Genomic DNA, 72,089 nt, shown 5'->3' with positions numbered 1-72,089 from the left:
ATTCTCATCTTTGGCATCATTGTAATCATGATAAAAAAAAATATGTCCATTATTGTTCTCATAAGAGCTTACAAACTCGTAAACCTTCGTTTTGGAACGATGCAGGCATTTGGAAAACATTTACGGGTTATCAAGGAAGGAATCATGCTTTGGAATCATAAACTTCTAACTTTTGAAATTAAGGAAGTCATGGAAGCATTTATGAATTCGCAACTTAGGAATCATGCCTTTGAAAGGAAGGGACAGGCCTTAACATACCTTGTTTGCTTAGCTAAATATTGTTCACTTGCTCTTCTTCAATATCGCGTCGTTACCTTCATAAGGGAATTCGAATTATCATTAGTTGATGGACTATAAGAACGCGTCGCTATTTCTAAAGAAAATTGGGCGGCACTTCCTTTGTTTATGCTACTTTTCCCATGTTCTATATCAACATCCAACATTCACCACAATATCACAATCAACAAACATCATTTACATGCCCTCATCACATTCCACCAATTTCCTCCAATTTTCCCCATATTTATCCATATAGCTTATTATCGTGTTTCCGCACCTTTAATACTTATTTCATGATAAAAGCAGCATTTCTAGCATATTCATAACTATAACACCTCAACTTCCATGATTTAATTCCATCATTATTCACTAGTGGCACTATTCACCCTTTTAAGACCCATTTTCCATGTCTTTCTACAATTCAAGCTTTCCTTAGTCTTCTAACACTTAAATAACTTGATAAAGTCATGAAACATACCTTGGATGGTGATTGAACAAACCTTGAGTTGAAATACTTCACTTTCACAAAACCCTAGTTCCACCATCTAGGGAATTTCTTGGCTTAAATGAACAATGAGGAGTTCCACACTCTTAATTCCTCTAATTTGGTTGTTATTGATCTTGATTCTTACTTGCATTCTTGGTTTAGAAGTGTGTGGGAGGTTCTAGAGAGAGAGAGGATCGTGTAGGAGAAAATGGGAAATGAAAAATGAAACTTTGGATCATATTTTTATAAAACACACTTCAGTCCCGATGTCATTATACGGTTCGTTATACGGTCCGTATAAATTTATACGGTCCGTATAAATTTATACGGTCCGTATAACTGACCGTAAAATGGACTCAGTGATCGCCCCTCTCTGTGACCATTTGACGATCCATTTGACGGGCCGTATAATCGTTATACGGTCCGTATAATTCACCGTAAAACTGACCTTCTCTCAACCTCATTCTGTGACACTTTGACGATTCATTTTACGGACCGTCAAACCGTTATACGGTCCGTATAGTACACCGTAAAACTCACCCTTCAGTCGGTCTCTTCTGTGACGCTTCTGCGGTCCGTATAATGGACCGTAAAACACTTTTACGGTCCGTATAATGGACCGTATACTCCCAGTTCACTGAATCTTATTTTCTTTACTTTGTTTCATTTCCGATCCTTATGGAACCTTCTTAAAAGTTGTTCACCTCCTCGATACCAATCTACGGGACCTTATTACTTGCCTTCGAAATGCCACACACACATTTTATCCTTATTAGCCTATTTTGCACATGCTAACGAAAAAATTTCCGAGGTGTAACAGCAGATTTGCCTAAGTATGTGTGGATGGAGATTGAAGATGATGTAACAAAGGTTGTCAGGTCGATCAAAGCTAATATTCAATATGATTATTTACCAAAGTATTTCACAAAGTGCTTGTTGCAAAGTCACTCCAATGATGAATGTTGGGTGTTGCATCCACAACTGGTTGAAAATGAGTTGGCAGATAATGGAGTAGTGTCACAGAACAAAGGAAAGGCTGCAGCTGGTGTAGATGAGCCTGGAACTAGTAAACAAGGGCAGTTCCAACAAGGGAGATATAGAAGATATAGGGGGTGGAAAAAACCAGTGCAACAATTTTTACCAAAGGTGTTGTCAGAACCCAGCCCCGTGGGCCGTGACTAGTGTCCTAATTGGACACCCAAACCCATTCGCTTACCAAATAGACATATCAAAGACTTATCCAAATTTAACATGCGTTATTTAGCACAGATACTGAGAACAGACGTCGTCTTAAGCGGTCACCTGTAACAGAATATCATACAAAAGCCGGCAGGCTGGCGGAATACACATCACCTGAATATACATACATATGCAAACATATGGGCCGTTTCGGCCATCACAACAAACGGACCGCTTAAGACACCGATCATAGACATAAACGAACAAGCACGACCCATGACCCACATATATGTCTACAGGCCTCTACAAACCACAACAGAAACATATGACGGGACAGGGCCCCGCCATACCCCAAATGGTCATATATACAGAAACATGTACAACAAAAGATATGTACCAAAATATGAGCTCCGGATCAAAGGAGTACTCCAAATAGCAGAATAAGTGTCCTACACTGGCTGGTCACCAGAACGAACGGTTGTACCTGCCGGCATGAAACGCAACCCCCGAAGAAAGGGGGTCAGTACGGAATATATACTGAGTATGCAAAGCATGAAATACAGTAATCCAAATCATAACTGAAATAAGGAGTATGGAAAGTGAGTACAGAATCAGAATATCAAAGCCTGTTCTGAAAACATAAGTAATGCAAATAAAATCATGCATAAGGCTCAGGAACGTGGTCGCCACTCCGACGCTGGCGCCACAACACATCATACTCCAGAAGGTTTCAAATCTCCGTACAATCCCCGAACATATCATATCATCATAACATATCACAACATCAGAACAGATCATAGGACATATCACATCATAACGCCATATATAAGTGGTACCCGGCCCTATGGCGAGGAACTCGGGAACCGTAACACATCATACTGCCGAATATAACATAGTGCACACGATAACAAAACCAGCCCGGGATCCGGCGAACGATGTAATAGTAGTATGCACGAGCGGAGTAGTGAGAAAACCATATGCATATAAGTAAATAAATAAATAAATAAATTTCAAAACTTGATGGACAAACATCTTTCCCGACATCGGAAGGCTCAGAAACAAGTTTCGGGTCAATCGGAATTAGTATAGGAAAGTTGCGAGCTTTTGAAGTACAGAACCTTCTAAAAACATTTCATCAGCCATATTTGGAAATTTAAGTATCATTCATATTAGAAGACTTTCGAATAACATTATGCGTCAAATCAAATGGAGATTTTAAGACCATATTTACGTATCAAAGTATTCGTCAAAGACTTTAGTCATATCGATTTTCTTTCGAACAACATTCAGAAACATAACAACTAGAATATTCGAATATCATAAATACGTGTCAAGCCATATGGAATAGCTTATGGAAGTCAAAGATGTTAGTCATCCTAGTGGCTCTAAGAATATAATTTTCTTTAGAAGCATACGTATACGTTTTTTGTTCATTTCATAAAGGTCATGCCAAAAGAAAGAAAGGTAGGCTTTACATACCTCGATCGCTCGCTAGCCAAATGCCAACTCAAGTCTCAGGCTCCCCAATATCTACAATAACGTTATCAATTTCCAAACATTAGCTACAAGTACTTAGAAATTCAATTCTAACTAGTACTTGTCTACAGAAATTTCAGCAGCATCTTCCCTGTAAATTCAACATCCCCGAGAATTTAACTCGGTCAAATTCATCAACAACCATACCAACAATACCAACAACCATACTAATAACATTAAGAATCAATTTAAATTGCATTCTAACATTAGTAACCTTCTTCTCCACGTAGCTTATCACATTCAATTCAACTACGTACATTCAAGCCAATATCAACGCTCACATATTCATTACTAATCCAAGATCATTCAAACACAATTCAAGAACATTTCAAACAATCTACAAAATATTCAAACAATTCCACCAACACCATACTCCACCCGAAACCTCTACAAATGCAACAAGACTACAACATCGCATTATCTCTTTCCAAATTCATCAACAACAACAACAATTCACACTTAGCAACTCCATTTCCACAATTACATAAAAAAACCATATTAAAATCACATAATTTCCTACAACAACCTACAACCAATTTCCATGCCAACTTGAACCATTAGTATTTTATTTACATCATAAAGGCCACAACAACACAATTAACATACTAAATAAAATTAATTCATCCTTCCTCCACCCACTTACACCACACGGCCACACACACACAACACACCCACACGGCCCACACACAACACATAACATTTCCATGATTTTCATTCAATTCCACTCACTACAACATATATAAATCTTCCATAACATGTAAAAGAATAGAAATTCTTACCTTTTCTTCAATTTTCCACTTGCCACCAAGAGTGGTTTTCTTGCTTAAATAATTATACCACATTGAAGAGGGTCTTGAGATTAGTAATAATACTAGAAAAATATAATTTTGGATCAAATATATAAGTCTCCAAATTTTTTTTCTCTTTTTTTTTTCGGCCGAATGGCCCTTTTCTTTTGTGCTCTCAAGTTTTGTTTTTCTTGAAGGTTCTAAATGAAGACAAATGATAGGCCTTCTCTATTTATTTACTTGGATTTAATTTCACATGGGCCTTGGGCCATGCCCTATGTCCGGCCACACATTGGGCCTTTTTTTATTTTATTTTTATTTTTCCAAGCCCAACTTCTTTTGGTTAATAATTTGTAATTCATGAAACTAATTTCCAAAATTCCAATTTCGCCCTTATCCTTCCTCAATATTTCCGCATCAATATTTTTCATGAACAACATATATATTAAATAAGATCAAAATATTGCCTTATCTCCTACTAGTCACAATTATTTCAAATTTTCCGAATATGCAAAATTACGGGATATAACAGGTGTTATCAAGTGGTACTGTGGTAACCTACCCTGGAAACAAGGGGCTGTATAAGAACAATGTGAATCCAACTAGGAGAGATGATGGAACCAAAGATGTTAAGGTATCAAACAAATTTGAGATACTTAACAATGGAGTACAGGATGTTGATGTGAATAGGCTCACTGATAATCAGGAGGAGAATGTCACTGAGGAAGATGTGGTTATACAAGAAGGGGTGTCAGCTGAATTAGATGGCAAAAAGATGCAGAATAAGGTACATGATAGTGTGAAGGTTCTGGAAAAAAGGGAGAAGGCTATGGCAATGAAGCTATAAAGGACCATAGTGGTGATAATCAAAATCACACTATAGGTGATATTGCCAGAATACAGCAGCCTAATGATGACCCTGAACAAAAAGGCATTCATAGTTCACTGATGGATGATAATGAACTCTTTCTGCAGATTACAAAGGCTGATGGTTCAGAGAAGTCTCAGGATTGTCAACAACAAGAGAATATTGAACTACCTGCAGATGTCCAAAAATCTGTAATTAAATATGGAAGGGTTGATGAAGATGATCAGCAATTGGGAACTGAATATAATACTAGTAAGGATGTAGAGGAAGTCCATCAGCAAAGGAATGATAACAGGATTCAGGATGGGGATAAGGCCTCTAATATTTCTTTGATACAGTCTGAATGTAATCAAGCAGGTGAGATGTTTTTGAATGATGGTTGTGTTGAGAGGATGCAAGATATGACTGGTTCCATGGATCATGAGAGGTCTACTCAGGCAATAGTGTTGAAGGATATTCATGATGAAGAGGTACATAGCAATAACTGCAACTTGCAGTTGGTTAGTTATTATCCTGACAAAGTTGCAGATGCAGAACACCAGAATTTAGCTTTGGCTATAATTCCTGACATTAGAGATATGCAACCTCTGAATGTTGATGTAAGGATATCACCAAACAAAGCATTACATGAGGTAGTCTCTCACAAGATACAGGAGGTAACTGATAAGTTGAATTTGATCAATAATCAAAAGGAAGATGCTGATGGTACTGCTATTGATCTAAAACAACAGCAGATGTGTGTAGAGGCAGGTGTATCTCCAAAATCACAAAGCAAAGGGTTTAGAAAAGGAAGAAAGCAAAACACTGAGGTTCCACAATTTGTGAGGTATTCAACAAGGAGTAACATTAAGAAATCTGTTAAATGATTGTTAAGACTTTATTCTGGAACATTTGATCAGTGAAGTCACAACAAGCATTTCATAGAGTTCAAATGTTAAATAAGCATCATAAGTTATTTTTTATAGCTTTGATGGAACCTTTTCAGCATCAGAGACAAATTCAGCAATATAGAAGGAAACTTGGAATGCCTTATGCTAATTCCAACTGTAATGGAAAAATCTTGTTCTTTGTGCAACACAATGTTGATGTTGAGGTTTTATTAGATACTGAGCAATCTATTACTGTCAAGTTGAATTTTCAAGATTTCAATAAAGATATGGTGATTACAATGGTGTATGCTAAATGCTCAGAAGTTGAGAGACTGCAGTTGTGGGACAGTTTATATCTCTTGACTAGCAATATGGCATCTCCTTGGATGGTGGGTGGTGATTTTAATGTTATAATGAATGAAGAATAAAAATAGGAGGTTTACTGGTTTTGCCACATGAATATGAGGATTTTGCCTTTTGTTTGAATTCATGTGAGTTGTATGAGATGCCTTTCAAAGGGAGTCCTTTCACCTGGTGGAATGGAAGGGCTGCTAATGACTGCATTTTTAAAAGATTGGACAGGATTGTACACAATGATATGTTTCAGAATTGGTTTGGACATTTAGAGGTGGAGCATTTGTCAAGGGCTGGTTCTGATCATGCACCACTACTGGTATCATATGGAGATCAAGTGCAAAAATTTGTAAAACCATTCAGGTTTCTCAAATTCTGGGTGGAACATGATACTTTTCTTGATTTGGTTAAGCAACAATGGGAAACAACTTTATCAGATGATGTATTTCTGTCATTTAAACTCAAGATGAAGAAACTGAAAACAGCTTTAAGTACATGGAGTAAGGCTACTTTTGGTGACATTTTTAAACAACTTGTTATTAGAGAAGAAATAGTTAAGATTAAGGAGCAGTTGTTTGAGGCAGATCCATCTGAAGAAAATAGAATGGTCATGCAGAGGGCACAAGCAGAACTCAAGCTGTATCTTCATTGTGAGGAGGAATTCTGGAGACAAAAGGCCAGGATAGATTGTTTTTCTGAAGGTGATAAGAACACTAGATATTTCCATAGCCTGGTAAAAAGTAGAAGAAAAAGAACTCACATTAGGAGGATTAAAGATGATGCTGGTAACTGGCTTGAGGATGTTGATAGTGTTGCTGCTCAAGCTGTCAACTTTTTCCAGAAGCAGTTTACTCATGAAGAGGTGAGAGAAGATTCTCCAATATTTTATCATATTCCAGAGCTGATAAGGGAGGAGGATAATTTGATACTTGCTGAACAGCCTACTATGGAGGAAGTACAGATGGCTGTATTTGAGTTACATGGGGATAGTGCTTGTGGTCCTGATGGATTTTCTGGTATATTCTATTAGAAGTGTTGGGAGGTGATAAGGCTTTATGTATACAAGATCGTTAAAGCTTTTTTGAAGGACATACTCTCCCCAAGTCAGTCACTCACACAAATCTGGTTTTGCTGCCAAAGAAGACTGTGGTTGAGGCATTTGCTGATATGAGACCTATAAGCCTTAGCAACTTTATCAATAAGTTCATTTCAAGAGTAGTTCATGATAGACTTGATAAGCTACTTTCCAGGGTAATCTCTCCAAATCAATCTGGTTTTGTTAAAGGAATGAATATAATTGAGAATGTGTTATTGACACAAGAAATTGTAACTGATATAAGGAAGAGAGGAAAACCAGCAAATGTTGTGATTAAATTGGATATAGCAAAAGCATATGATAGGGTCTCATGGTTGTACTTATGTAAAGTGATGAGAAAGATGGGATTTTCTCCATTTTTCATTGACTTGATTTGGAGGCTGTTGGCAAATAATTGGTATTCTGTCCTCCTAAATGGCCAGGCTCGTGGTTTTTTTCATTCTACAAGGGGTGTCAAACAAGGGGATTCACTTTCTCCTGCCTTGTTCATCATTGCTGCAGAAGTCCTCTCAAGGGCACTAAACTCTTTGTTTGATCAGCTTGGATTTGTTGGATATGGGATGCCAAAGTGGAGTGCTGATTTAAATCATCTAGCATATGCAGATGATACAATCATATTTTCTTCAGCACATAATCAGTCTTTACAAATGATCATGGATACTCTTAAGGAATATGAGAAAGTGTTTGGACAACTGATAAATAAGGGGAAAAGTTCATTTTATATGTTCAGCAAAGTATCACATGAGTTAAGCCAGCAGGTTGCAGTAGCAACAGGATTTGTGAGAGGTCAATTTCCTTTTACATATCTTGTAGTACCAATCACTCATGCCAGGAAAAGGAAGGTGGATTACACTGCATTATTGAAGAATGTCAAAGACAGGTTACAAACATGGAAAGGCAAGCTACTGTCTTATGGAGGAAAAGTAGTGTTGATTACAAGTGTGCTTCAAAGTATTCCCATTCATGTGTTATCTGCTATAAGGCCTCCTAAATGTGTTCTAAAGGAATTACACAGAATCTTTGCTAAATTCTTTTGGAATAATAAGGAAGAAGGTAGATGCAGACACTGGGCAGCTTGGCTTAACATGTGCATTCCCAAGAATGAAGGAGGTTTGGGCTTCAGGTCTATCTATGACATATCTAAAGCTTTATGTGCTAAACTATGGTGGAAGTTTAGAACCACTAGTTCTCTCTGGGCTAATTTTATGTGGAATAAATACTGTAAAAAACAAATTCCTCAGGTGGTACAATGGAAGGGAGGATCCCAATGTCACGACCCAACCCCGTAGGCCGTGACTAGTGCCTGAGCTGGGCACTCGTATACATATCTGTTAGCTATAATCAATACACAACTAAACATAATCTGGAACTTAAAGAGATAGAATGTCATCTCAAAACTGTCACATATTTATATATCAACGCAACCTGTCTCCTGAGGAGTGACAACATCAATATATAACATGGAACACAAGCCGACAAGGCTGTCATGATATAGGGGAACGTGTTACATCCCGTATTTTTGAACGTCGGATTAATTGTAAGTTGAGGTGGGGCCCACACGTCAAGATTTTTTTTTGGGACATGTGACAAATTGTATGAATCACATATGTGAAGTTAAACAAAACTCAAGAAGGACCCTTGGGCCAAATAAAAGTGGAAGTCCTCCAAACGAATATTTTTAAGAAAACGTTTTCGGGTGACCTGCTTTTGGGGGGCAAAAACGGTATTATAAGTTTGGAATTTGGAAAATACCAAGAAATGGAAGTTGTAGATAATTGAATTAGCTTTCCATCCATAGGTCGTGGGTTCCAAGGTGACGTCGATACAAGGAAATATGGACGTTTTAAGGTCGAAAGGTCAGTGGGCTAGGCCCAACTCGGGACCAACCGAGTTGGCCCAAAAAAAAATGAAAAGAAAAATTTGGGCCCAACTCAAAGGGGTGGCCGGCCAACAATGGCCCAAACCCATGGTCCTAATTAAATTTTCCATGTGCTAATAATATATAGTAGTCATTATCCTATAGAGGGTTCAAGAAAACAACATAAGGAGAAGACAAGAACAACAACTCAAGCCAATTTCGGGTTTGGCCATAGAAAAATCAACCCTCAAAATCTTGCCTCTAAAATTATTTTCTTGTTGAATTCCTACTAATTCAAGGTCCCTCTACAACTTGGTGTAGTTGTTTTGGAAGAAGGAACACTTGGTTCCTCAATTTGATCATATATTCAAGTGAAGAAGATTAGGAAAAAGGGTAAGAATTCATCCCTTTTATTTGCGTTATGAAGTCTTGTTTGTGTTGTAGTATGTGGGAATGAGTTGATTGTATGGAAAAATGGAAGATTTCAAAGTGGGTATGAAATATAGTGTATGTAGCCGTGTGTGTATATTGTTGTATATATGATATGAGTTGAATTTTATGTTGTATTCTAGTTGTGGTTATGATGGAAATTATATTGGGAATGAAAGTTGAATGAATTTTGGTTGAAGTTGGAATGTAGAAGATTATGTCACCTTAGAATAATTATGTGATATTATGGAAATGAAGTTGTTAAGATGTAAATTATGATTATGGTTGATGAAATTGGAAGATGGAAATATGTTATGAATATGTAGGTTGAAGATTTGAAGTTTTGGGTGAATTATGTTTTGGTGGAAAGTTTGTATATTTTGTATATCTTGTGAATATTTCGTAGAAATGATATGAAATATTTCCAAATTATATTGTGATGATCTAGATTAATGATGAATGTGAAACCATTGAGATTAGTTTGGAAATTGAAGTTGAAATGAAGGTTATGACATTATGTTAAAAAGATAGCTAGTTAAGTTATATTGTGTTTATAGTGATTGTTGTTGTTGTTGTTGGGTTGTTGTTGATTGTTTTGGCCGAGTTAAATTCTCGGGTATTGCAATATGTATAGGGGAGATGCTGCCCAAATTTCTGTAGGCAATTATGAATAAAGATTGAATACTTAAAGATTGGAAATTGAGAATTGGTAAATGTGACCAATTGCAGATTTTGGGCGAAACGGGAATTGAATTTGGAAAGGCGTAAAGAGCATACAAGGTATGTAAAGCTATCCCGATTCTTCTTTTGGCATGCCCTAGGTGTACTAGGATCGGATTTGAGCCTCGAAAAGCGTTCTGCTCATCAGAATCCGCATTTGAAAATACCCCTTTTTCATTCAATGGAATTGAACCCTATAAGTATGCTTTATTGAAAGAATTGTGCAAACTTCCGCAAATTGTCTAGAAAATTATGGAATGTCCCCAGAACCTCCGTAGGTGACTTTATAAGCTTAAAATACGTAATTTGAGCCCACCGCTTCGTTTGTCTGAGGTGGGCCCACTATTTCCGATTTTACCCTTTTGTGTTTTTGACTTGTCTTCGAGCATTTTTTTAAGAAATATTCTAACTACTCTTTTAACTACTAAATAAAAATTGTTTTAATATTTCATTAAGCCTTATGAATTGTTTTGGAACTTGGGAACGATCTCAGAAAGATTATGCTTCCGTAACCCATTTTGACATACGAATTTCACTTACTATGACTCCGTTCGATTTCATTGATTTGATCTGTCATTTGATATGCTTCATTGAGTCTCTGGAAATATATATGGTATTTTTATTGCATTTAGTTTCTCACTACTCCATTCGTGGATGCCTCAATGTTTCCCACACTGAGCCCGGGCCAGGATATGTTGTCAAGCGTATTCCACTGCATTGTTCGCCGTGCCTCGATGTGAGGGGGCAGGTATACATGTACATGGGTTTTGGAGTATGCTGTGCCATGTACACACATTCTGATATGATATGATCTGATATGGCCTTCTGATATGATATGTTATGTGACGGGGTTATCCCCTACTCTGTTCCTTATGTATGGTGGCACCAGCGTCGGGGGGTGGCCACGTTCTGTTTGCTGAGCCCCTTGGCAGGGTCCGGATATGATGTGATATATGTTTATGTACACACTCCTCATGTTTTGAAAATATGCATTTGATACTTCGGATGTCACATTCACTTCTCTGTAAGTTCTGTTTCGGTTAAAATCTTGTTCCGCAATGGGACCAGGTACGACATATGTTTTCAACAAATACTATTTATGCTTTATGATCAGTATTTTGCTAATCTGGATATTCTGTCCATTTTCTGTACCTTCTGCTTTGATGATGACTTTGTTTACTACGTTCTGTGCTTTACATACTCAGTACATATTTCGTACTGACCCCCTTTCTTCGGGGGCTGCGTTTTCATGCCGCGCAGGTACAGAAGACAGATTTGTTGACCGCCTACCTAGGACATCTATTATGCTATATTGGGAGCGCTCTTTTGTTCAGAGCCGGTATATTGGTACAGTCTGCCGCTATTATATATATGTACACTATTCAGGGGTATGACGGGGCCCTGTCCCGTCTCATGAGTCTGTCATGTTCTGTAGAGGTCTGTAGACATACTTGTGTGGGTTCTGTATATGTTTAAGTATGATATGATCTGTGACAGCCTCACCGGCTTCCATGTACTGCGTCGGTTCATTTATGATCATTACTAACGCCAAGTGACTTTTATATTTGAAAATATTCTGTCGTTTGCTAATTTGGGTTATTGAGTACGTTTGGGTGTCCAGCACGGACACTAGTCGCGGCCTACGGAGTTGGGTCGTGACAGAACGTCCCAAAGCATAAGTCATACAGATACAACTGAACAACGTCAATATACAACCCACACATATGTCTACAGACCTCTAAGAGTAACAACAGTATCATATGACAGGACAGGGCCCCGCCATACCCCTGGATAAACATATACATATTCATCATAAGATCCAAACCAAAGATCCAGACTCCGGAACAACGGAGCTCTCCAAGACAGCTGAATAGAATCCTATGCTGAAGGGTCACCGAACCGACTATTTGTACCTGCGGGCATGAAACGCAGCCCCCCGAAGAAAGGGGATTAGTACGGAATAAGTACTAAGTATATCAAGCATGAAATACAGTAAAAAGGATCATGACTGGGGTAGAGATTCCAGGAGACAAGTATGATAATCAAGAAATCACTGTACCTGTGCCTTACGAAAAAAAATCATACATATCATTATCATATACCGTACCCGGCCCATTATGGGACTCGGTGCCATAATCATATCATCATGTCAGCATACTATCATTTCATCATATATATATACCGTATCCGGCCCTCTCGTGAGGAACTCGGTGAATAAAGTCAGCATATGCCCTCCCGGCCGCCATAACATATCATCATATCATCATATATATATACCGTACCCGGCCCTTTAGTAAGGGACTCGGTGAATAATGCAGTGACACTGTGCACGATAACATACCCGGCCCGGGACTCGGTGAAAGATGTAACAACAGTAAGCACGAGCAGAGTAGTGAGTAACCATATGCATATAAATCATCTTTTGAGACTCAATAGATAAGTAGACTACTCAGCTCTCGAGTATCAGGATAATAGCCCTATTAAGTTCTCTCTAAATGTCATTAAGAACTATATTAAGGAGAGTCTCAGGGATCATAGACATGTATCAAATCAATACGAGACAGCTTATGAAAGTTAAGGACATTATTCATTATAGAATCCTTTACGAATGGGCACTTTTATACATCATTTACTAACCAATCATATAAAACACTCGAGGGCAATAGCTCAACTATCCTGAGAGTTCTAACATCAAGAAGTGAATAAGAATCATAAATCATACTCGGAACTAGTGAATAGAAATGCCCCAAAACTCATAACAGTCATCACTTAAGTCTAAGACATGCCAAAAGAAAGAAGGGATAGGCTTTACATACCTTTAGCGTTTACTCGCAACACAACATGTATACGTTGCCCAATAGTACCTCAACCTATATTAAGACGTCAAAAGCTACGGTTAAGCTACAGGGAAATTCAAAACGTATCCTAACGTTAATAACTCCTTTCTAGATAATCAAATGACGTTTCCCTTATTTTCAAACCAACTACATACAACCAAGCCAACATCAATAATCATACGTTCAAGTACCAACCCGAGACTATTCAAACAAGACTCGAGAACACTCCGGACAGCCCGTACAATATTCCAAACAGCCCATATTCACAATATTCGACAACAATCCACATACGACTACTACATATTCAAATTACTCTTAATAATTCATAATCGTAACACTTTCATCTAAACAACCTTACAATATCCCAACCAACACACAATACAACATATAATCTTAATTACCATTAATCTTCCAAACTTAACAAGAACAACAACAACATATTCTTTTCATCCAAATTCATGAACTATACCAACAACCACACGTTACAACATTATTCGTTTAAATGCAAGAACTATACTAACAACATACTAACTTCTACAACAGCCCACAAACAATTACAACTCCAACTTGAACCATCAAATACCCTTGTTCTCATCATAGAATCTATAATAACAACGACCAAAACATCAATCAAAATCAATTCACCATTTCCTTGCAAAACAGCCTCCTACGGCTTCAAAAATGATTCCACACCAACACACATAATTCCATGTACTCAATTCATATTTATTAAGTTACAACAAGCCCAAATCCTTACTAAAATATGTAGAACATGATCAGCCCTTACCTTAGCAACTTGACTTCTCAACTTGGCTAGAATTTGTGATTAGATTAATACTTGTTCTTGCTGCCCTACGGACTGCTTTCACGTCACAATCTGCCCTTCCAATTCAGTTAGAACACCTTGAAAAATCAATTTGAATCAAGGTTGGAAGCTTGCCAAAAATCAGCCATGGCCGAGAGCCTACAAGAGCATTCATGGCATGTTTGTGGTTTCTCTTTCAATTGAAACTTGAAAACAATTATGTAGAACATTTTAGGGCTTGATTTTCCATGGAAACATCATCTCTCAAGGCCAGCCATGGCCGTGAGCTGCCATGGCTGAGCTCCTTTCTCTTGAATTTCATTTTTGTGAATCAAAAATGAACATCTTAGTCATCTTTTTGGTATATATATGCCCTCCATAGTGGTGACACATGTCCAACCCTTGACATGTGTCCCATTATCCTCCATGAACCAATCATAGTCATCCATATGGTGTGGGGCTCACTTAGTGGTCTAATTAGGCTAATTAATCATAATTAATCACTTTTTATTAATGCCTAATCTCCAATAATAATATTTTTACACTAAATAAAATCTATAACAATTAATTCTAATTTAGAAACTAAAAATTAAGGGTTTCTATTCTGTGTCCGAGAAGGGTTCCGTCTTTAACTCGCGTCGATCCTTTGCGAATAACTTGACTTATAAAAATACGGGGTGTAACATCCTTCCCCCCTTTAGAACATTCGTCCTCGAATGTTGAACTAATCCTGAATTCCCAATACTTTCTCAAGTAGTCTCTTACCTTATTATGCCCTTTTTATACCTTTTCTGTTTGTTGACTCGCTTTAGTTCATTATAACGTATTTTAGGTTTCTACATAGTCATTCCTGCAATATCTCCTCCCTCTGCTGCTTCTGGTGGTAATTATTCCACGCCGTTGTCTTTGCTCTTCTCTTTGTTTCACAGTTGGTTATCAGCTGCATTTCGAGCTATCCTGCTAAAATGTCACTGTCTTTCTTATCTGCATACTGTTCAGTTGTACTGTCATCGATTGATTTGGACTTGTACTCATGGTGCATGTAGTCATGATTCGACTCTTTCATTTTCTATTGTTATTTTCTTAAGATGACGCATCGTTCATTTCACTTTACCTCCTTATCTTTAAACAAGATTTTGTAATGCACAGGCGTTCCTCACTAGTTCATTAGATCTTAATACTTCTGGAGCATTGCAAGCCTCTGGTAACCTGTAAACCCTTCGCAGATTCTATGAGTAAAATGAGATTTCCCAGAGCGTAACATTTTTGTACTCTAATATCCTTGCTTTACTCCGCTGTGACAATTCACATCCTGGAATCCTCAGCTTTATGCGTTACCTTCTGACTTTCTTTTGAAGGTTTTTGATTATCACTCGTTTTTACTTCTTGATCTCACTCTATAAGGTTAGCTATCAATTAGCGCTAGGGTTCCCTCATATTACGACTTTACTATCATCCAGTGACCAGTAATCCGCTTGTTCTGATTATCTTGGCTAAATCATTTCATAATTCCTTTTACTCTAACTGGCAATACTTTAGGCATATTATCTCGTGTCGTTTCTCTATCTTTAACTCAAACTCTGTTATTGCCCCTTTACTCCAATTTGTTCTTAGTTCTGCTATCATGCATTTTATTGCAATCATTACACGGGCATGTGTAGGTGCCCTCATCCCAGAAAATACCTCAATGTCTCTTATTTCTTTCAGTTGATATCAAAGTTCAACTATGGCTTTTGCCCTTAGTACTAATTATATCCCCGTAGTTTCGCCTCAACCCATCTTACACCTTTCTTTGGTGTACCCAAAATATAGCGACTATATTGTTGCTACCAAATTCTTACCCTTCTTATCAAGTACTCACTGGGCTCATCTTTAACATACAATTAGTCGTAGGTTGCATAACTATTCTTGTACGATAAGTACATCCAGTTTTAGTCATGTTCTTTCCTCCCCCTGGTTTATTTTGCTCTGCATATCTTATTGTACTATTACTCACTTGCTGTCTATTTTGTCATACTATTTCCCCTCTTTCTATTCAGCATTGGTTTTTCTCATATCCTACTATAGGAGAGATTCCCTACAGGATTTCGAAAGTAATGAAACCTGACTATTGGGTTAACGCACACCAGTCAAAGATTAACCCCTTATTCCATATTTTGCATACAAAGCAGAGGTGCGAAGCGAATGTGCGGTCCAGCTGCAGGAAAGACCAATCGCAGAGAGAAATTCAAAGAGATTCGCGCCCGATGTGTCACAATATCATTAGCCAATAACTCCGTTGTCAACATCTTAACCTCCAATCCAATATAGCCTTGCTATTCTTTATAATATTCTTTTAAGTTACTTGTTATCATTCTCTTGTCGTATTCTTACTTCTTACAAGCATCCACCTTCTGATGTCATATCATCCCAAGTCTTTACCAATAATTCTCAGCACTGTCTCCAATACCATCTTGGCTTCTATCCGTTTGTTGCTGGCTTTCAGATCTCCCTAACTTGCTTCAGCATGGGATCTCACTTGAAGTTTAAGTATTCACATTAAACGTGTTGCAGTACCAGTTGATTTCCTCTTACACTTGCATTTTTCTCATCCGCTTCCCCCCTTTAGGTATACTTACATCCTTATCTATTTATTTTTCCGCTCTATTCCTCCATTTCCAACTTCCAAATTCCTATGATTCTCTTTTCCAATACATTTGGTATAGTGCACCATATCCATGTCTTCCTTTATATCGTCTATAACTTAGATTACCCAGGTATGAAACCCTAACACAATCACGAGGCGATGAGAACTCTCGATACATAGTACAAAATCTTATCTGATGGTTGGTACTCGAGTAATATAATTAATGTAGCAATTTGTCTGAAGCCACATTCCATTCATTCCAATCCGTAATTAGCTAGTGCTTATAGTCGTTTAATTTCTCCATTAGGTAGCACTTATATTCTAATGATAAGTGTCCCAAGCTTTCTCATAACACTATCTTTATCCTGCTTTTTCCTCCTTGTTGTATACCCAACGCTAACTTCTAACTTACTCAAAATCATATCAAATTCATTTTAATAGTGGTCTTGTCTCATCACTTTTTCGTCGTACTACACCTTAAGTTTGTAGCTATACATTTCCCTTTTATCCTATACTCATACTCAATTTGTTACGTCTGTCTTGAGTGCTTCCTTTAGTACTCCTTTCATTCTTCCAGTCTATGTCCATCTTTTATTTTATGCACGAGGAATCTCATGCTACTCCTGTACCCTTCGGAAAGCATTATTTCTGCATAACCTCTTTTATCATTCTCAAAACCTATTATGTCATGCCTATTTGTTCTTATCATCCAGTCATTTCTGGGACTCATTCTGCCTCATTGTTCATCTTCCTTTAGGTTGGTGTTTCACAATTCTGTCACTTGTATTACTCGTTTTTTCCAAGCCATACATGTCATAACGCATCACTATACTGTAATCCCACTCGCTTTCTTCTTATCTTCCTCTTGCTATTAACTCCTTCTCTCCCCGTGCTCGCTTTCACTTTCGTTACCACTTGACTTTCATTCTGAACTTTCCCTATAGAACTTTATAAATCTTTCTTGTTCGTTCTACATTTGCTTTTCCGTTTCGCACTAACCATAATGTATCCTTTACTGACTTCCTTGCTAGGCTTTACTCATTTCTATAACAATCCTTATGGTATTCACATTACATCTTGTTCGTAATCTATCCTATAATGCAATACTTCTTAATCTTATTCACGATGCTTACTATGTTTTAATTACACTCTATGGACTAGACGTACTTAACCCTTCACCCTTTTCTGATCAATCTTATCCTTAATATCTCACAAGTTGTCTTATCAATACCTTCGTGATTTGTTGTAACTCTTCCTCCTCTGTACTTTTGTCTCAATCATACTACTATTCCCTTTTAACTGTAACCTCGTCGTAATTTATCCCTACTTATCGGTTCACTCGATACCTCAGTAAAATGTTCTGTTACGAGTTACCACCCTTTTTTTTTTAAATCATCCCTTAGTATCACAAGCCTTTTCGAATCATCCTAACATTTCACTAACAACACATGAAATACATGATCCTAGACAGCCCACAAGTTTAAGTTTTCCTTCCACAATTTCCACCTTCAATAGTTGATTAAAAACTAATAAACTCAAGGACATGATGAAATGTTGCCTCAAGGACACAAGAACACTCCTACACCAAGGTCACCGTGAAGCGTCCCCCCGAAACTACACAAGAAGAACCAGAATCCAACAAGCACCATGAGACTTTTATTGTTTAATTCACACAGTTTACCCTCAGATTTTCTTTTTGTCACTAACGGACTATTTAGTTCGCAACTACTTGCTATGGACTTTGTACTCTTCCAATAAAGTAAAACTTGATTGCTGGACATTTTTGTCCTTCAACGTGAGTCTTTTTCTAAGGTAAAATGTGGTTGGAAAGTATTCTGGTCCGTTCAAATGAATTGCGAATCCGCTGCTCATATACGCTTCTTCAAAACAAGGTCTCCCAAATAGGAATGATGCTTCTTATAGATGACGTGGGGGTATATCTTAAAGCTTTAGTCCAACATAATACATTTACCTTGTCGGTATCAACCTTCCAAACATATTATGAACTTAGGTCCCATTCTCTTTTCTTTTTCCTATTTCTGGGAAAATTTGGGTAGAGTTTCCTCTGTACTTCTTACTATCCCAGAACCTGCACGCAGGAAATACCAACAATGCCTCACAGGGCCAACATATATACGCATATATCATATCGTATCGTAGCCACACAGGGCTCCCAATTTCAAATAAGAGGTATAAAGGTGTCAGAATTTACCTCACATATCGCACCTCGAGACGTACCTGATTCCTTAACGATCCATCCTGCTATACCTTCCTATCTACCTTCTATTTCATTCTTCCAACTTTACATCTCAATCATATTTCAATATTCTTACTTGTATACTGTGTAACCTCCAATATCATCAGTCGCTTTCTTCTGTCAATGTCGTTCTTCAGCTGAAATAAAAGGTTAGTACAAAGAATTTTATTTCCTATGGCTGGGCTCTATCGCACGATCTTAGATATGAAAGAAAGGTAACATCCTAAATGTCCTGTAGCTTCCTGTTTATAGATGTGGTGCACAACACACCGATAAACAAGACTCTACTAGACACGGTCTGTAGACACTCTGAGGACGAACTGCTCTGATACCACTTTTGTCACGACCCAACCCCGTAGGTCGTGACTAGTGCCCGAGCTGGGCACTCATATACATATCTGTTAGCTATAATCAATACACAACTAAACATAATCTGGAACTTAAAGAGACAGAATGTCATCTCAAAACTATCACATATTTATATATCAACAAACCTGTCTCCTGAGGAGTGACAACATCAATAGATAACATGGAACACAAGCCGACAAGGCTGTCATGATATAGGGGAACGTCCCAAAGCATAAGTCATACAGATACAACTGAACAACGTTAATATACAACCCACACATATGTCTACAGACCTCTAAGAGTAACAACAGTATCATATGACGGGACAGGGCCCCGCCGTACCCCAGGATAAACATATACATATACATCATAAGATCTGAACCAAAGATCCATACTCCGGAACAACAGAGCTCTCCAAGACAGCTGAATAGAATCCTATGCTGAAGGGTCACCGAACCGACTATTTGTACCTGCGGGCATGAAACGCAGCCCCTCGAAGAAAGGGGACCAGTACGGAATATGTACTGAGTATATCAAGCATGAAATACAGTAAAAAGGATCATGACTGGGGTAGAGATTCCAGGAGACAAGTATGATAATCAAGAAATCACTGTACCTGTGCCTTACGAAAAAAAATCATACATATCATTATCATATACCGTACCCGGCCTATTATAGGACTCGGTACCATAATCATATCATCATGTCAGCATACTATCATTTCATCATATATATATACCGTACCCGGCCCTCTAGTGAGGGACTCGGTGAATAAAGTCAGCATATGCCCTCCCGGCCGCCATAACATATCATCATATCATCATATATATATACCGTACCCGGCCCTTTAGTAAGGGACTCGGTGAATAATGCAGTGACACTGTGCACGATAACATACCCGGCTCGGGACTCGGTGAAAGATGTAACAACAGTAAGCACGAGCAGAGTAGTGAGTAACCATATGCACATAAATCATCTTTTGAGACTCAATAGATAAGTAGACTACTCAGCTCTCGAGTATCAGGATAATAGCCCTATTAAGTTCTCTCTAAATGTCATTAAGAACTATATTAAGGAGAGTCTCAGGGATCATAGACATGTATCAAATCAATACGAGACAACTTATGAAAGTTAAGGACATTATTCATTATAGAATCCTTTACGAATAGGCACTTTTATACATCATTTACTAGCCAATCATATAAAAGACTCGAGGGCAATAGCTCGACTATCCTGAGAGTTCTAACATCAAGAAGTGAATAAGAATCATAAATCATGCTCGGAACTAGTGAATAGAAATGCCCCAAAACTCATAACAGTCATCACTTAAGTCTAAGACATGCCAAAAGAAAGAAGGGATAGGCTTTACATACCTTTAGCGTTTACTCGCAACACAACACGTATACGTTGCCCAATAGTACCTCAAACTATATTAAGATGTCAAAAGCTACGGTTAAGCTACGGGGAAATTCAAAATGTATCCTAACGTTAATAACTCCTTTCTAGATAATCAAACGACGTTTCCCTTATTTTCAAACCAACTACATACAACCAAGCCAACATCAATAATCATACGTTCAAGTACCAACCCGAGACTATTCAAACAAGACTCGAGAACACTCCGGACAGCCCGTACAATATTCCAAACAGCCCATATTCACAATATTCGACAACAATCCACATACGACTACTACATATTCAAATTACTCTTAATAATTCATAATCGTAACACTTTCATCTAAACAACCTTACAATAGCCCAACCAACACACAATACAACATATAATCTTAATTACCATTAATCTTCCAAACTTAACAAGAACAACAACAACATATTCTTTTCATCCAAATTCATGAACTATACCAACAACCACACGTTACAACATTATTCGTTTAAATGCAAGAACTATACTAACAACATACTAACTTCTACAACGGCCCACAAACAATTACAACTGGAACTTGAACCATCAAATACCCTTGTTCTCATCATACAATCTATAATAACAACGACCAAAACATCAATCAAAATCAATTCACCATTTCCTTGCAAAACAGCCTCTTACGGCTTCAACAATGATTCCACACCAACACACATAATTCCATGTGCTCAATTCATATTTATTAAGTTACAACAAGCCCAAATCCTTACTAAAATATGTAGAACATGATCATCCCTTACCTTAGCAACTTGACTTCTCAACTTGGCTAGAATTTGTGATTAGATTAATACTTGTTCTTGCTGCCCTACGGACTGCTTTCACGTCACAATCTTCCCTTCCAATTCAGTTAGAACACCTTGAAAAATCAATTTGAATCAAGGTTGGAAGCTTGCCAAAAATCAGCCATGGCCGAGAGCCTACAAGAGCATTCATGGCATGTTTGCGGTTTCTCTTTCAATTGAAACTTGAAGACAATTATGTAGAACATTTTAGGGCTTGATTTTCCATGGAAACATCATCTCTCAAGGCTAGCCGTGGCCGTGAGCTGCCATGGCTGAGCTCCTTTCTCTTGAATTTCATTTTTGTGAATGAAAAATGAACATCTTAGTCATCTTTTTGGTATATATACGCCCTCCATAGTGGTGACACATGTAAAACCCTTGACATGTGTCCCATTATCCTCCATGAACCAATCATAGTCATCCATATGGTGTGGGGCCCACTTAGTGGTCTAATTAGGCTAATTAATCATAATTAATCACTTTTTATTAATGCCTAATCTCTAATAATAATATTTTTACACTAAATAAAATCTATAACAATTAATTCTAATTTAGAAATTAAGGGTTTCTATTCCGTGTTCGAGAAGGGTTCCTTCTTTAACTCGCGTCGATCCTTTGCGAATAACTTGACGTATAGAAATATGAGGTGTAACACCCAAGTCTGGAAGATGATGTTGGAAGCTAGGGATAATATAGAACAGGAAATCTGGTGGGAGCCTAAGATTGGAAGTTCAAACATTTGGTTTGATAATTGGACTAAACTAGGTGCCCTTAGTTATGTGGTTCCACAGTCCTGGCAAATCAATGAGCAGGCTGAAGATGTTTCTGAACTTATGACAGATGAAAGATGGAATATCAGCAAACTCATGCAGCTTTTTCCTGAAGATATTGTGCAGCATATAATACAGGAAATTGACATTAACTATGCATCAAATGAATGGGATAGACCTTGGTGGATGATGACAAGTTCAGGCAAATTTACAGTAAGTAGTGCATGGGAGCTACTGAGGAAAAAATCTAATGTAACTGTGCCATTTCAGAATATGTGGATCAAAGGTGTGCCTTTTAAAATTTCATTCTTCCTGTGGAGGTTGTGGAAGTTTAAAGTCCCAATTGATGAGGTGGTGGCAAGTATTGGAATTCCTTTAGTTTCAAAGTGTTGTTGTTGTCATAATGCTCAGATGGAGACAATGAATCATCTATTTCTGTGTGGAGATTTGGCTACAAAGGTATGGAGATACTTCAATATGGGGGCTGGTTTGAATATGAATTGTATTCAGGTAAAACATACTATAAGAAGTTGGTGGGAAGCAAAATGCCACTTCAAAATGAAATCCATATTTAAAGCAGTGCCTGCTTTTGTTGTATGGCAAATATGTAAGTGGAGAAACAATAGGCTTCATGGTGGTACAATGAATCTGAATAGAGTGTTGTATGATATAAACATGAATATTCATATGTTGTGTAAAATTCAGTTTCCTGGGCTGAATATTCCAACTACATGGCAGCATATTGTTCAGTTCTTTGAAGAATATAAGCCTACTGTTATATGCAGACTTATTAAATGGAGGAGACCTGCATCTGGTGTTTTCAAGTGTAATACTGACGGAGCTGCTAAAGGAAACCCAGGTCCAAGTTCTGCAGCTTTTTGTATAATAAATGATGTGGGAGACTGTCACGATCCGGCTAGGGCCGCGACGAGCACCCGGTGCTACCCCACCCGAGCACCCCCTTATCGTACATAACATAACATCTAGGTGAGCCATAAGTCAGTTCGTGCTTTTCTTATCGTTAATCACATTGATCCCATTAGACGACCATCATCATTTAACATATCATAGGCATCTGTGCCACATCATAAGTACAAGGCCGACGTGGCTAACAAAAGATATACAAAACATGGACCGACATGGCCGAACATCTCTACCCACATACACATGACTACGAGTCTCTAAGAGTATGACATATAGTATGAGCGGGACAGGACCCCGCTATGCCCATAATTATAAACACAAAATAATAAGTACCCAAAAGCTACGGCTCCGAAAGAAATGGAGCTCTGCTATGCAATCTCTGAATAAGCAGCTATGGATCAAGTCTGTCTCCCTGTGCACCTGCGGGCATGACGTAGCGTCCACAAACAAAAGGACGTCAGTACGAAGAATGTACTGAGTATGTAAAGCATGATCAACATCAATATAGAAGCATAATAGATATCATATGAAAATAGTATAGGAGGGGAGACAGTAATATCATCATCATCATGTCGCTTACTTGCATACATCGTCGTTCGTATCCCATAATAATACCCATACCATACTTGTGCTCATATTCGTATACATGTCCTTATTCGTATTCTTATACATAGTCTTATCACATTCATATTCATATTATATCCATAGTCATTTCATATACATAGCATTTACATAGCATACCCGACCTCATACGATCGGTGTCTTATACATACTTGGCCAACCAAGGCTCAAGGTCATACATACCTGGCCCTACCAAGGCATCAGGGTTATCCGTACCATCTGCAGAGGTGTGCGCGCGTTTCGTAATCGTATACATACTTTATACATAGTCATATACATATAGTCTTACCCGGCACCATAAGCTCGGGGTCTTATCATAGCCCTTCATAGGCATACATATACATATATCATAGCTCGTAAGCATCTCTAATCTCATTTTACTCTCGTCATCATTACTATCCTCATCATTATCGTTACATCTACATTATGGACTTACTCGTCATACGAGGAACATAGTATAATCATAGTACATATCAAGGGTCGTGAGCTTATGAGCTCGGAATGTCAACCATGTGAAGACAACATACTCATATAGAGGAATTAGGAATTTGGCCAAGAACCATGCCTTATGAAAGAAGGGTTAGCCTTACATACCTTTCCGTCGAACTATTCTACACTTGCACGTTCCCTTCCAATGCTAGCGTTTATACCTTCATTAATATCATAACAATGGCCATTAGTCATTCACATTATCCACCTTATCTAGATTCCTCAATTTGCCTCTAATTCACCCACATTCATGGCAATAACACCCATCTTCGTCCGTTCGTCTAAAGTGTTTAGTTCATGATCTTAATACCATTTATAACACATTCATATCACAACACAACAACATTCATAACTCAATTCAAACTATTTCTCAAAATGTCATTATTCATCATTCATGACCTAGTTGACCACATTTTCTACAATCCATGTATTTTAATTCTCCAATACCTTAAACATCTTGTAAAAATCGTGAATCTTACCTTAGAAGTTGTAGGAACAAGCTTTGGTTGATAATACTCTTCTTTGAGCAAAACCCTAGTTTTTCTCCATTTGGATTTCTTGACTTGGATTATCCTTGATGATTCCTTTATCCTTGATTCACTTGTCTTAATGTTATTGATGGCTTATAATCCTTGAAAACTCATATAATAAATATAGAGAGAAGTTTTAGAGAGAAGTGGTGTAATGTTGTAATGAAATAAAATAAGTCGTGATCCTCATATTTAATGAATTGGAAAATCTGTGTTGGGTGAACAGTGGTCGTCCATGGAGATTTACGGACTGTATTCCATTATACGGCTTGTCCTCCATGGGCGTATTTAGCCATTTCCAGAACCAGAAGTTGGGCTGCCTTCATGGTGGTTTACGACCATGGTTTACGGGCCGTAAATCACTTTACGGTCCGTCCACCAGGTCGTATTTAAACATTTCCTCGGCTGGCAGAAAGTTGAAGTTTGGCATGCCAGTTTACGACCTGGCAGTTTACGGACCGTATACCAGTTTACGGTCCGTATTTGCACTTTACGACCACTGGCAGAAAGCTGAAGCTTTTGCATGGCAGTTTACGACTGCCAGTTTACGGACCGTATTGCACTTTACGGTCCGTATTTTGCAATATACGACCACTGGGCAGTTTTGCCAACTTTCAATTTTTCTCATTTCTCGACTGTTCATTCTAATCATCCACATCCCTATACATACATTTCCCATGAAAATTATACACTCGCACTCCTCGCACCCATCATTAGTTCATTTACTTGCGTACCAACGGAAAATTGTCCGAGGTGTAACATTCTACCCCCCTTAGGAACATTCGTCCCTGAATGTTAAAGGCTTAGGGAATTCTATTAAAATTTCGCCAGAGTTTCCTCTGTAATGTGGCACTACCACCCTGCCACAACAACCAACAATAACAATGCCTCACAGGGCAATAATACAACAGCACTAGAAATTTGGCCACACACGACCTGAATGTATAAAAGGGAAAACATGCATACCTTATGATTTTGACATCTCATCTTGGACTTCTTCCAAGGGCTGAAATAAATGTGGGTATTTGGATCGCATATTCTCTTCCGCTTCCCATGTCATTTCCTCTCGATTGTTATTTCTCCACAGAACTTTAATTGAGGCCACTTCTTTGTTTCTAAGCCTCCGTACTTGCCTATCTAATATGGCAATGGGTATTTCATCATAAGTTAACTTTTCTGTCACTTGAATATCATTCACTGGAACGATCCTCGTAGGATCTCCAACACACTTCCGAAGCATCGAGACATGAAATACTGGATGGACTGACTCCAAATCTGGAGGTAGATCTAGCTCATAGGCCACTTTGCCTATTTTGCGCACAATTTCGTATGGCCCAATATACCGGGGACTGAGCTTCCCCTTTTTGCCAAATCTCATCACGCCCTTCATCGGCGACACTTTCAAGAATACCCAATCTTTCACTTTGAACTCTAAGTCTCTTCGACGGTTATCCGCATAGGACTTCTGACGACTTTGAGCCGCTAGCAACCGATCTTGTATGAGCTTAACTTTCTCTATTGCTTGCTGGACCAAGTCAGGCCCTATCAACTTAGCTTCACCAGTTTCAAACCACCCAATTGGGGATCTACACTTTCGCCCATATAGAGCTTCATACGGTGCCATTTGAATGCTAGAATGGTAACTGTTATTGTAAGCAAACTCAATGAGTGGCAAATGGTCATCCCAATTTCCTCCAAAATCTATCATACATGCCCGTAACATATCTTCAAGAGTATGAATAGTACGTTCAGCTTGCCCATCGGTCTGTGGGTGAAATGTCGTACTTAGGCGCACTTGGGTCCCTAAACCTTCTTGGAAAGACCCCCAAAACTTGGCTGTAAACTGAGTTCCTCTATCGGAGATAATAGATACCGGAACGCCATGGAGTCTCACTATCTCTTTAAGATAAAGCTTGGCACAATCTTCTGCCATATAGGTCGTTCTGACCGGTAAGAAATGCGCTGACTTTGTGAGTCTATCCACGATCACCCATATAGAATCATATTTACGTCGAGAACGGGGTAACCCTGTAATGAAATCCATATTAATCACTTCCCACTTCCAAGTTGGGATTTCTATAGCTTGCAATAAGCCACCCGGCTTTTGGTGTTCTATCTTCACTTTTTGGCAATTAGGACACTGAGCTACGAATTCCGCTACGTCTTTCTTCATCCCATTCCACCAATATATAGTCTTAAGATCATGATACATTTTCGTCGCTCCGGGGTGAACGGAGTAACGGGAACAATGAGCTTCTCTCAAAATCTGATGGCGTAGACCTGCCATATCGGGAACACATAACCTGCCTCGACATCGGAGAACTCCATCTTCCGAAATGTCAAATGATGACCCCTCCTTCTGAGGGAGTGTATCTCTGTACTGCATTAGCATGGGAACCTCATATTGTCGCTCTTTTACTTCCGCTACTAACGATGAAACTGCTGAATTCTGAATAGTAGCTCCGCTGCTACCTGAGTCCACCACTCGGACTCCTAGGCTAGCTAACTGCTGAAGATCATGGGCCATCTCTTTCTTTTCTGGTCGTACCTCACTTAGACTTCCCATCGACCTACGGCTAAGAGCATGAGCCACAACATTTGCCTTTCCGGGGTGGTACAGGATTTCAACATCATAGTCTTTTAGCAACTCTAGCCATCGTCGTTGCCGCAAATTCAACTCTTTCTGCTTGAAGATGTACTGGAGACTCTTATGATCTGTATAAATATCCACGTGGACACCATATAAGTAATGTCTCCATATCTTTAAAGCATGGACCACCACGGACAATTCTAAGTCATGGGTAGGATAATTCTGCTCATGTTTCCGTAATTGTCTAGAAGCATACGCAATCACCTTACCATTTTGCATCAATACACAGCCTAGCCCGACGCCTGAAACATCACAATAAATAACATATCCTTCAAATCCCTCTGGAAGTGTCAAGACTGGGGCTGAAGTCAGTCGGTCTTTCAACTCTTGGAAACTACGCTCGCAAGCATCTGTCCATTAAAACTTAGCTGACTTCTGAGTCAACTTGGTGAGCGGTGCAGAAATAGAAGAGAAATCCTCAATAAATCATCTGTAATAACCTGCTAAGCCCAAAAAGCTACGAACCTCCGTAGGGGTCGTGGGCCTTGGCCAAGTCTTCACTGCCTCAATCTTTTGGCTATCCACTCGAATACCGTCAGCTGCAACAATGTGGCCCAGAAATGCCACTGAGTTCATCCAAAACTCGCATTTGGAAAACTTCGCGAATAACTCTCGGGTTCGAAGAACTCCAAGGACAATACGCAAGTGATCCGCATGTTCTGCCTCGGATCTAGAATACACTAGGATATCATCGATGAATACAATCACGAATAGATCCAGAAAAGGCCTGAATACATTGTTCATTAAGTCCATAAACACTGCCGGTGCATTAGTTAGCCCAAACGACATTACTCGGAACTCGAAATGGCCATATCTTGTTCTGAAAGTTGTCTTAGGGATATCTTTCTCCCTAACTCTTACTTGGTGATACCCGGACCTCAAATCAATCTTTGAAAACCATTTGGCACCTTGCAATTGATCAAATAAATCATCAATCCTCGGGAGGGGATACTTGTTCTTAATTGTCACTTTATTCAATTGCCGATAATCAATGCACATTCTCAAGGAGCCATCCTTCTTCCGGACGAACAATACGGGTGCTCCCCACGGGGAAGAACTAGGCCTAATGAAGCCTTTTCCAAGCAAGTCTTTCAATTGCTCCTTCAACTCTTTCAACTCCGCGGGTGCCATCCTATAGGGAGGAATAGATATGGGATTTGTGTCTGGCAACACATCAATCGCAAAATCGATCTCTCGCTCGGGAGGAAGGCCTGGAAGATCTTCCGGGAACACATCCGGAAATTCGTTCACTACCGGAACTGACTGAAGAGTCGGCGACTCAGCTTCTACATCTTGAACTCGTACTAGGTGATAAATGCATCCTTTCGTGATCATCTTCCTTGCCTTTAGATAGGAAATAAACCTACCTTTTGGTGACGCCGTATTTCCTTTCCATTCTAAGACTGGTTCTCCCGGAAACTGGAAGCGAACCATTTTCATTCTACAATCAACATTGGCGTAGCAAGAAGCCAACCAATCCATGCCCATAATAACATCAAACTCTACCATTTCTAGCTCATGCAAATCAATCATGGTACGACGATCACAAATCACAATCACACAATTCCTATATCCTCGGCTAGCTATGACCGAGTCACCCACGGGTGTAGACACCTCAAAAGGTTTGATAGACTCCGGCTCAATTATAAATCGACCCGCAATATATGGAGTAACATATGATAGTGTGGATCCCGGATCAATCAAAGCATATACATCATGCGAGAATACCGATAATATACCTGTGACCACATCAGGAGAAGACTCAAGATCTTGGCGTCCAGCCAAAGCATAAATACGGTGCTGAGGACCGCTAGTACTGGGAGCTCTGCCTCTACCTCTACCATGGCCGACTGGCGCATGTGAACCTTGCCCCGTAGGGCGTACAGATGCCGAAGATTCGGCTACCGACCCTGATGGATGGGTCCTACCTCTACCATGTACTGAGGGGCAATCACGCATAATATGGCCTGGCCGACCACATGAATAGAAAGCGTCTGAACCTGATCGGCACTGACCCCAATGCAACTTTCCACACTGAGAACATCGTGGTACGAGTGGCCTTGGCTGGCCTGAATCACCTCTAAACTGAGACCCCGAATAACCCTGACTCGGCTCGGAACGAGTAGATCTGTCAAATCTCTGCCCCGTGAACTGTGGAGGTGTACCGGTTATAGAATAGCCTGAATGGCTGGGAAACTGTTGTCTGTGTCCGCCCCTGGACTCGCTCCTCGAACCCCCGAAGGTCTGGCCCTCTTGTTATGGCCCCTATCCTGCTCACGTTCATTTCTTCGCTGCTGTAGGTATTCCTCTAATTCCTAAGCATGTGCCTAAATGCGTGCAATATCCATGCCATCCTGAAGGGACGCAGTTAAGCATTTATCCATCAAGTGTGGCCCTAGGCCTTTCACAAACCGGTGCACCCGATCGCCCATATCCGCTACCATGGCCGAAGCATACCTAGCCAAGGAATTGAAGCGGAGACTATACTCTGTAGCACTCATGTTACCTTGCCTCAAATTCAAGAATTTATCGACCCTAGCTCGATGAACTTCTGGAGGCATGTAGTGACGGAGAAAAGCATCGACAAACTCTTGCCATACCGGCGGAGGTGCATTGGCTCCCCGCGAAGCCATCCATACTGTATACCACTAGATCGAGATATCTTTCAATCTATAGGACGCTAGCTCTACCGACTCAGTGTCTGAAGCATGTATCAACCGGAGCGTCCTTAGCATACCATCAATAAAGTCCTGGGGATCCTCCTCCAGTTTCGACCCAAAGAATTCCGGGGGTTTAAAAGCAATGAAGTCACGGGCCCTTGCACTAACAGCCCTGTCACCTTGCCCTGCACTTGGCCTCTGAGTCTGGGCCGCAACCAACTGAGTCAACAAATTACTGGCCTCTCTCACGTCTTGGCCCGAAGCATTCAGTGGAGGAGCTGGAGCTGGGGCTAAGGCTCCCACGTGCTCCTCGGTAATAGGCACTGTCTGGGAGGACTGAGATTGAGCCGCACTCTGGGACTCATCTTCCTCTACTACCGGTGGTGGTACTCTTTCAGCCCGCTTTTCTGCCACCGTCTTGCCCTTTTGGGCTGCTGTAGCCTTTTTCTTTTGAGGCATCTCTGAAATACACAACACACGATTTAGGAACAAGAATTTCTTACATCATAGCTTTATCGCACGATTCTTATGAAGAAAGAAGGTCATATATTCCTAAAATGTTCGTAGCTTCTCGTTTATAAGTGTGGCGCGCAACACACCCATAACCAAGACTCTACTAGACACGGCTCGTAGACACACCCTAGGACTGAACTGCTCTGATACCACTTTTGTCACGACCCGGCTAGGGCCGCAACGAGCACCCGGTGCTACCCCACTCGAGACCCCCTTATCGTACATAACATAACATCTAGGTGAGCCATAAGTCAGTTCGTGCTTTTCTTATCGTTAATCATATTGATCACATTAGATGACCATCATCATTTAACATATCATAGGCATCTGTGCCACATCATAAGTACAAGGCCGACGTGGCTAACAAAAGATATACAAAACATGGGCCGACATGGTCGAACATCTCTACCCACATACACATGACTACGAGCCTCTAAGAGTATGACATATCGTATGAGCGGGACAGGACCCCGCTATGCCCATAATTATATACACAAAAGAATAAGTACCCAAAAGCTACGGCTCCGAAAGAAATGGAACTATGCTATGCAATCTCTGAATAAGCAGCTATGGATCAAGTCTGTCTCCCTATGCACCTACGGGCATGACTCAGCGTCCACAAATAAAAGGACGTCAGTACGAAGAATGTACTGAGTATGTAAAGCATGATCAACATCAATATAGAAGCATAATAGATATCATATGAAAATAGTATAGGAGGGGAGACAGTAATATCATCATCATCATGTCTCTTACTTGCATACATCGTCGTTCGTATCCCATAATAATACCCGTACTATACTTGTGCTCATATTCGTATACATGTCCTTATTCGTATTCTTATACATAATCTTATCACATTCATATTCATATTATATACATAGTCATTTCATATACATAGCATTTACATAGCATACCCGACCTCATAGGATCGGTGTCTTATACATACTTGGCCAACCAAGGCTCAAGGTCATACATACCTGGCCCTACCAAGGCATCAGGGTTATCCGTACCATCTGCAGAGGTGTGCGCGCGTTTCATAATCGTATACATAGTCATATACATATAGTCTTACCCGGCATCATAAGCTCGGGGACTTATCACAGCCCTTCATAGGCATACATATACATATATCATAGCTCATAACAATCTCTAATCTCATTTTACTCTCGTCATCATTACTATCCTCATCATTATCGTTACATCTACATTATGGACTTACTCGTCATACGAGGAACATAGTATAATCATAGTACATATCAAGGGTCGTGAGCTTATGAGCTCGGAATGTCAACCATGTGAAGACAACATACTCATATAGAGGAATTAGGAATTTGGCCAAGAACCATGCCTTATGAAAGAAGGGTTAGCCTTACATACCTTTCCGTCGAACTATTCTACACTTGCACGTTCCCTTCCAATGCTAGCATTTATACCTTCATTAATAGCATAACAATGGTCATTAGTCATTCACATTATCCACATTATCTAGATTCCTCAATTTGCCTCTAATTCACCCACATTCATGGCAATAACACCCATCTTCGTCCGTTCGTCTAAAGTGTTTAGTTCATGATCTTAATACCATTTATAACACATTCATATCACAACACAACAACATTCATAACTCAATTCAAACTATTTCTCAAAATGTCACTATTCATCATTCATGACCTAGTTGACCACATTTTCTACAATCCATGTATTTTAATTCTCCAATACCTTAAACATCTTGTAAAAATCATGAATCTTACCTTAGAAGTTGTAGGAACAAGCTTTGGTTGATAATACTCTTCTTTGAGCAAAACCCTAGTTTTTCTCCGTTTGGATTTCTTGACTTGGATGATCCTTGATGATTCCCTTATCTTTGATTCACTTGTCTTAATGTTATTGATGGCTTATAATCCTTGAAAACTCATATAATAAATGTAGAGAGAAGTTTTAGAGAGAAGTGGTGTAATGTTGTAATGAAATAAAATAAGTCTTGATCCTCATATTTAATGAATTGGAAAATCTGTGCTGGGTGAACAATGGTCGTCCATGGAGATTTACGGACCGTATTCCATTATACGGCTCGTCCTCCATGGGTGTATTTTAGCCATTTCCAGAACCAGAAGCTGGGCTACCTTCATGGTGGTTTACGACCATGGTTTACGGGCCGTAAATCACTTTACGGTCCGTCCACCAGGTCGTATTTAACCATTTCCTCGGCTGGCAGAAAGTTGAAGTTTGGCATGCCAGTTTACGACCTGGCAGTTTACGGACCATATACCAGTTTACGGTCCGTATTTGCACTTTACGACCACTGGAAGAAAGCTGAAGCTTTTGCATGGCAGTTTACGACTGCCAATTTACGGACCGTATTGCACTTTACGGTACGTATTTTGCAATATACGACCACTGGGCAGTTTTGCCAACTTTCAATTTTTCTCATTTCTCGTCTTTTCATTCTAATCATCCACATCCCTATACATACATTTCCCATGAAACATTATACACTCGCACTCCTTGCACCCATCATTAGTTCATTTACTTGCGTACCAACGGGAAATTTTCCGAGGTGTAACAGAGACTTGGTGTATGCAGCTGCAAAAACTTTGACAGACGGAACAAATATTGTGGCTGAGGCTGAGGCTATTAGGATGGGATTGAGGTATTATGTGGAAAAGCAGCTTTTTCCATTAATCATAGAGACTGATTCCACGTCTATGAAGATGATTTTAAAGGAAGAATGGAAGGTCCCTTGAAGCATCTCAATGCTGGTGGATGATATCAAGAGAATGATGGAGGATCAAACAGTAGCTGTGGAGCATATACATAGAGAAGGCAATGGGCTGGCAGATTTTTTAACTAACTTGGTTTTTGATTTTGCAGGTACACTTCAGTTTCATAGTTTTCAAGAATTAGCAAATCAAGCCAAGAGGATTCTGAACATAGACAAGAGAGAAATCCCAAATTTGAGAATAAGAACCATCCAAGATAAAGCACCAGACTGACAGCAGAATTGCCACTACTGTGATCACAGTTTGCCAACAGATTGTGAGCATTTACAACATTTGTATTAGGGTGGTATCATTGTGCTATGCATGCTCATTCCTTAATATAAATGGTGTGATGCTCATGATATGGATAGCAGGCTGTGCTTAGAGGATGGTTTCATGTAAAGGATTAAGCTAGGGGCAGTTATTAAATTGAAAGAGATGCATCAGATTCAAATGCTGCAAAAATTAGTAGGTGCTTGCTACATATGTCCAGGTACAATTCACTTTAATAGTTTCCATGAGTTACCAAGTAAAACTAGGAGGATATTGAACATAGTGAAGGCTGGAATTCCAATTTGAGAATAAGAACAACACAAGATAAAGCTCCAGACTGAAGATCAGGCATATAAAAGAGCCATTTCCAATATGCAGACTGATGCAGCATCTGTGTTTAAGGTGATATTAGTGTGTTCATCATGCTCATTTCTTAATATGGATGTTACAACATTCCATGATATGCTTAATGCTGCTTTGGTAATGGTAAAAGTTTGAGAGTGGCCTAGATCATATACAGCAGAAGATGCCCACAGATGAACACAATTATATTCAAGACTGCCTGAAGAATGATTCACATGATTTGAAACATTCCACTTGTGAGACTTTGAAGGTGTGATAGGTGTTATCAAGTCAAGGCCCTTGGATTTATAGTTGTCACTAATCTGTTACATTCTCCTTCTGTATTTTCTTTTCCACTTGTTGTTTTTTCATATATTTTTGCTGTTTTTCTTTCTTTGATCAATCACTTTTGGATTGATCACCCTTTTCTTTTTGTTGTTTCTTCTCTTTGATCAATCACTTTTGGATTGATATGTACATAATTTTCTTTTCAATAAAATTTCCACCTTTCTGGTGGCTTTAAAAAAAAAATCACCTTTTTGCTATTTTTATTATTCTTCTTTTTTAATTGCTAGTTATTCTTATTTACTTTTTTTCTCCTTTTCTAACTTCATTTTTTTCAAAAAAAAATTCATAATCTAATTCTACACATCTTTTGGCTCCTTTATTTTTATTGTTTTTCCTTTTTTTATATATAAAAAAAGGATATTCAATATATTATTTTTTATTTTTTATTATTATGTTATCTCAAAAACCAATTTATTTTAGCAGATAATATATTAAATCAGTAGCAGTTGAAGTATACTGTTGCAGTATACTATGATTACCACATGGTATATATCATATACTGACATAATATGGGACTGGCGGTTCATTCCTTCAAGAAAAATACTCAATCCTTTGTGATACCAACCTGATATATATCATATATTCATAAGGTATCATAGATGACTGATTCATTCCTTCAAGAAAAATACAACTCAACCCTCTATGATACTCACATAGTATATATCATATACGGACATGGTATTATAGAAGATTGATTCATTTCTTTAAAGAAATACTACTTAGTCCTCTATGATACCATCCTGATATATATCATATATTGATTGGGTGTTATAGATGACATATTCATTCCAACACTCCTCAATCCTCTACGATGTCCACATGGTATATATCATACACTGATATGGTATCATAGAGGAATGATTCGTTTCTTCTAGAAAAACACTCCTCAGTACTCTATGATACACCCGCTGTATATATCATATATTGAAAGGGTATCATAGAGGATTAATTTTTTTCTTTAAGAAAAAGACTCCTCAGTCCTTTATGATACCCCCATAGTAAATATCATATACTGACGTGTTATCATAGAGGAATGGTTCATTCCTTCAAGAAAAATCCAACACAATCGTCTACTATATCCACAAGTTATATATCATATACTAACAGGGTATCATAGATGAATGACCCACATGATATATCATCTACTGATGGGACATCATAAAGGATCGACTCATTCTTCAAAAAGGGAGCTTAATCGTCTATGATACTCACATGATATATATCATATACTGATAGGGTATCACAGAGATTGGTTGAATCATTTAAGAAAAACACAACACAATCCTCTATGATACCCACATGGTATATATCATATACTAACAGAGTATCATGGATGACTGACCCACATGCTACATCATATACTCACAAGATATCATAGAGGATTGATATCTTGATGCCTACATGGTATATTGTATATACTGACATGGTATCATAGAAGACTGATTCGTTCCTTCAAGAAAAACACAACACAATCGTCTATGATACTTACATGGTATATATCATATAGGGATGACTGACTCACATGCTACATCATATACTCAGAAGATATCATAGAGGACTGATTCATTCCTTAAAAAAGAGTTCAGTCATGTATGATAACCACATGGTATATATTAATACTGAGAGGGTATCATATAGAGTGGTTCATTCTTTAAAAGATCTTATTGTTTTGAAAAGATTCTTTTTCTTTTCCTCCTCTTTATTTTTATTCTTTTATTTTTCACTTGATGCAATTATTTTTTATGACTAAAAGAATATTTGAAAATATTAATATTAAGAAAGGTTGATGAACATATAGTAATTATTATTTGCATTTCAGCATAAAAACTAATAACTTTTTTTCTTGTACATATATATATGTGTGTGTGTGTGTTTTTATATGTGTGTTTAATATCATTAAAATAGTTGATATACTAGTGTTATATGTTGTATATAGTATACTTAATATTGTATAATGTATACAATAACACTATATACTTAATATTATATACCCAATATAATATTGCAATATACTTGAAATATTATTTCTGACGATATAATAGTTAAAGAATAGTTTTCGTGCTGAAGTACGAATAATAGTTACTAATTAAAATGATTTTCATGCATTTTTCTTAATAGTAATATATTCAAGTAATTCCAATAATTTCTTTGAGTCACAAATAAGATAATTTCATCAAACTGAAAAGCAAGAAAATACAAATAAAAAGGTGAGAAAAAAAGTAAATTCAAAACGAGCTAACAACCCTATGCATCTGACTTTTCTTTTGGGAAAACCATTTTTTCAAGTAGGGTTTATACTAGAATATTTGCAAATATATATACAAAGGTCATTTCTAAATTAAAAAAATATATATTAATTAAAACTTGTCTTTCCTTTCCTACACAGTGTGACCTCACAAAAGCCTAGGAGAGAGAGAGACTTTGGGAAGGAGTAATTATATTTAATATGTTACCATTTATTTATGCAAGATTTAGGAATAGTCATATATTTTCAGTTGATTTTCTTATAATTGAGGGAGGATTGATAGCTTTTAAAGATTTGATGGTACAACATGTAATATTGAAAGTAGTTCTAGTTTGTATAATTTACTTTTAGAAAAGTTGTACTTATGAAAGTTCCCCAAAATAATTTTCTTCCCAGTCATCTATGATACCCACATCATATATATCATGTATTGACAGGGTATCATAATGTCACGACCTGTCACGACCCATTTTACTAGGACGTGCGGGCACCTATCGTTCCCACTGCGATTGGCGAATCCTTATCCCAATATATCCAATTTAAGTAAAGGCGATAACTATAGAATAAGTCTCAAATCATCCATATAAGATAAAGTGCGGCAATACTAAATACAACCCCATAGATCTGTTCTAACTCATACAAGAGCAATAACTAAATACTACAAGTCTGAAGGATGATAAAGTCTCATAATACAACTATATCGAAATAAGAATAAGACAAGTAGTAAAGGAAAGAACATCCGGGTAGCGACCGTCATCGTGCTCACCCCTGAATGACTACAACAGCCTCGCTAATCAATCACGGGGGAAAAGAGTGGAACCTGTCTAATATTCTGCATCCATAAAAGAATGCAGCAAGCGTAGGTCAGTACAAAACAATGGTACTGGAAGGTATCATCGGCTGACTAAGTATAGATAACATAATTCAGACAATAAAGCAGGATAGGTGGATAAATCAACAAGTATCAATCAAAGCATAATCAGGATCAAGTATCTGTTATCACCTAGGTCGAAGCATCTAAACCCAAGTATGTCAAGTCTCAGTATACATACAATCCGAAAATCAAATAACAGAAGAACAACACTGAATAATCACAATATAAGCCAAGATGCAATGCAATGCAATGCGATAATGTATGAATGCAATGCAATGCCATGCAAATGTTGTGTATACATGTACTCCGGACGGAAATATCGACGTCTCGGTAGCACAACCCAAGGTGACTCGCTAAGTCTAAGCGCCACTCATCCCGGATCTTTGCCCAACAGACAGACGAGACCCCGGATCTTTGCCCACAGGAGGTTTTCACTGGCACCATCCTAGGGGAGCCGTGGAGTCTATACACTCATTCAATCCACGATTCCAGAATGAACATCGGATATTGGACTCTGACGTCACTCAAGTAAAAAGAGTTTTCATCAAGTATCAATTCACTCAATCCACGATTCCAGGACGAACATTGGATATCGGACTCTACCGTCACTCAAGTAAAAACCGAGCCCGGCTCATCACAGTGTTTCATTAAGTATCATCAAGGTATCAACAGTGTATTATAAATGGATGAGAATGCGTGCAATGCATGTGTCAACATCAATAATCTGATCAATATCACGAGTACCAACATGGGTATGTCAACAATATAGTCAATGTCACAAGTACCAACATGGGTACGCCAATAACATATCAAAGTCACAAGTACCAACATAGGTACGCCAATAACATATCAAAGTCACAGGTACCAACATGGGTAAACCAATAATATATGTGTCACAAGTACCAACATGGGTACGCCAATAATATCAGTGAAGACTACACAAGCCATATAAAACTCCATCCTCGTATCGACATCAAGCCGTAGGATACTATAATATCATACTCAAGATGGACAACATATTCCAATAGCTACTAATAACACGTGGCATCAAGCCAACACAATCGAACAATCAAGTCACAACAAAACGGGGTGGCTAGCACTAATCACGCAACAGGGCCCAACCAAAGACAATATCTAACCCAACTTCACACCTGAAGGTTTACACGCTCTCTCCGACAATATAACCTAAATATATGATTCGCTATACGAAGTCTCACCAAGAGTAAGCCACAACCTACCTGGATGGCCGAACCGCAAAACACCAACAACTCACCCCTTTGCCTTGCCTCTCCGCTGAGCCTCAAACCAAAGTAGTCAAAGCATATTCCAAATCTAGATTAGAAGTCATGAAGAATGATACTAATATTGCTATCTTTTCAATTTAGGTCAAATCCAACCCTAGAAATTGGGGAAACGGGGCCCACAAGGTCAAAACGAGAAATTCGGAAGCAAAATATCAAATTAAGCACTAGGTGATCATAACCAACAACTAATTGCTAATTTAACTCATGAAATCCCCTAATTTCGAAATTGAAGCAAAACCCCCAAATTTGGATATAAACCCTAACTCTTTGATTCAAGAATTTAACTCTAATAATGGAATATAAATGATTAACAACCTTAGATTCATCAAAATCTAGCATAAACCCCATCAAATTCATCATTAATAAGCCTAGATAGAACATTCATCAAAACCCACTCTTAATCTTCCGTAACTAAGGAGTGGATAAGGAAAGAGAATTTTTAAAATGATAAGGATTAATGGAATAGTAAAAGGATTAGGCAAACTTACCACCAAGAATCTTCACTAAAAATCTCCAAGAACAGATCCCAAGAGCTCTATTTTTGTAATGGTATTAAATGAGGGACTAAAGGCTTTTAACACTTCATTAATAACACTCACTGCCCGTCACCTGCTTTGGCGACACTGGGACCGCCCCAGCGGTCCCTTGACCGCTTCACAGGTCAAGCCCAATTGGCTTGGACCGCTCAAGCGGCATGGTGACCGCTCCAGCGATACCGCTGCCGCGGTACTGGTGGCGCCAAAGCGGGCACCAGACACCAGAAAATCCACCTAAATTCACAATTCAAGCTGATTTTTCAACTAATTACCGAGGCCATCTGCTCACATACCACATATATAGACAAACATAAAACATGCTACGAACGCGCTCGTGCCATCGAAATTCTCAACGGGGGTCTCATTGACCAAGTCAACCCTTGATACCCTAATTCCAATTTTCCAACCCAAGTCCCAAAATGTATCCGAGTGTATTGGGAACCGAACTAAATATACAAACAAGTTCTAAACGACCATCCGGGCCTCTCGAAATCGATGAATTTTCAAAAATGGTCCGTTTACCCAAAAGTCAACTTTAGTCAACACTTTTTCGCTTAAAGCACAAATTTTACAAAAGGCCGCCCAAATCAAATCTAGACACCTCAGGAAGCGTGTCAACAGTCCCCTTGGGTCAAAATGAGCTAACCAAGCTCGAAAAAAGGGTCAAAAGGGCTGGAAATGCAATAATGACCAAATGTAACGACCCAAATTATCGATCGTGCGGGCACCTACCTTATTATCACTAGTAAGCGAATCATTACCCGTTAACCCATTAATCACTAGCCAATTTCAACTTCATTAATCATTTATACTCTAACAATCAAAAAATAAGTGAATGAATAAGTAGTCTGACCAAGTCATAAATAATAAATAGTATAAGTGCGGAAGTCTTAACTATTACACCCCAGAATCTGAAAGTCATTGTATCACCAAGGTGCTCCATGTTTCTATATATCATCATCAACAATAAATCATACATTAAGTTTTCATCTGAGTACCATCTTAAGTATAAATCACGATTCAGGTCTAAACTCATTATCCTTCCTTTCTTCGATGATATGTGTCACAATAAGAGAGAATTGGGTGCAGCACGTATTACAACACAATAATGCAGGCAACAAGTTTAATCATAATAACAGGGCAACAAGCCACCATCAACAACAATCAACCTAATAGAAATCCATCCCGAATCACCATAGTATGAATACAACTACACCTCATTTTTCAGTACATAAAGTAATGGCGACGAGCCCATAAAGTCAGAAGTCATACCAACCTAGTTAATATCCAACCAAAACACCATGTCCGAAGACCTAATCATGCATTCTCCCGCCAATTCTACACAATATATACGTTTCACTAATCAAAGTCTAACTAAAGTAAACTGTAACCTACCTTGAATGCAGAACAGGAGCCACGAACTACTCCACACGAGCCTTCTATTTCTGAAGCGCCTCAAAATGGTCAAAGTTTAACAATATGATGCTAAGTAAGCAACAAAGCATATATTTAAACAAGAACAACAATTTGGGGAAGAAGACCCACTTACTTCTACCCTTTTCAATGGAAGAAACTATCCTTTAATGGTGAATTTATCATAACTTCTATCTTTACAATCATTAACCTTCATTTCATGGGTTTCTAATCAAACAGATTTTAGCACAAAGTTTCCATTTTTATTAGAACCCTAACTCTCAATATGAAGTTTCAACCATAAGAAATCACATTCCCTTCCTAGAAAGTGATAATCTATACTCCTAGATGATTAATCAACAACAAAATCAACAACCCATCAATTATTTAAGGGTTTACTAATTCTAGGGTTCTAGGATTTTCACCCACCATTGATGGACCTTAAACTAATCATGGAAATTGAAGAAGAAAGAAAAAAGAAACAAATAAAGGTGGGGACTTACCCTCCAAGATGCTTTCACCAATGAATGGAATGAAGTTTGCCTCTTTCTCTCTTAAAAACTGAATCTTGTGGGTAATGGTACGGAGTTGGAATATAAAAATAGGGTTTTCTTTCCCGTCGGTCGTTGCGGCGGTCACTATATCCACTGCGGCGGTCCCGCTACGGCGGCCCTGAGTCCGCTACAATGGACCTGCTGCAACAGTCCGCACAAAAATGGTCATAACTTCCTCATACGGAGGCGAAACGCGACGATTCTTTTTGCTATAGCTTTGTAATTACGATACGGATTTAATTATTCAATCCTAACATAAAACAAAGGTTATTTGATCAATATGGAGCCCTTTATAGCCAAATACCTATGACAAAAATATCGAATACGAGCGCGACAAAACCCAAACCCATGTGAAACTCTTCGGAAACTCACCAAAACTTGTGTACAAGTTTAAAATCATCATATTAACTTGTTGGAACTTCTAAAACATTGACACGGGGTCATACTAACCCAATGTTGATCGTGGTCAACTCTAACTCATTAACTTAACTAGTTTCTCCATCAATGACTCAATTTACACTTGAACCTTGCGGGAACCAACCCAATGTGTCACGGGCACAAATTTTTCGCTCGTCAACGACACACAAATGCCAGTGCAGTTCTCATAGTCCATCCTGACTACAAGCCAGCCTATCTCATTTCCCAAGTTTCTAGGCACGATCCAATGCCTGTGGTGAAGCCCGCCATAGAGGTTCACTTCAATTGTGTTGCCCAATTGATGTCAACTGACATACTAGTATACTCTCGTGGCTCATTCCACTACAAGAAAATCTCAAAATTGTGACAGAACTTTTGAGACGGATGAGTCCGTCACAAATTGTCACGGAATTTTGACGGATTTGTGACAAATTAACCTCATCTAGACGAAATTTTTTAAATAGTTTTTTTTTCTATAAAAATTCTGATAGTGATGGATTTGTGACAGAATTGTAACAAATATTTAATATAATTTTTGTGACAAAAAAATTTCCGTCACAAAGTTGTAGAAATGAAAATATGTGACAACAAATGGTCACAAGTCCGTCACTAAATTTGTGACAGATTGTTCTTTCCGTCACAAAATGTAAAAATATAATAAAATAATAAATTCTTAACTTTGGGACAAACTATTTTCGGTCACAATTAGTTTTTGACATCTTTTCTGATACAATTTAAGAAAAATTTGGTCAACTTTTCAACATTCCCGCAATATTTTCGTTTCCCACCCAAACCCCTTTTTCATCTTCCACTGCAATATTTTCTTTCCCACCCCAAACCCCTTTTTCGTCTTCCACCGCAACATAGAATTTCAGGAATTCATTACCGACCTCCGGAAACCTTTTCTCATAGCCTTTCTCTACTCTCATTGTCTTCTCAGTGCCTTTGATAGCTACAAAATTGAAAATAAATAGTGATGAGTACGTCTCTGTGCAAAAGAAATTAACAAAAATGCCAAAGGCACACTTCTAGACTTCACAGGTTTGTATTTTCTCTGTTCACTTCATCTGTTTAGTTCATCTATAATGAATAACTTTTGGGTCCTATAACTCTTGCTCCAATTTGTCTCCATTCTTCTTGAATAAGTTTTATTAAGTGAATGATTTTTGGGTTTTGTTGTTAGGTCCTCTAATCTAAGTTAAAAAAACTCCGATTTAGGCTAAAATTGATCTTTGATCTTGATCAAACTATTAAATTGGGTCCTTTACTGAAGTGGATTTGAAGTAATTTTTAAGCTTTTTGGTTCATTCTTTAGTGTTTTATTCATTTGGGTTTCTACCATTTTTGTTCTTTAGCTAATGCTTGTTTGGTTTGTGCTTAGTTTTGTTGATATTTAGTTTATCAACATATGTTCAACTCATTTACTGCAATTATTTTGATGTTTATGTGGTGTGAGTAGAAAATGGATTGTACTTTATTCATATTGTCTGGTGTGAATGCATTATATTGGTTTCCGTTATACGCAGTCTTCTCAGTTCTCATTTTGCTTTATTGTTGAACTCTTTTTTTACGTTTTTTTTTAATGTCTAGAAAAGACTGGCATTTTGTGAATATTGTGGTATGGATGCACTATGCTTATTTCCATTATGTTTGGTTTTATTATTCTCTTTTTTTAGTTCACAATTATCTGTCGTTGCTCGTTTATTGAATCTAAAGGCAGAACATCATTTTTCTGAAAGGTTGTATGATGGGTTATGTCAATTTCTATCGGAATTGATTCCAACTAACAACATAATGACAGATAGCTTCTATAGTACCAAAAAGCTAATGCGAGGATTGGGTTTGCCGGTAGAGAAGATTGACTGTTGCAAAAATAGTTGTATGATTTATTGGCGTGAAGATAGTGAACTTGTCAATTACAAGTTTTGTGCTCACCCTCGGTTCAAGAGATCAAAACATCGACGTTCCAAGCAGCAGAATAATATCCCTTATAAGCAGATGTCTTATTTTCCTTTGACTCCGCGTCTGCAAAGGTTGTATGCATCTAATGCTACTGCAAAGCATATGAGATGGCATTCTGAGCATGAAAGGGATGGTGTCATGCGTCATCCCTCAGACGCTCCTGCTTGGAAGCATTTTGATCAGGCATATCCATGTTTTGCATCTGAAGTAAGAAATGTTAGATTGGGTTTGTCTACTGATGGGTTTCAACCGTTTGGTCAATCAGGCAGATCATATTCTTCCTGGCCTGTGATAGTTACGCCATATAATTTGCCACCCTGGATGTGCATGAAGGATGATTACATGTTTTTATCTATGATCATTCCTGGTCCAAAAAACCCTAAACAAAAAGTTGATGTCTTCTTGCAACTCCTCATTCATGAGTTAAAAGAATTATGGGAGGAGGGAGTCCAAACATATGATGTTTCAAGTAAGAATAATTTTCAAATGAAAGTTGCATTGATATGGACAATAAGTGATTTTCCACCGTACTCAATGTTGTCGGGTTGGAGTACAGCAGGAAAATTAGCTTGTCCTTATTGCAAGGAAGACTCAGATGCTTTTTCACTACCCAATGGTAGAAAGGTCTCATGGTTTGACAATCATAGAAAGTTCTTACCATCGGATCATCCGTGGCGAAGGAACAAAAAAATGGTTCAAGAAGGGCCAAACAGTACATAAAGTTGTATCAACTGAACAATCGGGTTTACAAATACTTAGGGAGATTGAAGATTTAGGGCTCATGAAAGTCACAGAACTTGGTTCTGATGCGATAAATGCAAGAATCTCAAAGAATAGTGGTTGTGGTTGGAAGAAAAGAAGTATATTTTGGGACTTGCCTTACTGGAAGACAAATCTTATTAGGCAAAACCTTGATGTGATGCACATAGAAAAGAATGTGTTCGATAACATTTTTAACACCTTGATGAATGTCAAGGGGAAAACAAAGGACAATGCAAAATCTAGAGCAGATTTGAAATTACTTTGACATCGTCCAGAGTTACATCAGGATGAAAGTACCAAAAAGTATCCAAAAGCTTATTATATGTTAGACGATAATGCAAAAGAAGTGCTTTGTAAGTGGTTGCAAGAGTTGAGATTTCCTGATGGTTATGTGTCTAACATGGGAAGATGTGTTGACATGAACAAGCTTAAACTATTTGATATGAAGAGTCATGATTGTCATGTGTTTATGCAACGCCTAATACCTATTGCATTTCGAGAACTGCTTCCACAAAATGTGTGGCAACCATTGGCAGAGTTGAGTCTTTTCTTTAAAGATCTCACCTCTACTACAATAACAGAGGAACAAATGGGACAATTAGAAAGAAATATTCCTCTCATCTTGAATAAGCTTGAACGTATTTTTCCTCCTAGCTTCTGGGATTCTATGGAACATCTTCCTATCCATTTAGCTTACGAAGCACGTTTAGCTGGCCCAGTTCAATACCGATGGATGTATCCGTTTGAGAGGTAAATCAAATTAATTATATATTATAAGATATGTAAATGAACCCAAACATCATATTTGACATACTTTTTTAATGTATGAAGGAATCTCCGAAGGTTGAAGAATACTGTCAAAAATAAGAATAGAGTCGAAGGTTCAATGTGCAATGCATGTCTGGTTGAAGAAGCATCATCATTTTGTGCGCACTATTTTGAGTCGCACATTTCGACAAGGCATAGGAAAGTGCCACGAAATTCAGATGATGGTGGGGTGGGAGAGGGCCATCCTGGAATGCTTTCTATTTTCAAGCATGCTGGTAAGGGTTTTGGTAAGAAGAAAAAAAGGAGGTTAGATGATAAAGAATATCATGCAGCTCGCACATATATTCTGTTGAATTGTGATGAAGTGAAACCATATATAAAGTAATTTAATCATGATTCTAATATCAATATCATTTACATTTGATATTGTTAAATCAAATTATCTTTCTTTCTTCAGAATTTATGAAGATAACTTGAGACATATTCAACCATACATTCAAGATAGCGAGATTGATACTAAACTTGAAACAGAGTTTGCATCTTGGTTTGAGAGATACGTAAGTATGAATAGGTTTACATTATTCTTTTTTGTCCATAAAATATAATCTATATGCATGCTTAATTACTTATAATGTCACTAGGCACGTGATCCTTCATCCGGCATCAGCAATCAAATCATGAAGGATCTTGCAGAAGGGCCATTGCATAAGGTTCAACCCTTTAATGGATATGTCATACATGGTTACAAGTTTCACACCGAAGAATACGGTTCAAGTAGATCTACAATGAATAGTGGTATTTGTATCAAGGGCTCTAGCTACAGTGTAGATGATATGGATTACTATGGTCGATTGGTAGAGATTTTGCAGTTAGAGTATCCTGCATTACCATTTAAGCGAACCGTGTTATTTAAATGTTCTTGGTTTGATCCAACTCCAAAACATGGTACAAGAGTACATCCACAATATAACCTTGTTGATGTTAACAAGAGAATGACCTTTAACAAATATGAACCATTTATTATGGTTGTGCAAGCTACCCAGGTGTATCTTGAAACATATCCTACTATAAAGAGGACAGGGAATGAATGGTTGGATGTTTGCAAGATAAAGGCACGTTCAGTTGTAGATGTTCCAAACATAGCAGAGCAACCTCATACATTGAGCGATCCAGCTTTTCAAGAGGATGATAGTCAAGTGCATGAAATTGATTGTAATGCAAATGAAATACTTCAAACACTGAATGATCCAAATCGTGTGGTCATTGACATGGAGGAGGATGATGAGGAAGAGGAAGAGGAAGAGGACGAGGATGAGGATGAGGACGATGACGAGGATGAAGATGAAGATGAGGAGGAGGAAGAAGAAAGTGAATAAAAGTTTATGTGTTTTAATGAGTTTGATTTTGAATGTACCGTTTAATGAATTTGGTCAGTAAGTTAAGCTAATGTTACTGTAGAAAATTCAGATTGTTTTAACTTTAAGTAATCGTACGTTATAAGCAGTTTTCACTTTTTTAATTATGTCCTTATATCTTGTAATTTGTGTTGGACATCTAATATTTTGTATCTACAAAATGAACTAATATAATTTGAAAGCCAGTTGCTTTATTTTCCAAGAACTTTATTGCTGCAGTTGTTAAACTTTGTTAACTGAAGTCATAGATCCTCAATTTTCTCCTTCTAGTTTGACTTGGTATAGGACTTCAATTTTCTATGTGAACCTTTTCTTTTTTTGGGTTTCTTTGTAGGTTCTCTGTGCAATTTTATGTGTACTATTTTTTTGGTATGGTTGTGAATTATGGGTCATAATTGTGAACCCACAAAGCTATAGTAAATGAGATCCGAGTGAGATGTATCAATGTAATTCAAATGATCTATATGTTACCAAGCATAGTAGATTGATTGCAGACTTCTCATATGTCTTTCTTGTGTTTTTCAGCTTGCTGGAAGCCATTGATTACATTCTTGAAGGTGCCCAGAACCTGGTTATACCAATTCAAAACTACAGGAGCACCCCTTCGAGGAAAAACCTTTTGAGTAAAGCATCATCTCTGAGTCCCACGAATCACAACGGTGTTGAATACTGCAAGGCATAGGTAATTGACACTTAAGAATATGAGTGATTCGCCATCATCATTTTCCGGTGTTCCTTGTACTCCTACTACTCCAAGTACTCCAGATATCTCTATTGGGTCTACTAGCGGCTCATCGTCATCTAGTCGGTTGGTCATCTCAGTTGTAGGAGAAAAGTAAGAAAATCTGTTTTTGTATAAACGGTTTTAGGTTTTTTAAAAATATAAATATCAAGAAATGTGTTATTTATTTGTTGTCAATTTTGTTTCAGGTTTGTTCCTAATGGTCATTCTATTTCGAAGAGCATCACAGAAACATTCAAGGAACGACAAGACGCTACTGGTTACTCATGGAAGGATGTTAGTGAATCGACTCGTAAATTCTATTGGCATGAATTTGTGGTAATTATTTCTCTACATTAAAAACTTATGTAAGTATTTGTTTAGAGAAAAAAGTTACTATTTGTTTAGAGAAAAAAAGTTACTGTTTTGATTAGAGAAAAAAGTTTCTATTTTTTTAGAGAAAAAGGTTACTGTTTTGATCAGGGAAAAGGTTACTTGTTTTGATTAAAGGGAAAATTACTAATTCGTGAAGATTAAATCTGTCGATTATGTGATTAACTTCATCCCTCGCCTAATTTCTGCTTTTTAAGGCTTATTAGAATCTACCCTGCCTTGTTTTTCTTCAAAAAAAAATGGTGTTTATGTCACTGATCGAATTTTTTCCAGAAATTATATCAGTGGAACCCTTCTGAGACTACCGTAATCGAACACACCTGGGGTAAAGTGGCATCCACCTTATACTCTAAGAAATTGCACCGTTGGCGAAAACGTCCCAGACCTACTTTTGTTCCAGAAGATGTATGGGAAAGCTGGAAGACATATTGGGCCTCTGACAAGTGGCTGGAAAAATCACTCAAAATCGACACAGTGAGACTGGTGGTCCAGGAACTGGTCCAAGCAAGCATACTGGTGGTTCTAAATCAACAGTGGAGCATACTATAAAATTGGTATCAAATTCAACTTTTTAGTAGAGTAATTCTCTAACCTTATCTTGTACTTCAATATTAAACTCTATTTTCCAGGCAATAGACCTACGTCGTCCTGCAAATTCATGGGATGTCTTTAAGAAGCTGCACAAAAGAAAGGATGGCAGCTTTGTTGATCCCAAGTCTAAGAGCATTAATGTAAGTTTCTTTTGTAACTTAACGATCTGCAGAATGGTTATAATTTTTGGTTAATTTTTGCAATGAGTTGTTTTATAATTCTGTTTTGGGATTAGTTACTAGTTTACACGACCTGTTTGCAACCAATATAGCCAAATTGCCAATATCTCCCCTGAACCATCTGCACATGAAAAGAGCAGCCTTTGTGCAGATTTTCCTGTATTTTAGCAGGCTCAGCACACCAGCGATAGAATGAGTTTTTGTCCATATTGTACCTTATAATCCCCTGATGCCTTTAGAACTTTTCTCCCCTGATGCCTTTAGAACTTTTCAAACCATCTCCTATTTGCTAAAAAAAACAACTAAAAATCTGGAAATTGCATCATAATTAAGTGTAAAGACCAGATTTTGATCATGAAATGAACAAAAAAATGGTTCAGTGAAGTGGTGAAATGCCAAATATCCTCTGCAAAATCTGATTTTTGCATATATGGCCTTTTCTGTTGTTGTGATACCTTTCCCTATTCCTGGTAATTTGTTCATATTGTTCTTTTTTTTTAAATTTTGAACTTTTTAATTTGGTTTGATAGATGAACTAATAAACCGTTTGATGAGTATCAAATTTTAGCAGTTTTAGTTATAGCAGTGTAGTTGTAGTTTTATAAGCTGAACTGATGTACTTCTTCATTTTGTCAAATTTCGGAATCACAACTGTTACACTTCTATTATTACTATCTGTGTTCACCTGGAATACATTTGCCCATTGAATATAAGAACCGTGGCTTATAAACCTGCATCACAATGCTTATTTGTTGAGTTTAAGTTTATGAACTATTTTTTAGTAGACTTTTATACTAAGAAAATTGTACTATGCTTGAATATTGAAAAATGAAGTTAGTTACATATTTGGGGACAAAAAGAGTACTAGTTTATAAGTTTACAGTAGTATTCAACTGCTACAGATTGAAGTTGGTAGTATATTTGGCTCAAGAGAAATACTAGATGCTTTTTGTGGCAAGACTAAAGTGATCTCTTTAAATCTGGACCTATAGTCTTCAAATTAGGAAGACTGTCACAAACTTTTCCTCCTTTCCACACCAGCAATCAACTCCAAACTAAAGCAAACTAGCTAGGGTCCTGATGGTTACTGGTGTTTCATAATCTTTTGGTAAAGTAGCAGTCAATTTCACTTTCTGTGTGTTCCTGCTAATATTAACCTAAATATTATATAGGTAGTCAAGGTATAAAAACTGTTGGTGAAGCTATTGGGATCAACGTCAACGGGAAGATTAGTGTCTCTATTATATAATTGGTCTTGATAATGCTCTCTTGAGTTAAGGTCTAAATGTTCTTATTAAACCTCCTTTTTAACACATGTTGGATTCTGTCGGTTGAGCTTTAGATTTAGTATTGCTTTTGTTATAGACACCACTCAAAAACTTGTATTTGAAATCAAATTTGAGTTTAAACGAGATTGCTGGTCTTCTTTCTTAAGAATAGAACTTTGATGTAGATGTTAAGATCTCAGTATGCTCAAATTAAATTAAAAGTCAGTCTTTACTTCATATCAGTGAGTGTCTAATTGATTTGCTAACTCAGTTGGTGCTCTACTTTAGTTTGGCTAGAGTCCTCTGAAAGAACTTCCTTTTAAACCATTACTGTATCTGATTTAAGCTATTGGGTTGTGCATTTGACCTTCATTTGTGTGTTTTCTAAGAAAAACATATATTTGTAATCTTGTGTTCTTAAATTCAAAGGCTCCAATGTAACTTCAGTTTAAATGATCATGCCCCATACGAAACTATGTTTGCCTATCTCTTAAGATTAAAAACAGCTCGTGTTTGTTTAGTTTCGGAAGTTTTTTTCTCTTTGTATTAAGTATGGTATAAGAGGATGTGCTTGTCTACATGTAAGATACCTTCTTTACTGCATTCCTAAACTAGTTTGAACTGTGTGGTTTTGGATTCAAAGAACTGATAAGATCGTTTATTCATCATCTTTAACTTTAACTCAATTTATCTTCGAACTCATTGTGTGTTATATTTAAACTTGACTGCTTGATTCGTGGTTGCATTGTGATATTCGTTGCTGCATTTTTTTTTTTAACCTATTTGATATGAGTATCAAATTTCAGCAGTTTTAGTTATAGCAGTGTAGCTGTAGTTTTATAAGCTGAACTGATGTACTTCTTCATTTTGTCAAATTTCGGAATCACAACTGTTACACTTCTATTATTACTATCTGTGTTCACCTGGAATACATTTTCCCATTGAATATAATAACTGTGGCTTATAAACTTGCATCACAATGCTTATTTGTTGAGTTTAAGTTTATGAAATGTTTTTAGTAGACTTTTATACTAAGAAAATTGTACTATGCTTGAATATTGAAAAATGAAGTTAGTTACATATTTGGGGACAAAAAGAGTACTAGTTTATAAGTTTACAGTAGTATTCAACTGCTACAGATTGAAGTTGGCAGTATATTTGGCTCAAGAGAAATACTAGATGCTTTTTGTGGCAAGACTAAAGTGGTCTCTTTAAATCTGGAACTATAGTCTTCAAATTAGGAAGACTGTCGCAAACTTTTCCTCCTTTCCACACCAGCAATCAACTCCAACCATATGTTCTCCTTTAGTTGAGTAACACCAGTAACTATCAGGACCCTAGCTAGTTTGCTATAGTTCATTAATGTTGCATCTCTGCAGAACTTGTGCCCCATTCTAGCCTTCAGCCACATGTGTACCAATCACACACTGCTCCACCCAAACTTCAGTTGTTGCATGCAGAGTTTTGCCAAGTTACTGCATGAGAAATTGCAGAAAAATTAGGCAATTCTGCAAATTCAAAGTTGTAATGTGCCATGCTGACATTCATGTGATGCCTTATATTCTTGTCCAAACAAGATCTCCTATAGGCATGGTTTGTATCAGCAACAACATCTCTCTTTGTTTAAATGCCCACATTACCTTCAAACTAGCACAAACCAGCAATGATTTTTGTACCATAGCTGATTCTCATAGTATTCAATTTTTAAAATTTTCATATCTGCTCTTATGCATGTAGGCTCAATGAACCGGTAGCATAAATCTTCCATGTGAATAGACTCCATGATGCAAGTCTTCTTCTCCTACATGTGAAATTGTATTTCAACATATTCCTGATGTAGTTATTTTTCTTGTAATATGTACTTATTTGTGGAAAGCTTGGCGTTTGGTAGCTAATTATTTGGGTATTTTCAGGATGAAATGGAGGCTAGGGTGGCTGCTGCTATAAGCTCATCAGATGATTCACAAGAAGTTCAAGAACTCGATGTAAATAGCATATACTTGGATGTTGTGGGTGGAGAGAAAAAACGACGTGTGTATGGATTGGGCTCTCAAGCTTTGACTATGTATAAAGATTATAATTCTGCCACTTCATGCAATATAGTGACTGATCGTGCTGCTGATCAAGAGCGCATCAAATTACTTGAGGAAGAGATGTTGCGAATGAAAGAAAATCAAGAGAGGATTCTTCAAGAGGCGGAAGTGCAACAACGCGTAGAGAAGGAGGTCTCGGATCGGTTTAAGTCTATGGAGGATCGATGGTCTCACATGATGAGCGTGATGGGTTTATCTTCTCGCTCATCTGGTAGTACTACTCTCCCTAACAGGGACTCACCAAATGCTTAAGTGTTTAACATTTTAGACTTTGGTTAGTTGGATATTCTAAGTGTTGTTTCCAACGTTGTCAGACTTTTGTTAGTTGGATGCTTTGTAAGTTTAAAAATTTTGTAGACTTTTGCTTATTAAAGTGGAGTATTTGCGTGTTTTAACTGTAAGTTTTTGTATTATAAATTTAATATTATGTTTGTCATATTTTGGTGGTTAGTTATATTTTATGCTTTTAGCTAATTTACTATATATATTGAATAATATTGTCAAATTCAAAAGTATTGTTTAATTATTATTTAGTTTGTCATAATCTATACTAAATATGTCACAATAAAAGCAGCATGGCAAACAATTTGTGACCAAAGATTCTGTCACAATTTATTTGTATCGAAATATTCAGTTACAATTGTTGTCCTAGATATAGAAATTTGTCACGGAAATTATTCTGTCATTGTTTTGTGACGGAGAAAGCCGTCAAAAATTGGGTCTCAATTTTGTGACGGAATTTAAGCCAAATACAAGGCTCTATATTGTAACGGACTGGGTTGTGACAATTTCGTGACAAATATTTGTGACGGAAATTAAATCCGTCACAAAGATTTTATGACCAAGGGTTCTGGGACGTCCGTAATTCCGTCACAAATCCCTCACAATCGATGATTTGTGACGAATTTGTCTGTCACAATTTTGACATTTTCTTGTAGTGTTCCTATCTGTTGGTTCTCATCCATGCGCACATCTGGGTTAGGCTACAGACATACTAGTCCCTCGCATGGACCTGAGCATCGCTATTGCGTGCAAAATCCTATCTTTAAGCTTGACACTCGCTTCTTACATACACACGTCTCTCATGCCTCGCCTAAGTAGGGCAACATCCAATCCTTGGCTTTAGTCATGTGCATCTTTCATACCATCCTTTCGGTCGTCTTATGGCATAGCCAAACATAGCCCACGCGACATGCATTCCTCTCACATAGTGCAGCGTCGCCCCACGACTGCACGTCTAGGCCAACGGACCCTTACTCGCATGGCTGAACCCTAGCTAAGCTCACAAGTTAGCTCACGAGGCTCTTGAGAGAGTCCTTCGATCACTCATTCAGCATAGAGATGCCGGTTATTCTCAATTACTCCTCTTGACTTCCTTCAAACCTCCATGAATTTTCATCCCATTCCTATAATCATGGAACGAGTTATAGCCTTTGGAAGCTTCAGCTAATTACGACAATGCCACTGCTCCCTTGGCTAAATCAAGCTCTTAGGTAAATCAACGCCAAATGACCCCAAACTTGGTGATAATATACAAGGGCCTACTAGGAACAAGGCTTTCACCCTAAATCCCTAGATTCCAACTTAGCTCCAGAATGCACGGCGCTGACATTCGTTGCCGCATGTGGCCGACCCCCAGGGGGTCAAGCCCTTTGGCTTCTCCCAAGTCCTTGTCAAATATCTTTGGCACCCATGGGCCATGTCATGTAACATCTCTAGATGGTTGTTGCCTCTTGCCATGCCCCTTTGCCCAATTTGCCTACTTTAGCCCAGTGTCAGCACAACCGTCTGTACTGCTGACACTCATGCAGCCCATTTGGGGCGCAACATCCTCACCCACTCAAAATCTTCATCGTCCTCGATGACACAACGACTACCTGAAGTCTGTCCCCTTGGGGATTTACATCGCGGCTCCCAAATCCTGTGGGTCGGAACCCTTCTTCAAGCTCCTCTCAAAATGGAGTCGTTCCCCTTGCACTCCTTCTCCCAAGTTTTTTCTAAGCGTGCCTCCTGCACTTCTCCTCCCGGTGTTCACTTAGAAAGTGCCTCCGCACTTGTACCCTCTGGTGTCTAACTTTGTGGTGACACTCAAATCATCCACACCATGACCCTCATGGCCTTCAACCGTCTGGGAATCTACTTTTTCCTGGCAATTTCTTCTAACCCCATAAGACTAAAGCATTGGCACACAACCGCAGTCTGTCCTTCACATCTTTAGCTAGGTCTAGGATCTGAGTACCCACTGGAAGACAATCAATCCCTTCAGGACTCACTGTTCTGCACTTCGGTCCTGATGACCATCTATATGTAGGCATCCCTCGATGTGACATCGTTTTGTCAAACATACTCTCATGGTCCTTTTCCCACTTGGCATACCTTTTGATGTTAGCTGTCCCAACAACTTGCTTGAGCACTAACACTGGCAGTAGCTCAAAACTCGATTCTGTCCCAATTGACATCTAACACGGCCTCTGGAAACCCTCACTGCAACATGGAACCTTTGGAAACTCGCATGCTTTGTACCGTAAGGCACTTCGCAACTCCTTGGGACGTACCTTTGGTAAGTACATCTTGTCTCAAAGTGCCGGCTTTGCCAACAATTCTGAACTAGGCTCTTTACCCAAAACAACATCTTTCTCCTGCCGTCCTCCAACTCCCAGTAGTATCTCGATACCCATGGCCTATGGTCAGAACTCCCTTGGTTCTACTATCTCGCGGCTCTAGTCCGGTGTACCTCGATACGTTCAAGCTTTAGAAAGACTACATTCTCAAACTTGGAAACCCTGTCCAATTATGTCGCTTTCGCTAATCCCAATTTGATCTGATTCCTCACCTTGGTACATTTTAGCATAACACCTCTCCATGAAATGGTTTGAAAAACATGCCCCTTACACATCCGGTGGCTGACTCCACCTTATCTTGACGCCTAGTCTCCCGCAAAGAAGCCTGCTTTCAGGTCCCTCAATGCGTTATCACGGCTCACTTGGCCCGCTCTTGCACTAGCTCGGTTCTCACTTTGTGTAACACTCTCAATTGTAAGCCCAACTTGCTCCATGCTATAGGATCCAAGCCTATTTGTCCTGCATGGTCTTCGGCCACACAGTATAATGCCAACCTCTCAATATAGACACTCTCCGACACCCTCGGGTAAGGACAAGCACCATCTAGGAAGGACACATTCCAACACCCTCAGGCAAGGCTCAAGTCCATCCGTCTTGGAAAGACACTCCACTGATGCGCCCAGCGCATCTACGGCAAGATCTTTGCATGATCAAGCCCTTCAAGTTTATAGTCCACGGCTTGTGTCTCTTTCGAAACATGGCTGCTCAACCTGGCAAACATGGCCTTTTTACTAACCACCCGACCCATCGGCATGCTCCATTTCCGTAATGATAGCCTAGACTTTTAACAGCTAACAACTCTCACTTCGTTGCAACACGGACAAATATTTTGACTGACAAGCTTCTGATGCACTCACCATCTCCACCTGACATTCTTAGTCAATACCGTGCTTTCGCTAATCCAAGCTGCTAACTCACTGTAATAGAGTTTCTGGAACACTGGCGATTGATCAAAATGCCCCCGACTCATCGGCATGCTCCCTTTCCGTAACGATAGCCTAGACTTTTAACAGCTAACAACTCTCACTTCATTGCAACACGGACAAATATTTTGACTGACAAGCTTTTGATGCACTCACCATCTCCACCTGACATTCTTAGTCAATGTCGTGATTTCGCTAATCCAAGCTGCTAACTCACTGTAACAGAGTTTCTGGAACAATGGAGATTGATCACATTCAAAAACATTTGAGAAACTGCAATCCGATTGTCCAGTCTTGTGAAAACACCCCAACAGTATCACACGATGGAGTTACACGCCAAACAGACGTGTCTTGATAGTATCCCTCTGAAAATAGTATCCACTGATGGAAGACATCCCCTAAAGATACCTCGATCACTTTCGGATGCTTCAAAAAAATAAATCACCCCATATAGACGAAGGCGGAATCAACGGCTGTAGAACAGTATGATTCTGAAAGTCATAGGTCATTGTTGACATAGCTAACTCTAGCATCATTACATACAACCACTCCCTTATAGACAGTAGTATCGGGTCCACCGATTCGTTGAGCATAGAACATCAATCCCGGCTTTGACGTGATCTCTGCATTGGCATTCACAATCTACTCTCATCTCCACTCACATACACTGTGTTGTCAAACAAAGTCGGTATAGAGTAGACTCATTATCGCTTTGATACCACGTGTCATGGGCTCAACTTTTTCGCGCGTCAGTGGCACACAAATGCCCGTGTGGCGCTCATAGTCCATCCTGACTACAAGCCATCTTATCTCATTTCCCAGGTTTCTAGGCACGATCCAATACCTATGGTGAAGCTCGCCATAGAGGCTCACTTCAATTGTGGCGCCCGATTGATGTCAACTGACATACTAGTATACTCTCGTAGTGCATTCCCATCTACTTGATCTCGTCCATGTGCACATCTGGGTTTGGCTACGGACATACTAGTCCCTTGCCTGGACCTGAGCATCGCTATTGCGTGCACAGTCCTATCCTTAAGCTTAACACTCGCTTCGTACATGCGCATGTCGCTCGTGCCTCGCCCAAGTAGGGCAACATCTAATCCTTGGCCTTAGTCATATGCATCTTTCATACCATCCTTTCGGTTATCTTATGGCATAGCCAAATATAGCCCACGCGATATGCATTCCTCTTACATAGTGCAGCGTCGCCGCACGACTACACGTCTAGGCCAATGGACCCTTGCTCTCACGGCTAAACCCTAGCGAAGCTCACAAGTTAGCTCACGAGGCTCTTGAGAGAGTCCCTCGATCACTCATTCGGCGCGGAGGTCTCATTCCATCACAAGATCAGCCCGCGGGGCATAATCGTTCCATATATCAAGCCTCCGGCTCCCTTGCGGCGCCCAACGCTGGCCCAAGGTCACACGCCGTCCATATAGCTCCCAAACTCATATGGATACCGTTAACACTGTTTTGAGGTGCCAAGGTAGGCCCTTGAGGTTGTCCCTCAAGGCAACACACTTGGGGCGGTCAACTGTCAACAGACCCAGAGAGGGCTGGTAGGCTGTCACCATGTATACCCCCCTTATATATGCTCTAAAGAAAAATACCCAACTGACCCCAGTAGATATGTTTCTGCCAGAGAATCACAATGGGTGTTTCTCACTCATCCGAACTCCAAATGAGGTGCCTATTATTCTCAATTCTTTTTCTTGACTTCCTTCACAACTCCATGAAGTTTCATCCCATTCCCATAATAATGGAACGAGTTATAGCCTTCGGAAGCTTCAACTAATTACGACAATGCCACTGCTCCCTTGGCTAAGTCAAGCCCTTAGGCAAACCAACGCCTAATGACCCCAAACTTGGTGAGCATATACAAGGCCCTACTAGGAATAAGTCTTTCACCCGAAATTCCTAGATTCCAACTTTAGCTCCAGAACGCACGGCACTGACATTCGTTGCCGCACGTGGCCGACTCCCAAGGGGGTCAAGCCCTTGGGCTTCTCCCAAGTCCTTGTCAAACATCTTTGGCACTCATGGGCCATGTCATGCAACATCTCTAGATAGTTGTTGCCTCTTTCCATGCCCCTTTGCCCAATTTGCCTACTTTAGCCCAGTGCCAGCACAGCCGCCTGCACTGCTAACACTCATGCAGCCCATCAGGGATGCACTTTGCCATGCCCCAAACTCTTGGGCGCAACACAATGACTTCATTAAGTCATAGATCATACTAATGGGACTTGGAGAAGATTCAACAAGGGTAAATGAGTCAAAAATACTAAAACGACCAAACGGGTCGTTACACATAAAGAACTGAATGACTGATTCATTCATTCAAAAGAAAAAAAATATTAAAAAAATACAACAAATAGAGTTTAAGCTTAACTTTTGATACTTTAATTTTTATATCATTTTTAGCAAAATTTTACTTGTGAAAATATACAAGAAAATAGAATCATATTTTAGATATAAGTTTTGTTTCATTTGTAAAAGAAAAATAAAATATATAAAAATATATTTTCTATTAGTTTAGGTTTTAATAAATAAATTAGTGACTTTAGTATTTTTCTTAATTACTTCTTATTATAGTCTAATTATTTTATTTTCTTTTATTTTAATTAGTCTAAAAAAAATATATAGAAAAAGGACAAAAAATGATTTAAAAAAATGATAAAAAGAAAAACTAGCATAATCCCACTTTCACCTGCAACTACAAACGACTAGTTTCAGCCTTTGGAGATGAGTTTTGAAGCCCAAGAACAGGGCAGCCCAGTATCCGATATTGAAAGTACGTTTTACAAGAAAGGGCTGATTTACATTTTTTCGCGCGGATTGTGCTTCAAAGGCGTTGGTCTTTAATTTTTGGGGAATTTACACAATTACTAGCAAATAAGTATTAAATTATGTAATGTACAACTATTTTCTAATTTACAGAATCTACCATATATCATCATCATATATTATTAAAAGTGGGAAGTCTCTAAGTTAAAAATTAGATTACGAAAATGTCCTTTAAAAATTGATATACTATCATTCTACCTTAAACCCAAATAACCAAAGCCTCTCTCTCCTCACGCACTAAAGATGCAAATTAAAGTCTCTGTATATGAATTTAAATATATTTGAGTAGTGGGATAATGAATTTATTGTAGGCATTAAATCTTTTCACTGCACAAATTATATGCTTCCTATCTCTTTCTCATTATTTGCTTCATTTAGCTTCCATCCGTTAGATTACTTTTGATATTCTTTATCAAGTAATATAAATTGCATAGAACACTTCAAGTTACTCAATTAGTATATCCTTTTGTGTTTTGTCAGATCATTATCTACTCTAATTTTCTTTCTCTCAGCTCTCTCTGCAACAATTTGAGGTACGTTACTTTTTTACAATTTTTCCACTTTCTTTTCTTTAAACCTTTTGTAAGTTATTACCATTATTTGACACACCTTTCAAGACTATTTTTTATGAAAGAGTGCAATATCAGAATAATGGAACCAAAAATGGTGGATGGACTGCGTAGGGAAGAAGAAGTCGAGAAGGTGATACATCTTAGATGTCTTGTATTGTAGAAGGCTTCTTTTAAAATTTAAATTTATTTTCTCTAATTCGGTGTTGAATGCTCGCACAAAACACGTCGATTTTGACTTATACGACTCAACTAATATTTTCTATCAAATTTATAGATGAAAGGTCTCATAAGTTTGAATCAGATAAAGGGTACATATACCTGCAACTATGATATATATAAATATGAAATTAATTTTCTTATGTCAATAATTATTAAGTTTCTCTATAACTAATAACTATTAACCTTTTTTGCAGGTGTACACCATGAAACTGATGACAATGATCTACTAGCTATCATAATAAAGACAAATATTAATCGAATTTTCGTACAACTTCTACAAAATACTATTTTTATTCGACGGCAACTTCTTGATATATATGCTGCTGTAAAAAGACGGAGATTACAATTTCTTAAAGAAAAGACACAAACTTTAAGATGTGAAGCATTTATGACCATAAGTAGTATTACTCATATTCACATTTAAATTGTGTTATTGAAATATTAGATAAGTTGAATATTTGATGTATTAAAAAAACTGCATAAGAAAAGGTTATACAATTTGTGTACAACTAAAGACTATAGTATTAGTGACCGAAGTAATAGAAAACAATGCTAAAAAACTTTTCTTTTCTCATCATTTCAACTTCACTTGATAGTAACTTCCGGTAAGATAGTGCTTTGCGACGATAATGATTACCGATTGTATAAGCTCACTGTTCATCAATTTGAGCATGCATTCTTCGCTTTCAAATTTTGTACAATTCATCACTCTTATTCAAATATTATTTCTAATATTTTACGAAGTTTGTACTCATTATCATGGAATACGCGTGCAATGCACGTGTCCGAAAACTATCATAATATTCTAAAAGTGGGAAACTCTTAATTCTAAAGTTGAAAGATGAAAATGCCTAAACAAAATTAATCGATATTTTTACCCTTCAATCAAACATTACTCATATTTACCTATATATAAAAATGTAAATTTACAATTAATACAAAACATGAATTTTGAGAGATTATCATTAATACAAATTCATCTTAAAGAGTGCACTTTGTATCCGAATAGTCATTCTTTATTGATGTACTTAATGGTGCACAATAAATATAAATATGTCAGTAACATGGAACGTTGGCAGCACTGAAATTAGACGAAGGGGATTATATTGTAACTAGTAAAATTTGTCGCGCTTCGCACAGTCATAAAAATTATTAGTGAATTTAAAAATATTCTAATTCGGTTGAGCAAGAGTAAACACATTTTAATGGATATGCATATAAAATTTAATGCTACATATTGATTATATAAATAATTTATCTCACATGTAGAGCTTAGATAACTACACTTTTTGTTACCAACATTTCTTTTATATATATATATATAACAAGTTATTTACATAATTATCACAATCTAATTATATATTATAGAAACACCTATATACCTAATGCTCTATTCAATAATATGGGATGTCCCTTCATGACATCTCGAAGGATTTTCAATATATCGACTCTTTTTCTCAAATTTTACTCCTAACAACCCCATGTTCGGCGCAACATATTGTCTAATTAGACCACAAATTACAAATGTTTGGAACAATATATATGTTTTCAATTTTTTTATTCATTAGATAATTAATTTTTTGATGTTTACAATTAAACTTTCTTCTAATCTATCATCTATTATTTCTTTTCTATGAATTCAAACTTTTTGACATTTTATATGTTACTTTCAGTATTATCTTTTTTATTATTTCTTCCATTTCCATCTCTTTCTTATTATTACCTCTTCAATTTTAAATTTTAACAATTGCATTGTAAGTAGCTTAAATAGGAGAAGAGAAAGGATAAATAGATGTGAGACTTTTTAGGTAAATTGAGGGGGAAAATTGCACACTACAAGCAAGTACAGAAATGGCAACAAAAATAATATTGTTGGCAAAATTTATTATTTGATAACAACTTAGTTTTATTGTTGGCATATATGATGACACTTTTAAAAATGAACTTTTTTTTGTTGCCAAACAATTTAATTTTGTTGTCATAGTATTGACTATTGTTGCGAAAAAATACTTTTGGCAACAACAAAAATTTGTTGCATGTCGTTGCAGTAACAGCCGATGGGAAAACTTTATGCAACAACAAAAAAAATGTTGTTGTCAAAAGTACGTTTTACAACAATAATCAATACTATGGCAAAAAAAAAAATGTTGGTAAATATCTTGTTTCTTGTAGTGGCAATCAACGCTAGAAAATATAAACCCAAAATTCCCCTTTCCCAAATACTTGTTAAAGTATAAAATTAGGAGAAATAAGATCTATTTGTCTTGTAAAAAGATATCGCCAATGATTTTAGGATTACTGCTAACTGTTAAATGCTACAGAAAGCCAATCAGATATATATCAATTGCTTAACTTTATCTTCATGTATGTGAAAAACTGTATGGAAAAAAGATATACTCATACTTGCATAATATATATATGTTTACCCCGAATTTAGGTAATAATTGAATATATATATATATATATATCGATGCCTTGAATAAATATGTCGTTATAGATGATTAAACTAATAATGTTAAAAGAATAAATAAGCCACAAGATCCACTGATTCGGACTAAAAAAGGAAAGAGAGGGAGAGAGTGCTTCAATATATTTTCTATTACAATATTCTAGATCTCAAAAAGCCAACCCCTAAAAGTAGAAAAATATCCTTTATTTATAGTTTTGACTCATGGGCCTTTCATACTACACAAAGCGCTTTTGGAATAAAAAAACCCTAAAAGGATAAGATAGGACCGTACGATCTGACACCCGTACGGTTGTCAGTACAAAATGGCAGAACGGTCATGACGCGTGGCTGTTCTGCAGCTGGTAAACCGGACTAACGGCCACGTTCAATCCGGACGCAGAGAAACCGGGCTAGCGGCCACAAGAACTTGACTTGGCGAAACCGGGCTAACGGCAACGCAGAGTTTGGTCTGGAGACACCGGACCAACAGATTTACTTCTTTTTTCTCGGATCAGCCACATCTGGTGCAATCCCCGGTCTGAAGAAAAGACTGATCATACTCGTGCTCATTTGATCTTACCCCCGGCCTTGGTGTCATCGATCTTGCGCATATCCGGTTTTAACTGAGACAAGAATCAATTCAAGGACCAAGTTCCCCGATATGCACAAGTCAACCAATTTTCTTTTAAACTCACAATTTTTCTTTGATGAGACAGGTTTCAATTAACATGGATGTGGCGCACAATTGACTCTTCTTCAAATTTTTTATTATGGACGTGATCAAAGAGTTAGCTTTCTTCAAAAGGCAAATATTCTTCAATGTGGATATAAATTTAGCTTGCGCTAAATGGTGGACGTTGTTCCATTTCTTCATGAAATTTTGATCGCAACAGTGGACATGAATTTATCTTCTCAACCAAGGGCTGTGAGAGTAAATTCTTTCAAACCCAGCTATTTACATATTCTTACCACTAACAGTTGTTTTAGCTCGTGGCATTTCTCGATAGATCAAGGGCACATGATCGTGGAGTTAACCTTCTTCAAAGTGGATACAAACATGGTCACCTGTTATTGGTTTAAATTCCTCAACTTTATCATCACTTCATACACATTTATTTATTTATTTCAAGTCGCTAACAAGTTCTTTTTAGAATGTGGTATTTAATGAGATGACAGGATCGAAATCTTGCATCATATGTTAAATCGTGGGGACAATTGTAGATTTAACTTCCGTCACAACGGGACATGGATGTGGAATTATATCTCTTCACGAATGGTTTTGTGGATGTAGGCATAAATGTGGATATACATCTCTACATTACAAATTGTGAGAGCGGACGTGGATCTACATTTCAATGTCGTAGATTGTGTGGACGTGGATTTATTTTCTGCATTGTGGATGTTGTGGACGTGGAGTGGATTTATATTTTTTACATTATAAACATTGTGGACGTGGACGTGGATTTACCTTTCTTGCATTATAAATTTTGTGAAAGTAGACGTGGATTTATCATTTCTCGCACGAATGACCTCGTGGATGTGGACGTGGAAGTGAATTTATATTTTACATTATAAAATTTGTGGAAGTGGACGTGGAATTATTTTCTGCATTATGGACATTGTGGACGTGGAAGTGGATTTATCTTTTGCATTATGAACATTGTGAACGTGGACGTGGATTTATCTTTCTTGCATTATAAATTTTTGAAAGTGGAGGTGGATTTACATTTTCGCACGAATGACTTCGTGGATGTGGACGTGGAAGTGGATTTATATTTCACATTATAAAATTTTGTGGAAGTGGATGTGGATTTATTTTCTGCATTGTGAATATTGTGGATGTGGATTTATTTTCTGCATTGTGAATATTGTGGACGTGGAAGTGGATTCATCTTTTTGCATTATGAACATTGTGGACGTGGATGTAGATTTATCTTTTCGCTCTTAAAGTTTGTGGAAGCGGATGTGGATTTATATTTTGCACCGTGGAAGTGGATGCGGATTTATATTTTTGTACCGTGGAAGTGGATGTGGATTTATATTTTTGTACTGTGGAAGTGGATGTGGATTTATATTTTTGTACCATGGAAGTGGATGTGGATTTATATTTTTATACCGTGAATGCGGACGTGGAAGTGGATTTATTTTTTTCACCCTTAAAAACTTGTGGAAGTAGATGTGGATTTATATTTTTGTGTCGTGGAAGTGGATGTGGATTTATATTTTTTGTACCATGGAAGTGGATGTGGATTTATATTTTATACCGTGGAATGTGGACGTGGACGGGGATTTATATATGTGCATAGTGGATTTTTGTGTATGAGGACATGAATTCATTTTTCTACATCATGAGTTTTACGATGCGGGCATGAATTTCGTGGATAAGGACGTGGATTTATATTTACGCATAGTGAATTTTGTACATAAGGGTTTGAATATGGTCATAATTAGCTCCCCTTAAAATGTGGTGTCATCATGGTTTTAGCTTTCCAGAAAAAACAGACGTGGATGTGGATTTAGCTTTCGTTAATGTAAATGTGGATGTCGACTTAATTTCTTCTTCAAGTGGAAGCTATAAATTCAATACATCTCCAAAGTACAATGTGGATTCAACTTCCGAAACATGGGTTATAAGTATAAACTTCCTCAACCCTATGTCATTTACATATATTTCTTTATCACTAACAAATGTTTTAGCTTGTGGCTTTTTGAAAATGGAAAGATTAAAATGGCTCTGCACATCAACTCGTGGAACTTTATCTTACGCAGTGAACTGGGGCAAACATGCTGAAGAGGAATATCAAACTCGCAAGCAAAGGTCACGGATCTACTCTCGAACTCAATTCCGCCTACGTCCACAAACACGTGATACGTATGGTTAATTCTCTTTCATATCCACCGCTAAAACTCTACTCAAGCAACTCCTTTCACAATCTTGTATCCTTTTCTATATCCCAGTCTCACCATAATACAACACTGGGGCAACAGCATAGCGTCAGTATCGACCCGCTTCTTTCAAACTTCATACAGCTTGATTTTCACAAAACCCGAGATATATAGGCAACTCGAAATGGGTTCAGCCATAATTCTTTCTGCCCTCATAATATTTTTCCCCAATTCTCTTAACTCATATTTTCTTCAAATTCCTCCAAGTTCGTATTTGTTGGTCGGAACAAAATTGGCTTCTACGTCAACTTCTTCGCCCGAAAACTCTTACATCGTCTCCGGTCGAAGAGAGGCATCTGTTGACACCCAATTTTGTCCCTCCTTTATTCTAATTTATTTCTTCGAACTTCTAAATTTATTGACGAGCTAAAACGCTTTATTTTCACTATTTATTTCTTATTATTATTGCTACTACTATTAATATTACTTTCATTTTCACTATCCTACTATCAACATTACTAGTATTACTTTATCACAATTTTTTTTTTTAAATGGTTCGTCTTCGTTTCATTTTAGGATTTGTACTCGTTAATTTAATTTTACTTTATTAATCCCTTTAATTTATATACACTAATTATTATTTGTCTTCACATAATATATTTTGTACTAGTTATTAAATTAAAAACCCAAAAATAATTAAATAGAAGAGAAGGGACCAATATTTTCAGCCAAATTGAGCCCAAACGGAACACCCCACCAGTCCATATTTTTGGATCAACATCTGAGCCCAACTCATGGACAAATGAAACATTTCGTCCAGCCCAATTGAAATCCCTAATCCGATCCAGCCCAAATAACCACCCACAACCCAACCCACTATAATCCCTAAGTCTATTCTAAACAAAGCAAAGAGAAACAGACGCCTCACTCTCTTCTTGACGCCTCTTTCCTTTCTTCTTCATCTCATCTCCCCCATTTCCCTTTTCATGAAACCTGCCAGAACCTTGACCCGAAATGAAGCCTGTGTTTTTCCATTTTCGAGTAGCCTTCCAGCCGCAGCACTCCTCTCTCTACTCCCTCTCTCTTCTTTCCTCTCTTCCCCTCCATTTAGCATAAGAACAGCTCCCCTTTAACCTTACACAGCTTTGCCTTTCCATTTCCATACCAAAGTTGTCGCGACGCCTGGCCTTCTGTCATTGACAGGAAAGGGATTCCCTTTCCTCGCTTCAAACCGAACAGACCCAAAAATTCAAACCAAATCTCACCATTTTGAGTAGATATCTGACCAATCACGTGGACGGGCTACGAGCTCGTCCAAAACTCCTTCAACGTTCAAATTTCAGACAAGTTTGACTAGATTTCGAAACTTTTATCCCGCCCAATTCAAATCATAGAAAACCCTAGCATACATTTCATATAAATACACCCCTTACGGGACGTTTTGAGGACGGGATTTTTACCACATTCAATACTTTTATTTTCTACTACTACTTCAATCTTGGGTTCGTCCAAATTCCGTTTGGTTTCGAGTTTAGTCATTATTTGCATTTCGAAATTATTCGGAAAATCAAACCAAACTTCTTTTTTAAAAAAGGATACTGTTTCTGCTGATATCGAAATTTTCGATTTCAAAAGACTTTTTTCGAGTTCGAGTTCGTCGGGTTCGAGCCTAGATTCGAGACTCCTGCCCCAATTCACTGCACCAACAGAAGGTAAACAACCCTCCTTTAACGGTTTAATTTCAGTTTTAGTGATTTAGTAAGTGTTTTGTTGTTCACCCGCGTCTGTCGTTTCAATCAACTCAGTTCGTTTATGTGGGTTCTGTTGTTAGATAATCTGGTCTTAGTTAGTAGCTTGATAGGATTCGCGTATATTGGGTGTTTGGCTAGTTTGTAGTTTAATGGTCGATAACACAGTTGCCGACTACTTGCTGTTCTGGTTCACACTTTAGTTAAATGGTGTTATTAGGATTTTTCTTTTGGTGTCATTGTTAGTAGATCAGCGTATCTGTTGTGATTTATTTATCAATTAGAAAAGAATATGATAAGATGTTAGTTTTCATAATACGTTGATTAAATGACCAGGTTGGCTCAAACGTTATTGTTCAAAGTCATGTAGGTTTGTTAGGGATCTGTGTTCGATTGCTGTCTATTCATGTTTATGTTGATGCACAACGCTGTCATAATGCTTTAAATGTTTCATATAAGTTTAGCGATTACACAACGCCATAACTGCCTGAGATTAAGGCCCATGAGAGATAAATCTAGTTGGATGTGGGATATATATGCGCACTTAGTGATATTATATGATCTTAGTAACCTTTTATCTAGTTATTGTTGTTAGTGAATCTGCTTAAACTGTACTAATTAAAGTGTGTTCAAACCTAAGTCATAAGTCCAAATTTCGCATTATGAGTGTATAACCTGCTTGCATATTTCGTTTTAAGTCTACAAAACCCCTGAAATATAGAACGCACCAGGGATGGTCATTGATTGTTGGTTTGAGTCCTCTGTTTCTCTTATCTTTTGAAGTTTGTTAGGTTTTTGGTCAGTTTGGATTATGTGTAACGTTTTATTCGGATATGGTTCTATATTTGCACCCGGTATTACTTTATTGTCATGCTTTTGATGATGAGGAGTTCTACTTTTCTTGTTGCTAGTTTAGGAGTCATTAATATACTAATCATGGGCGACTCCCTGTTCTAGTTAAAAGCTATTGGCCTGTTTGAAATTTACATTGTACATTGTCTAGCTTTATTTATTGATTACATACTAATCTTTTCTTTTCGTTTCATGTATGACTATCGCATACGAGTCCCTCGGACTCATTTTCTTCCTCATTTGGTGTTGGGCTACTCTTCTCTCTGTCCAAGCCCTCTGTCCGCAACAAAATAGCAAAACAAATTCTGGGCTATAGCCCAATACAGCAGCAGCAGCCCGCAGCATATATAAAAGAGAAAGGAATTCTGGGCCAAAGCCCAATGGCAAAAACGATTGCAGTTGTCTTTAAAAAATGGGCTGAGCCCATTTAACTTGCTCCTCTATTTTATCTTTTCTTTGCATTTAATTTGTATAACTAATGCTTTGTTTTGCTAATTTAGAGGAACCTTAGCGACATTAATGGGTTTAGTAACGGGTAGCTAATTTAAGGAAGATCAATAATTAGTTCCATAAGTTGGAATCATTGATTTGGAATATTTATTTTTATTTTTATTTGGAATCATTGATTTGCAAAATGGCATGACTATATATTTTAAGTAAAAGGAATCATATTTTACTCTTACTATCTTAAAGATTTCAAACGTCTCTAATAAATAAATACTAATTTAAGTATATTCTATAAACATTATTTTCAAGACTTATTCAATTATACATATTTTAGCTGAGCATAGTTAATTAGATTTAGTAAAAGAGAGAAAATTCATCACCTTTTGCATTCTATTTATAACAAGCCTAGATTTCCTACACCACTATATTCACATAATGTCATCTTATCCTAAGTTTAAATTGACTAGGTTTTCTCTTAAAAGGTTTCTATTTATATGCAAATCATTATATTTTGCAAATTTTATTTTTTTAAATAACATTATTATTTGAGGCTTAGCAACATTTGTAAGTTTTTATTTTTAAGTGGATTATTATGTATTTCCACAAGTTAGTTTAAATAGAATTATAATATTTTTCTTTAAAACCTTAATAACATTTATAACCTATTTTCTTAAGATTTAAGCATTACATTTAGCCTTAATTAATTAATCTAAGTTTGGCCGGTAAACTGTGGTTAACGGATCCTAGAGGATGCCTAACTCCTTCCCTTTAGGATAATTAGAACCCTTACTTATAATCTCACTGATTAAGCAGACTATTAACGGAGGTTAGTTAGCTTTGCCTTAGTTAATAATTAGGTGCCCTAATTCACCTTAAAATCAATTAGGTGGCGACTCCTAAAAATAAAACAAAACAGGAATCTCCAATATGTTGTATCTTAATTTAACCCAGTTAAAATGGGGTATAACACTAGTGCTGCGCACGGACCCAACATTTTAGATTATAGTGCATTTATATATATATATATATATATATATATTATGTTCAAAACACGATTAATATAACATTGTAGTTTGTGCTCCGTATCTAAAATTTTATTATATTAATGTTCGCTATGAACACAAAATCGACAAATTTATTAATATTTTTTAAAAGAGAAGACTTGTTTAAAAGGAAACTATTTTCTTCTCTTTGAGATAAAACAATAGCAATATTTAAGCATCAGTTGATACTTTCAATTTTAATTTGATTAATTTAAAGGTGTAAAATACTTATTATTTTTTATCAAATTTTGATTTAGACAATTCTAATTCAAATTATTAAATTAATTTTACATGTTTAAAACGAAACAAAGTAGAAATTGATTTTTTATTTAAACGAAGAAATACTATTTTTTAATTTTTAGTAAATATTCTCGGTTTAGCTCATTTTACTTGTCATGTTGTCTTTTGCATGGTTTTTAAGAAAACGTCGATTAGAATTATAATTTGACTAATTTACCTTATTCATTATTTGATCTGCATTTGATATATTTTTTTACGACATTAATTTCTTTTCACATTTATTAGAGTAAGAATAAAAATAAAAAAATAATTAAATTTTATCTTATTTTGAAATATAAATATTTTAAGTATATTTATTTTAGTAAACATAACAAATAAATGACATGGCGGAATAGCAAATACAACAGTTTAATATCTAGATTAGATCTCAGGCTAATATAAAAAAAATAAAAAAAATTGTATGGTTTGACTACTTAACCTTTTGAAGAAAAGCAATTTCATGGATTGACACGCACGTGGTAATGAATTTATCATTATTGACTTAATGAGATACATTGAAAATTACATGAATATTGTTTGATTTTTTAATAGGGGTGCACTTTTTTTTTTGACATTATTAATTTGCACTATTTTTATGCATATACATATACATATATATATATACTATGTTAAAAACACGATTAATATAACATTGTAGTTTGTACTCCGTATCTAAAACTTTATTATATTAGTGTTTATTACGAATACAAAGTCTGCACTTTTTTTTGACATTATTTTTTTTTAATATGGGATTCACTTTTTTTTTTATATATATTACTTGATTTTGTTAATATGGAATTCACTTTTTTTTACTGTGAGTTTGGAGATGGTGGGATTCACTTTTTTTTTTTTTTTTTTAATATTGCTTGATGTCGTTTAGTATGGGGTCCACCCTTTATGGGGTGCACTTTTTTTTTTGGACATTATTAGTTTGTACTATTTTTATGCATATAATATATATATATATACTATGTTCAAAACACGATTACTATAAGATTGTAGTTTGTGCTCCGTATCTAAAACTTTATTATATTAGTGTTTGCTACGAATATAAAGTCTGCACTTTTTTTTTTAACATTATATTTTTTTTAATATGGGGTTCACTTTTTTTTTTTTTTTTTTTTTTTTTGTATTGCTTGATTTTGATAATATGGGGTCCACTTTTTTCCCATGAGTTTGGAGATGGTGAGTTCCATTTTTTTTCTTCCTTTTTTTTTATTGCTCGGTGTTATTTAGTATGCCCCCCCCCCCCCCCCCCTTTTTTTTTTAAGGGACAACGGACGACGAAGCATGGGTCTAAACCTTGCTTTATATAGTTTTTTTTTTAATATTGCTTGGTGTTATTTAGTATGGGCTCCACCCTTTTGGACATTATTAGTTTGCACTATTTTTATGCATATATATATATATATACTACGTTCAAAACACGATTAATATAACATTATAGTTCGTGCTCCGTATCTAAAACTTTATTATATTAGTGTTTGCTATGAATACAAAGTCTGCACTTTTTTTTGACATTGTTTGTTTTTTTAATATGGGATTCACTTTTTTTTATATTGCTTGATTTTGTCAATATGGGATATTATGTTCAAAACACGATTAATATAACATTGTAGTTTATGCTCCGTATCTAAAACTTTATTATATTAGTGTTTGCTACGAATACAAGTCTGCACTCTTTTTTTTTTGACATTATTTTTTTTTTAATATGGGATTCATTTTTTAATTTTTTTATATTGCTTGATTTTGTTAATATGGAGTCCACCTTTTTTTTCCCCGTGAGTTTGGAGATGGTGGGTTCCACTTTATTTACTTTTTTTTTTTTAAATATTGGTTGGTGTTTTTTTTTTTTTTTAATATTGATTGGTGTTTAATATGTGGACCACACTTTTTTTTAAATGCATAATTGGTTGGTGTTTTTTTGAATTTTTTAATATTGGTTGGTGTTTAATATGGGGACCACACTTTTTTTTTTAAAGTATTTTAAGTATGTTGCTGTACAATAATTTCATTTGCACCCACTAATGGGTTGATATGCATGTGGCAATAAATCCATCATTATTGATTTAATTGTTTGATTTTCTAAGCACTTTTGTATTTTAAGTATGTTGCTGTACAATAATTCCACTTGCTCCCTCTAATGGGTTGATACGCATGTGGCAATGAATCCATCAGGCTATATGGGCCCACAATTGTTTTTTTTCAAAAATTGGAAAACGGATATATATATAAGTATTTTAAGTATGTTGCTGTACAATAATTTCATTTGCTCCCACTAATGGGTTGATACGCATGTGGCAATAAATTCATCATTATTGATTTAATTGTTTGATTTTCTAAGCATTTTTGTATTTTAAGTATGTTGCTGTACAATAATTTCATTTGCTCCCTCTAATGGGTTGATACGCATGTGGCAATGAATTCATCATTATTGATTTAATTGTTTGATTTTCTAAGCACTTTTTTTTTGTAACATTGTTTGTTTTTTAATATGGGATTCACTTTTTTTTTTTTTTTTTTAATATTGCTTGATTTTGTTAATATGGGATCCACTTTTTTTTTCCGTGAGTTTGGATGTGGTGGGTTTCACCTTTTTTTTTTTTTTTTTTTTTTATTACTGGTTGGTGTTTAATATGGGGCCCACATTTTTTTTTAAAATATTAGTAGTTGTTTAAAATATGTGGGCCACAACTTTTTTTTTTAATATTAGTAGTTGTTTAAAATATGCGGGCCCACAATTTTTTTTAATTAAATATTAGTAATTGTTTAAAATATGTGGGCCCACAAATTTTTTTGGGCCCACAAACGGACGACGAAAAAGTGGGTGCCTGACGACGAAGAAGTGAGGAAACTCACTCTTCTATATAGTGTGTATATATATAAGTGTGAGTCATATAGTGTATCTATATGTATGTAGTTGTCTTTGAATAGCGATAATATATATATATATATATATATTATGTTCAAAACACGATTAATATAACATTGTAGTTTGTGCTCCGTATCTAAAACTTTATTATATTAATATTTGCTACGAATACAAAATCGGCAAATTTGTTAATTTTTTTTAAAGAGAAGACTTGTTTAAAAGGAAAAAAGAGAAGACTTGTTTAAAAGGAAACTATTTTCCTCTCTTTGAGATAAAATAATAGCAATATTTAAGCATCAGTTGATACTTTCAACTTTAATTCGATTAATTTAAAGGTGTAAAATACTTATTATTTTTTATCAAATTTTGATTTGGATAATTCTAACTCAAATTAT

The 72,089-nt window shown here is 37.2% G+C and overlaps 1 protein-coding gene and 1 long non-coding RNA gene across 2 annotated transcripts; both read left to right on the top strand.

The window, feature by feature from the left end:
• Nucleotides 1–47,185: 47,185 nt before the first annotated feature.
• LOC132628556 (uncharacterized) lies at nt 47,186–52,188 on the top strand. The gene is made up of 6 exons (XM_060344331.1): nt 47,186–47,526; nt 47,622–47,751; nt 48,079–48,248; nt 48,281–48,359; nt 48,435–48,536; nt 51,757–52,188. The coding sequence occupies exons 1-6, from the start codon at nt 47,393–47,395 to the stop codon at nt 52,186–52,188; spliced, it is 1,047 nt and encodes a 348-aa protein (XP_060200314.1). The 5' UTR covers nt 47,186–47,392.
• A 13,188-nt stretch (nt 52,189–65,376) lies between these two features.
• Nucleotides 65,377–67,573, top strand: LOC132626493 (uncharacterized). The gene is made up of 2 exons (XR_009577349.1): nt 65,377–66,165; nt 67,326–67,573. It is a non-coding gene; the product is annotated as an uncharacterized LOC132626493 (long non-coding RNA).
• The last annotated feature ends 4,516 nt before the right edge of the window (nt 67,574–72,089 follow it).

Source organism: Lycium barbarum, chromosome 2 (assembly GCF_019175385.1).
Source record: "Lycium barbarum isolate Lr01 chromosome 2, ASM1917538v2, whole genome shotgun sequence".
NCBI classification, from domain to species: Eukaryota; Viridiplantae; Streptophyta; class Magnoliopsida; order Solanales; family Solanaceae; genus Lycium; species Lycium barbarum.
Note: the sequence above shows the minus strand (reverse complement) of the source record. Positions and strands in the feature narration are given on the sequence as shown.

Excerpts from the sequence above, each read along its gene's own strand:
- LOC132628556 (XM_060344331.1), top strand. The coding sequence starts at position 47,393 with ATGAGTGATTCGCCATCATCATTTTCCGGTGTTCCTTGTACTCCTACT. Across the intron at positions 47,752-48,078 it reads TCTATTGGCATGAATTTGTG|AAATTATATCAGTGGAACCC; the intron begins GTAATTATTTCT and ends AATTTTTTCCAG. Across the intron at positions 48,249-48,280 it reads ACATATTGGGCCTCTGACAA|TGAGACTGGTGGTCCAGGAA; the intron begins GTGGCTGGAAAA and ends AAATCGACACAG.